Raw genomic sequence first — 56,007 nt, 5'->3', positions numbered from 1 at the left:
GCGTGGAGCAGAGGGCAACACATGCTCCTGCTGCGTCAGGTGGCAGCAGGATACGACCGTCTGGAAGCAAGCCCACTCTGGACTTGCCTGCCCAGAAGAAGGAAGCTCTGTGCAGCACTGGGCCAGCTCTTCCCCAGGCTCCCAGAGGACACGGCGGGTCTGATGAAGGTGCTGCTGAAAGCACGGCGGCGGCAGCTGTGTTCTGCCAGCGCGGTTATCGCACACCAAGAGAGCAAACTCAGTACCAGAAAGGTATATTAAGCTATACTGTTAACAAGGAACATATATATATATATATGCATATGAGCATAAATGTGTACAGGTGCTCTGAAAGTGCAGGATACAGCAGTTGCAGAGAAAAGCTGTTATGAGTTGGGACATGAGGCCAAACTGGGGAGTGCTCCATTCTTTCTCTGGAGGTCCTGGAGGTAAAAAAATAGGCCTTAAACTGCTGCTGAGCTTGGGTAAAGGAGGTGCTCCCCATCTCTACCAAATTTTTTAAAACTCACTTTAAGAAATTATCCAATTTTTGAGAGTAGGATGGAGGGTGAGGACAGGGGAATGTCTTCAGTTTTGGTCTGCTTTGGCCTTTCTCAACTACAAAGTAAACCTGACTATGCCTGGCTATTTGGTTTTCACCCAGACATATAAAGTCTTGGCTTTTCTGCAAAGACAGTTTAGTTCCAATTAAAGTGGCTCAAATCTGAAATCCCCTCTGCACCCTCCCAGCTTTGCAAAAGGTGATATTTGAGCTTGAAGAGCCTATTCTCCTTGCAATGTTTCTTACAGGAATGGGTACTAGGAAACTCAGATGCCATGAAGTTCCCCTTGCTAACGTCACGCCGAGTGACAGGGCACTGAAAAGGTTAAGTCTTTGTTTACCCTGGGAACCTACCTCACCCAGACTGTGTATTGAAAACAGCTATGCCACTAAATCCTGGCAGTTTAAAGTGTTATCAGTACAGAAGACTAGGCTAGTATTTTATAATCCAGAGAAAGGGAGCTGTTGAGAGCTGAGGTCTCAACACGGTTAGCATTGTAAAAATCTGTAAAAATGGATATTTCCATTTACTTTTCCACTCCGGCAACATGATAAGAGCCCTGCTGTGTAATGGGGATGCTGAAACTGGGAGGAAGCAGAGCTGGTTAGAAATGCCTGTATAAAAACTAATGATCCTACATGGATTTTTGCTTAAGTGAGGGCTAATTGCTGCCTGTCCTTGTGCTTCTCTGGAGCAGAATCAGAGCCTCTGTTCTGCCAGCCTGGAGCAGGGAAATGCTCTCACAGCCCCGGGAGCAAGTTGCCAAGAATTAAACCGCTCCCTTCAGTTGAATCCCTGGGTCCTGCCCCTGGGAAGCCGGCAAGACCCCTGAAGTTTGATCTCAGTGCTTTCCGAAGTGCCATGCCTTCAGTCCACAGAGGAAATGAAACAAGTAAGAAATTTCTAGTCTTTCTCCCCAAACCTGTTCTGTAGAAAATGAATAATAATTTGCAGTTTATTGACATCTATAAGGCCACAATTCCAAGCACGCGGAAATAGGATGTTGTTACTTGTTTCTAATATCTTCCTCAAACATTAAAAAGAGTCCAACAGTTTCAGTGAGACTGATTTTTGCTCTTAATCTGGAAAAGGGATCTGGTTTTCCACATTGGATGCCATCTCCCATGCAGAAACTCGCTTTCCTCCCAACTGTTGTGAGTGGTTTACAGCTGGCTGTAAAGCAGCAGCAGCTTCGTATGAGGCAAGCTGATCTTTATCACTCCTCTTCAATGGGAAATGCCTTGACTCTGCAGCACACAACTGTGGGAAGGCACAATAAAATTGGTAGAAACTGGTCTGCTAATCCCCCCCTTCTGTTTTAAATACAACAGAGGACAACATTGTTAAATGTTCCAACATCAAGAAACACAAAAGTTCAGTTTCCCATAATAAAACCCTATTGATAATGCATAATAGAATATTCTGGACCACTTATTAAGCTGCTAAATGGTGTTTCTTTATAGATATAAGCTTAATTATAGCCAGAACTTCAGGCAAAATTTCTGCTGAATTCAAAGGGAGCTGCTTTTCTAAGAAGGGCTCTGCTAAACTGTCTTTGGCTTTACTGTGCCAGTTCTTATTTGTCTGCCCTGGCCTTGATAAGAGTAAGAGGGAAGAAGAGAGGTTTTCATTGAAACTCTTCTCTAACCTACTTGCCTTTTCTAAATATATTAATTTGATGGAGTAAACTAGTTACATTTACGTGTCATTGTCTCCATACCCTCTCAATATTATGCAATTATTTACTTCTAGAAAGCCTGAGGGTGTTGCCTAGAAACATGAAACAATGACATATTAACATAGCCACATCCACAGTTTCTGCTGACAATCTCATTTCATGCCTGCCTTTGTGTGCGGCATGCTGCCTCGAGGACAGGCCGTCCTCGTCACACCTCCCCATCACTGCAGCCAGTGTTCTGTAGGCGAGAAGTCTTGCCTTCAAATGCTAATCTTCTGTGTGTTTTTGTGCAGCTGCTGACAAAGAGGATTACTTGACCCCGGAAAGGTGAGCGTGTGGCGAGGCAACATGTGGGTCATAGTCAATGGGACCATCCGCACCCCATGACGCTGAAGCATCTCTGTGCAGTTTGGAGGGAACATCCTGCTCCCAGAAGCAGTAACTTGCTCCAGGGATTGTGTGAACCTACATGGGAAGCTCAAATCTGTCTGGGATGACCTTCTAAAGTAGAAAGCTCCATTCCTATTTTCTCCTTTGGGCTCTTCGAGCAGCATGGAGAAACTACACATGTGTTGTTAGGTTTGGTTTAGCTGGTCAGAAGGAAAACACTGTCAGTGCTTTGGTTGCAAAGATCACTCAGCACCCGTGTGTTTTTTGCTTCCTGTTTTCCATGTACTCAAGCTTGGGGTTTTTAGAAAAGAGATGCTTTTGAGAACTGTTGCTGAAACAAAGCCCTGGCATAATCAGCAGATATTGGTTGGTTGGTTTTTTTTGCCAGCATCAGAGGAGCTTGCCCTCCTGCATGTTCGTGCAGCCAGCACAGCCGGGGTGCAGAAGCCACTGTCCTCCCTCTCCATCCCGAGGGCTTCAGCTGTCTCCAGATGCTGAAGTGAGATTTTTGTTGAGTGGTGATCCAAACTCACTGGAGGACATGAGCTAATTGGTTCCACTTCTGATACCACAAATGTCTAAAATAGCTCAAAAATCTTAGACAATTTTTTTGTATACAAGGGGATCCTGACTTTTTCTGGTGTGTCTCTGACATGTCATGAGTGGTTGCATAGTAGTCCTGGTTCTGTGCCACAAGAACAGTAGAAGTGGAGAAAAATATTCATATACATGTTTTGTCTTAGCTGCATGAATATACAGCTGTGAAAATGGGAAACAGAATGGCTGAACCAAAGCAAAAAGAGACGAGTTCTTAAAATACTTTCTGTGCCCAAACAATGAACTCTTGCAGCTATCAACACAGCAATCTGTGCTTTTTACATCATGACGTGTTCCTGCCAGCATTGGCTGGTGTTTTGTTTAACTTTTAGCCTGTACTTGTCAGAAGAGAACTGGTCAAAAAATAACCAGCTCCAAAGCTGTCATGCACCACAAGGAAGCTGTCCTAGTAATATATTGCAGCAAGATTAGCTGTCTTGCTCTAATACTTGTGATATGGTCTTTACATTAGGTCACTTGTTAAATATTAACCATGCAATAACTGGGGAAATGAATTAAATTAACTCCAGCACAGAAGCAAAATCATGGTGTTTTGGGGGCAGAAATTCCCCTCCTCGAAGCCTCACCTGTAATGAAGTCTGGTATCTTAGAAACCCTGACGTAGTTGCTTGGGCAGGCTAATCTTGGTCTCTGATTCCTTGTTTGGGGGTAAACACTCTGCCTTCACTGATGCTAGTCAGGGATCCATCAGCCTAGCTGTATTTCAGATTGGGTGTAGCACTGTGTTATATATACAGGGCTGTCTGGCATCCAGCCAGTCTCCCAGGATGCTGTTTTACCCAGGGGTTTGGCTGGAGAAGTGAATTGGCATTGTCCTGGTCTCTTCTTCCTCAAGTGATGGCACCAGCAACAAAATACCTGCTTGCAGTATTAATGCAATATATTTATGCGTGACCCCTTCAGTGGGACCTATGTGTCCAAAACATGCTGTGAGACCAGCAATCAGGCAGGCACTGCCCCCAATGCTGGGGGCTGCAGAGGAGAGCAGTGGGCCAGGACAGGCTTTGCGACTAGCACAAGCTTCTGCTTGACTTTAGATATCGTTACTTATTCTGATTTCACAACTTTAAAAAGTACCTTGAGTTTCTTGTTGCCCTTATTCTGGTTTGCAACAGCTACGTAGTCCTTACTCTTTTCAAGTGGAGTTGTGACAGTAGGGTGATTCAAGGCAAGCCAAAACGTCCCTGAGGTTTATTACAGACTTGCTGTCAAAAAATGGAAGGTCTCACTATAACTCTTCCTGTTGCTCCTTCACCACCTTAGCCCATCCTCCGTTACAAGCTGCATCTTGTGCATTTGCTGCTTCCTGGTGCACTCCTGAGCTGCAAAACCTCTGCTGCTGTGGGTGGACGGGAAGCCTTGGGGCTTTGCCTGGGTAATCCGGAAAGGCTCGGATTTCTAGCTGCATCTATTATCAAATGACAATAATTTGAATTTCTGGAGGAGGAAAGGAAAAAGGAGAATGAGGAGATGGGGACTGGTCTGAGAAGCCCAATACTTCAGGCTGTGTGGTGCTGGGGCTGAGATGCCTTCCCTCCTCCCATGGCTGGCACATGTCACTCTGTCAGCATGGAACGTGTGGCTTGACAAGCTCAGAAGCAGGACCTTTAAATGTATCCTCTGATATCACTGCTTTCCTCTTCCTCTTTCCTTAAGTGAGAAATGGCATGCCAAACAGTGCAATTGGGTTGTTATTAATTTTAAAGCAGCTTTATATAGTAAGTTTGAAAAATGCTGCACTCCGATTTCCTTGGATTTTTTGTTCTGTTTCTACTTGAGGGATTGCCGTAGGCAGAAGACCATAATCCCAGTATGAAGTCCTCTGATGGGCTTTGAGCCTTATAAACGCAGCCTGTTCTCCTAAAGGAAAAGCAGTGGGACTGTGGAGTCGGGGGAAGGCTCAGCTGAGCCCTGTGTCTGGTGCAGGTCTCCTCTCCCTCTGAGGAATTCCTGACTTCACTTTGCTTTCTTGTAGGCTCAGTATCAAAGCACTTGAATTCCTTGTCCTTAAGATGATTTTTTTTTTTCAGACTTCTAAAAAGGCCAGAAAAAAATCTCTTTTCTTTCATCTTCTCAGTGCTCAACTTGAAGAGCAGCATAACTACGAAGAAACCCTGACGTACCTGAATCAGTCTGAGGACACCACAACCTTGTGTGTCATTGAAGGTACTTTGCAAGGCAAGACTGGTAGGTAAATTACATGCTATCTGGGATAGAACCTTTAAAAAAGGCAATAATATAGTTTCTTCAGGTTGAGAATAGCAGCTGCACTTTGTTCCAAGTGACCAACGCTGACTGTCCGTACTGTCCCTCTGGCAGTGTATGAGGACTGGGGGCACAGACGAAAAAAAGAAGTTAGCTTTTTGGTGGTGAAATGGTGCTTACAGTAAAACTGCAGTGGAGAAAAGTCAGGAGATGCTACCCATGTAGAAAAGAAAGCAAATAAGATAGTGAGGCAAACCTCAGCATCTTCTTAGGACTGGAAGGGTACAGGGTACAGAGCTTTTCCATCTCCATCACTACTTCTTCCCAGTGTAATTTTCTTTACCAGGGTTGCCACTGCTCTGCTTTTCATTTTTCAAAGTTACCTCTTTTTGGGGAGGCTAGTTTCTGCCTTGTGCATTTGTTTTCTCTCCCATTGGCACATGAGCCAAGCAGCTTCTTTTGTGGAACCTGCCACAGCCATCTTGGGTTTGCCCCTAGGGCTATGAAAACTGTGGCCAGTCCAGCTTGATGCTGCAGTCCTCTGAATGTAAGCCAATGGTAAACAGCAAATTGAAGGACCCTGGCCAGTTGGGCGTGGTGAATGTACCATGGGTAATGTGTTCCTGGACGCTGAACACGTGGGCTGAGGCTGGATTTTGCAACTTAAAGTGCAGTGATTTTAACATGGGCTAAAAAGTAATATATGTTCACAAATATCTTTTCTAGTACCTAAGGCAGAGCCTCCAGAACACAAGGTAAGTCTCATCACAGCCAGTTTTGATCTTTCAGGCTTGATTGTATCATGCATATCATGCTTTCCTATCTTAGAAACTTTTAATATCTGTATGTCTTATCTGCCGAGTATTTCTTTATATATGCTGTATGTGAAGACTCAAAAAATAAACGAATTGCAGAGGGGACACAAAGAGTACTGAAGTTTCCAAACACACTAGAGGAGAGAGTCAGTTCCCTTGACTTCCTCTGCAAACACATAAAGAAGTTGTAACACCATCTGGATGTTGGTGGTAGACCAAGTAAGTGTAATGCACCGGTATCAAGATCATGAATTCCTGGAGGAAAAAAACACTGACTTGTTCTTGAAGCTCCTGCCAAAGGCAAGCTGGTACTGGTAACCCCTCTGTGAAGGCATAAAAGCAAAATTGAGCCAGGTTCCTTTTCATGGCAGCATACTTCGAGTTTTGGCTCATACGTGAAGACGACTTCTGTGGGCATGACTGTACGGATTTTTCATTCCCTGCTGCAGGAATATCGCTGGTGCAACTTGACCCTTTTCATTTTACCCTGGCTGCAAAGTGGGTGGCAGTTCACCTTGGCAGTGGAGATACCCTGCAGTGAAGGCAGGATAGGGCGTTGCACAGGGCAGGAAATGCTACAGCTGTCCCTAGAGAAGACCTGCTTGGCTTCGTGGCTGAGCTCATAGTGGGTAGCTGGGCTGAGAGAATATGTCACCTCGTGCCAGGAGAAGGTCATGTACTGGGTATCAGTTCTGGCTCTGCTAAAAAGGGGGAAACTACTCTTTGGAAAATGTCAAATTTCACTTTCAAGTCCTGACTTGAGAAGCAATCAAACTACCCAGGAAATAGCACAGGTTTCCAAATGAACTTATCTGTGCATGATTTGCAGAGAGGTTCTCTGGCTTGGCTGTATTCTTATTTTATGGCAGGTTGGAAAATCTTTATTTAATTAAAAAAACTTCCTCCTCTTCTGTAAGCTCTCCAGCCTGTAATTGCTTTCATTCTGACCAGTAGCTTCATTGGCCTGATCACTTGTACTGTTATATTATCCCTATACAGTTTGTCAATATGTGTATCCCCTGTCCTGCAAAGTAGAGGAAATATCCTTGTCTGATGTCTATTCCAAACATAAAATGCTTCTGGGCTTTCTACAAAAATATTTCTTTAAATATTAGATGACAGTTGAGGCCTTGTATAAAAGCTCGACTGTTGAAAAAAGCACAGTGGCTAATGGCTTTCCTTTTCTTTATTCTAGAAACAGAAGACTTTTCTCTTTGCCAAATCCAGGTAATTTCCTTTCCTTTCTCTCAAGCTTTGTCTAAACTCACAACTAAATCAGGTTAGTGTTAGAATATTGTAACACTCAGTAAACAGAAAGAAATTTCATATATTTCGTGATGAGGACAATGTAGACAATGTTCTTCTGTGTCAGCACTCATGGTTTCTAAGATGGTTTTCGTTCTGAAGCATATCTGGAGGGGAGATTTTCTTCTCTCCTCTGGCACACAAGAAAATACTTTGTCTTTTCCTGCTGAAACCTGAACTCTTTCAGTATAGGAAGGGAGGCTCTCAAACTGTGACACCCGGTTCCAGGTCCAAAGCCGTGTAGTAAGTCAAGTTCCACACTGAATTTCACCCTATAAATGTCACGTTTCAAACTCCTTGCAGTGTTTAATTACTGACAGTGGCTGAAGACTGTTTTTTCAATGGGGATTGAAGAATCATGGACCAAAAGGGGATCACTTCAGTGGGAAATGTGGTCCTAGAAAAAAATGTATCATGTTCTGCCTCTTGTTGCTGTATCATCTTCCCTAAATTGCAAGATATTATGGTGAGAGGCAAGTGTTGTGAGACAGGTACGACCAGTGGCAAATGGATCTAGCTTGTCCATTCCTGCTACTAGAAGACAAGCGTCTTAATTTGTCTCTTTTCCAAAAGTGATTGCTATTACCCCAACTAAGCAGAGGCTTTTAGATTTGGATTTGCCCTTACTTTTAATGTGGTCTTTTTGGCATCTACCTCCTTCAAAGGGAAAATGAGCTGCTTATTTGGGAACAGTCATAAAGCAATCTGTCTGTCTGTGCTAAAGTGCCTCTGTCCTGAGATCTCTCTCATTTCTGAAATTTTCAGTCCTGGAAGAGCTAAAATAGAGGACGGAAAAGAGGAAAAAACAAGTCTTGAAGGAGAGAAACAAGAAGCAAAGAAAATTTTCAAGGTATTGTATCTTTGAGACTACTTTTAATAGTCACTATAGAATATCTTTTCTCCTTCTATCCTCCATCTCTTTGGGAAACACTTGAAATTTGACTTGTCAATCATGTGGTTTTTTTCTGCCTTCTCTTTTGCCTTCCCATTGCTCAACTGCCACTGCCTAAAACGCAGGTAGTGCTGCCAAGCAGCACTTCTGTCTGTTGGAAATCTCTGATGGAAAAGGGCATGAAACTGCATCTGTCTGCAGAAAGATAACTTATATTCTCATGTATGTAAGTTGTATTAACTTATATTAGAAAACTGTTTCTAAAGACTGTATTGACCAAACCAAATGTCTGATCTCAGGCAGGTGGAAATGAAGACGTACCTCACAATAGCCAAACCAAGGAAGATGGTAGAGATGGGATGAAGGTGCTGCAGGTGAAGGAGGATGTGACCAGTAACCAGACTGCAAAGCATGCCACCCCACAAGGGCTGGCAAAAGACAGAGCAGAGCTCTGTGAGTATCTCATTGTGCTGTTGAGTGTTTCCTCAATCCTCAGTCCCATCTGTTGCCCAAATGTCTCTTCCATATGGGAAATAATGTTAAATTTGGATGCAACTCTTGAACGAATTTAGTTAAACCAGGGCAAAAGGTTGTATGCACATTTGTATTCTGGTCTGAATCATTTATTTTGGCTTTGCAAATAGCTTCCTAAGTTGGTTAACCATCTGCGTAACTCAAATGGAGGTGTTTGTTTTTGTAGCGGATTGCCCTTATCCGAGAGAGCTGAAATCCATCTTCTCTGCTTCTCACAATTTATTGAGTCTTAGAAAAGTGCTTGGCTGAGGCTTGTGGTAGAAACTCACGTGAGCGGGATGAGAGCCTGAAGTTTCCCCCTGTCCCTTATTAAGATGGATGATGGCTCCTTACTCCACCTTCTTAGTAGTTCCAGTGAGCCTTTTTCTGACTTTAGGCTCCTTCTGTCACGATGCTCTGAGCCATCGTCCACAGCTGGTGATATGCACCTTAGCTGCACGATAACCCAGTCATGTCTCCTCTGTAAACACTGTTTTGCAACTTCAGGTATAAGAATGCATGGGCTCTCTTCTGCAAAGGCTTACTCCTGCCTCTGCAAGCCATTAGTGTGATACGGCAGCATTTCAAAGATGAAAGAGAGAAAAGTAGCTCTGTGGACAGATCAGGAGTGTGAAGGAGAAAGTGCAAATTTACTGTAGCTGTGGTTGTTGTTATTGGTGTGGTCCTTGTTTTTTGTTTTGTTATTTTTTAATTTTCAGTCACTTCATAATAATTTTCTGGTTTGGTTGGTGTCTGTTTTTCTAAGAAATCTTACTGATTTGCTTGACCTTTGAACAGCTGGAGGTAATTTCTGCTGGGATTTTTTTTTTTTTTAAAGTACTCATGGTGAGCCTCCTGCTATCACTTCCTCAGAGAGGCTGATTTGGAGAATTGTTTGGGGAGTGGGTGTGTGTTCCCCAGACTTTTCTTCTTCATGGGGGTTTGAATGTTATGCAGAAGTTTTGGTCATTAACTACCATATTGCGGTGGTGCATGTTTCTGGTGAGACCTACTGCATGCACCTGTGTTCATTTAGAAACACTATGCTTTTATTTGTGTGGCTACATCTCTACAACTCTCTTAAATCAGTTTTGAGGATTTAATATTGCCACTTAACAGAGTTCTCCAGTAATAACATTATTCTAACCTTATGAGGTGCAACTCTCATGCTCTATTCCAGCCTTTGTGGAATACATTCTGGGATACTGTCCCTTCTTGTCTCCTTTCCAAGTTGTTGATTTACAGGTGTATTCCCAGTGGACTGGTCTGTTATTGGGATCTTGGCATCTCTGCCAACCACGCTAAGTCCTCCCTTCAATCTCTTCTGCGAACATCCATGAACAGTCTCTTGGTATGTTTTACTGGTGAGGAGCATTTGGATGAGAGCTGCCACAACTGAGAATCTTGATGAATGTTTTAAATTTTTTAAACCTAAAATAATTTAAAACTTTTAAATATTTTAAAGTTACATGTTTTAAAACTTGAAGTCTTTAAAAATTCTTCACTTTTCTTACTCAAAGCAGCTCAGAGCAGAAACTTTCCTGGACTCCTGGAATATGAAGTATGTCTGTAGGGTCTTACTTGTCATGGCGTCAACTGTTACCTTCAACAGTTGTCCTGGCCCCAAAAGAAGTTCCTCAGGAAAACTCTTAAAGCAGAGGTCCTTTCTCATTTCCAGTGCGCTACATGTGCATTGATGCTCCAAAGCCAGGGGCAGAAAGAACAGCCTTGAACCAAAACACTTGCCAGTCTCTGCAGGCACCAGAGGATATATATGATGATGTTGAGGAAATGCAAGATAGACTGTGAGTATGGACTTGGGCTCCTTGCAATGGCTGTGTCTATGAATTGTCTTTTAGAAACTATGCTGTAGCACATCACCATATAATACTTCTGTCTTCTAGCAGCCACTCGTCAGATGCCTCAAGTCTGTTTGCTTCAGCCAGCAGTAAGTGAAGCACGTGAGGAAGCTGGAATGGGAGCTGCTTTTAATTTGGACTGGTCCCTGGGAGATGATGTGAATAGCTTCATTTAACTTTCAACATCTATAGTGTCTCCTCCTGGCCTCGTTGCTCTAAATTCCCACTAAAACCAGCGGGGAGCAATACACGTGTCTAGCATGAAATTCATTTGAGCAACCTTGAAACCTCTGTAAGAGTAAAATGTAATGGCCTGGGTGCAATTTTTCCAGCAAACTGCACCTCATTGCTACTGAACATGGTTTGTGATAATGGCATGCCTTGGTTTTAAGTTTCAGGAAACAGCTATGAAGAAACATATGAAGATGTTGAGGTTGGAGGTGATAATCCAGCAAAACCGGAGTAAGTTGCAATTTTTTAGCCTGTATTTTGAAATACTGATCATGCTTGCTTGATCTCACATGCCAGGTACTGGCTGGAAGCCTTTTTTTTTTCCCTAATGCAACTGCAGAAAAGTTGTATGGGTGAGTTTCTCCCCCTTCTTCCTTCCTCTTTCCCTATCGGCTGGTACTTAGGGAGAAAAATTTCTTACCAAAACTAAATCCCTAAGCAGTGATGCCTGCCTATTAGAGCTTGTAGCACTCTCCATCCATTGGAAATACTCCCCTTGCAGACCTCTCCTTGCATAAAATACACAGGACAGTCTTGCTAACCTTCTCTTCATCAAAAGCATTGCTCAGCTGTAGCTAAGAAATGGCATGGTTTTTGTGTGCCAAAAGAGGTAATGCTCGAGGGACAAATGAGGACATTGTCCCCATAAAAAAGGCACGGAATACTTTCGTTTCGGATCGCAGAAGGCTGGAAAGCTGAAACGAGCCAAGGCTGACATGCTGTAACTAACGTGAAACCTGCTTTTTCTTATATAGCTACTCAAGATATTTGCTTCCACAGGGTATGTTATAGAAGCAATGAGTTTTGCAGCCTCAGGTTTATACATTGCCTGAGCTTCTCAAATGGATTAAGAGGTGAAACATGATGTTAGTTATGTTTTTATTTATTAGCTTTGTGTGGTTCCCTACCCTTATGCAGTAAAGGATTTCCTGCATCCCTTTGTAAGAAATAGAGACAGCCTTTGGGAACACCATATGGGCTGGGGGATGCTGCACACAATTGCTTCGAGTGCATCTGGTGGCTCTCTTCTAAGGAGCTGTGTGGGAAGAATAGTAAGGTGTTGCTGTACATCTGCTTTTCCCTTATGGATATGAGACTCATACTGGCTTGCATCTGGATTCAAGCCTAGCTTATGCACGCATGTAGAGCCTGTGTGTGTCAGGGAAACTTTTTGGGAAATTTTTGTCCCTTTTGTCAGGAATTTTTACTCCAAATAAACCTGGATCGTTCTGTAGTTGTTGGGTCAGAGGATATCTTCAATTAATGTGTCAAAGTTTAAAGTTAAGCAAAGATTTCAGCGTGGACTTTATGTTTAAGCACCTTTTGCTGTTTTGGTGCCTATCCCATTGAATCCATCATTCGTCTGCATGATGCTGTTAAGGCTTAAAGCTGAGCTGAGGTCCAAGGTCTGCTGACTTTCCTTTACCTGCTTCAGGGTCTCTGGGGCTATGAATGTTGCAACTCTCACATAATTCGGTGCCTGCTGATTCTTTAACTTAAAATCTGTTTCTCTTTTGTGCAGTAAAGAAAAACAAAAGAGATTTGGAAACTTGTTTAAGATGGAAAAGTTGAAGCTGAAGAATACCAGGTTCAAGGAAAACTTAAGGTTAGAAAACGTTGGTTGTCCAACCCATTCCCCCTCCAAACTTCAGCATTCGTATCTGCAATAATTTCAGAGCAGGAGGCTTAGTAGTAAGGAATACAGCTTTATCAGGAAAGTGATGCCAAAGGTGTATGTATCAACTCATTAGGAGCTGCTATGGCAGATATGGCCAACGGTCCATCTGTGCAGCTTCTCCAAAGTCTCTGGGACCAGGAATCTACAGAGCTAGTCCTACAGCAGTGTTTAAGTTTTCATAGGCTTTCTGCCACCTTTGGTACTTTTCTGATACCTCAGCATGATGCAGGTACACAAGGGAACATAGAAATATGATACCTGCTGTCTAGACCTGTGGGCCAATATTAGGCAAAGGCTTGCTCGTTTGTCCCTCCAAATGCTATTTATAGTCAAGCTAGCAACACTCTGCTGAAGTTTACTATTGAGTCTATAATCTAACAAGTCAGGATAGAGGTTATTGTATAAATTCCTATAGTGTCCTTTTGGGTCCTCTTACTTTAATATTCAAAACCCTGGTTAAGGTTCCATGGAAACTGCCTTTTCCTCAAGCGCACAGTAGCTGCCTGCAGAATCCAGCCTCCACCGCCGCCAGCGTGTGCCTCGCTCTGTACACAGTGCCTGAAGTCCAGGAAAATGCTACTTTTTCTTATTTCTCTGGAAATTCCAGATTAACTCTTTCCTCTTTTATATGAGGAAGGTATATTTTACTTAAAAACCTTTTCACACTAAGTGCTCTGCCATGTCAGTGGCTCCTTCTTGCATTACTGATAAATATCATTATAGGGAAGGAGCCACCAGATTTCATGACATTCTCCTATTTCAAAGAACCCTTAAAAGCTCCCACAAGCATCCTGAATACCTACAATCATTATCACATTTAAATTCCTGGGCGACGCATGACACCGGCAGACTACAAGGAGGGAATTACTTCTGACTACAACCGCCAACTGTCCCTCTAGCTATTGGGAGGGGATGTAGGGGTGGGCAGGATGAGGGTGGTTTTGTTGATTTGGACTGTCCTTTGGATGCAGTGTAGACCTTAACCTGCTTGATGAGCACATGGCTCTTGTTGCTGCCAGAGGATGGAGATGGTTATTTAGCAAGCGAATTGATTCCAGCAAATGCAGTTGGTGTCACGGAGCCTGTGCACCTAGACTTGCCTCCACCACTTCAGGAGAAAGTGCTGCTGGTTTGTTGGTGCTCGTGGCTTTTTGGGCAATGATGATGGGTGTACTTGTTTCTAAAAGCCTCCTTCTATCCACAGATTGTTTTCCATCTCAGCACAGAATTTAGGTAAGCAACATACATGTATCTGACTTGGGCGTTCATGTGTGTATGAAGAGGGAAATGTATCACAAAATGGAAAATCAACTTTACGCACTGTGCCTTTCTGAAATATCATGTGATATGGCAGCATTAACTTTCAAGACTTCATAGAGATTTGTGCTTCACTTGAGGGTGGGGTTTCTGCTTATTTTTGGATGGTTTTTCTTTGAAGAGGAGCATTCCTCCTAAAGATCTGAATATATTTAGGAATGCAACATGTGAAACAGTACACGCTGAGCCACTGCTTCCAGGCTGGCAGTGGTGTTCAACAGCCTACTGTGCTCTGGCAGCTCTCCGTGAAACTACTTATTGCTGCCTGCTGGAGGGACAAATTCATGCCTTGTGTAAATGGGGGTGGGTGCAAAAACTGTCTGTACTAATCAAGCCTTGAGAAGGTGCTGGAGTAATCATACCCATGCCCTTGGGATAGAAAGCCTGCCTGGGCTGGCTGCAGTTTGAAGCTGGGGCTTTGCTGCTGCTCCTGCTCCATCATGGGAGCTGGATGGCCAAGCCTGTCCAGAAAACTGCTCAGAAGCACAATTAACAAACCGAAGCATCCTGCCTTGTGTTGGAGTTTTGGATGGTTTTCGGAGTCCCAAAGATCTTCCTTTTGCATTGCCTTGATGCCTTTGGGTTGAATGACTAGCAGCAGCCCAAATTTTCCTCTGCAATACATTGCTTCGAGTACCAGGCTCGGAATGACATCTAATAATTTTCTCTGCTGCGTTTTGGTTGACAGCAGCTGTTTCCCAGGAGGACATGGTGTACGACGATATTGAGGTGGGGCAGAGAGAGCCAAGGTGAGGAGGGTGTGCTCTCCTGGGGCTGGCCCTGGGCCTTGGAGATGTTCCTCTTGGCACAAACCTGTGCCCTGGGGAGCCTGCTGTACTGGAAGCCACTGAGGGTCATGAGCTGGTCAGGACTCAGTCCTCTGGAGACAGTCCAGGTGCCCTCTCCATGTGTGTTTAATTTGGCAAGTAGCATCCTGCAAAATGTTTCTTCAATATTACCTAGTTAGTGCCAGAGATGTGAAAAGGAGAGAGCTGCTCCCTGAAACACGTGAAAATTCAGATAATTTTCCTAAGGAAGGAAAACTCCAGCTCCCAGACCCGATAATCAGCCGTGTCCTGGCAAGCTCCTTGTCAGAAAAATTACTTTTAATAGGAACAGCATGTCTTGATGTCTTGCTGCCAGATGATTGTGGCGGCAGCACGTGCCGGTATAAATTGCAGCAAATGTTTGCATTTCAGTGGTGGTTATGGGGGGAGACAGAGAGAAAAATCATGACTTTGTAGGTGTACGGGTTTGGAGAGGGGACATGGTCTGCTGGGAAAAACTTGAATTTCTGTGTGGCTCTTTCCCCTCCTCTCAGAGAGAAGGACGACAAGTACAAAACCTGGCTGCCAAAGTTTCTGATGGCAAAAGAGGATCAGGACCAAAGGAAAAGCAGTGATGATGTGGAAAGGTCTTGATTTTCATTCTGTGTTTTCCCATGTTGTCTAACTTTGTATGCATGTCTCTTTCATCGTTTGCAGGAGTGCAATGCCTCTGATGGCACAAGTATTTTGTGTTTGGCTGCTGCTCCAGGGTCCTTTATCTTTGAACCCAGCTTTCAGGAAACTTTGCAGAAAACATTTTGAGGGCAAAACAAACTCTTGGATCTGAGCTGTATGCAAGAGGGGAATACCCTGAGGGTCTCATCCTGAAGTTGTAACATGTCTTCCCACTTAGCTGAGATGAAAAGGTGCTATATATCTGGTTGCTTTTTTGCCCTGGTCAGTCCCATTCCTTCTTTAATTGTGCCTTGATTAAATATTTGATATGCATGGATCAGCTATTGCTATCGTGGCAAGAGCACCGTGTTCAGAAGCCCTGTACACAGCATAGTAATTGTCTGTGTGTTCCCCTTACCTTTATTTTAAAGTATTGATTTCTTGGGTCTTCTTTTTCCACTTGGATTTATTGCATTGCCTCTTGCTGTACCTTTTGTGCATAAAAGCAAAAATAAAACCTTTTGTTACTGGTGCTGCAAAAATCTGCATAGGAGTTTCCATTTCCCTTTTAGATCAGAAAAGACTGCATTGCAATGAGCTTTTTCAGGACACAATACCTGGGGCTTCAAACAAATGCAAATCAGAGATCTGGGTTCTCACCACAGAGTTCCTGCATGGGGTTGCTCAAACACCGCCTGTTGTTTTGTGCAAAGTCATGCGTATAATTTTACAGACTATCAGGAAGCCAATGTGATTTCAACTGCTCCTTAGAGATCACAGGTCCTGCAGGCTGAGAATGCCAAGGAGGGATTTCTTCACAGCTTAAAAGTCCCTGATTTCAGCTCTTGTTTCCCCTGCAAGGATGAATGATCTATGCAAGTGTGTGTTTTTGTTTGTTTGGGGTCTTTTTTCCCTGTCTTAGCTTTAAAATTAATGCCATAGCTGGAATTTAATGCACAAACCAGAAAGAGTGTCATCTCCATACTCAGCGAATGCCCCAGCACGAATGGCCATTGATCCCCTTGAGCAGCATAAGAGCTTGGTTTTTAATTTACAGTGCCATATAAATGTCTGCTTGGGTGACTTTCTCCTTCATGTGCTAAAAAAGCAACAAAAATCTGGAGAGCTGTTGAAGCTCCACTTCCATAAATGGCTCCGGATGAGAGTTATCTGGGGACCCTTTATGTTTGAGTATAAATAAAACCAGAAGGAGACAAACTGCTGGGGGAAAAGTGAATTGTTGACTTCTATAAAAACACAGCTGATTTGAAACACTTGACAGTTTGTTTGTTCCCACGCTGCTTACAGAGAAAACAGTTCTTCCAAATGGAGATACAAAATGGCTCAAGTTATGCTCACCAACAGCTTCAAGTTGTATATTCATCCTTTTATGAAAAATAGCAATATGTGAATGGTGTGCTTTGGTCTTCCAAGAGTTCATTGCAGACAAGACTGGAGTTAGGCTCTGGGCTGCATTTCCTAATGTGCCAGGGGTTATGTAAATGGAGCTCAGAAGCATGTCTGTCTCTCTCTTGTTACAGAAATATCTTCAAAGTCAAGAAGAGCAATGCAGAAAAAAGCAAGAAGATGGGAAAAGCAGAGAAGTTTTTTAGAGAAACATTTATGGTATGTGTCTTCTTAGAGAATGAGTTTTGTGAGAGGAGGAAAACAGCTACGTGTCATGCTTAAAGATACATGGTGGAAAGTTGTTGGTCCTTAGCTATGCTGGGAGGGATGTCCCACTGACCTGCTGCCTTCTCCCCTAAGCTGGGATCTTCATCAGGGGTGTTGCTGGGGATTTCCCCCCCACCCCTCAGCCCCCAAAACAGCCTCACAACCGGTCCTAAATCTCTTCTCTCCACCCCTCCCTACTGCCCTTAATGACATTGCACATGAGTGTAGAATAACTTGTGGTTTTATTTCTTTTCTGAAGTACAATAAGGAGATCAATGTCATCAACACAGCCACTGCAGAGTGCTCGGTCCCCAGTAAGAGGAGAGTTGATCTCTCGGTTACAGCTGGAGAACAGCTGGATGTTATTGATGTTACAGAGGGCGATGCAGTGATTTGCCGCAATTCAGAGGGCAGATGTAAGTTTGCAGAAAGTCTCTGGCACGGGTGGTCACTTTGCAATCCAGTTTTGAGGAGCAAGCAACAGTATGTTCTTTGTGCTTAGCCACTGCGCCTTTATTTGCTCAGTAGTTTATTAATTTGCTTCTTTTTTTCCCCCCCTTCTGTCAGATGGGTATGTTCTAGTGGAGCATTTGAACTTCAGGTAAACTCAGATTTTATTTATTATGATGCACATTTTCTTCTCCTTCCTGTGTATAGATATTTGAGATCTGGAGAAATGTACTTAAAACTTCTGAAGGCAGGGGAATGTTAATGTAAACAGCCAGTATTAAATATTAAATAAGTATTTCCAGTTTTAGTCTGCTTTTCTGCTGTTACACAGGTTTCCAGTCCAACTGCAACTAAAAAAAAGCCCCGTCCAGTCATGACTTGTATAAATTGGGGATTCTTGACTTGCATTCAGATATGCCATATTAATTCACATCTGCTGCAAACATGGGCCACTTGATGTGCATCGTCTTGCCAAAACACACCCTGACATTCCCTGCTGCAGTATCATTTCCTTGCATGCTCATGCATAATTGATACAAATGAACCTCCTATTGCCCAGGTGCCCATTGCTGTGAAACTTTCTTTTTTTTTGAGACAGACAGTATTAACTGCCCTGAGAGCTGCTCTCCCATTGAGCATCCCTGAAGGTCTCTTTTGTGCTTCCTGCATCTGTGAGAGCCCACCTTGGTCAACTGTGGAGTGATGATGCGAATGTAAATAAAGTTTTATTTTTTACACTTACACTGTTTAATGTGCAAGAGATGGTTTTTGGTTTTTTTTTTTTTTTGTCTGCTATTTAGAGCATGTCTTCACCGACTATCTCAACATTAGTTATTTTCAGTATTTCTCACTTTTTGGAGTAGCTTGTTGGTCAGCTCTGAAATAGCCATAGTGCTTCTGCATTTGCATGAAAAAATTGTGCAGTTTATTTACTCCCCAAAAAATTTGCTCTTAAAAAGCAAACCATATAAATTTGAACTGGTTTTGGGCTTGATAAAAGTATTGAGACAAGAAGTATGTACTGCTACTCTTGCTAGGTTAAATATATAAAATGGTGGAAAACTTGACTAATTTCTTTCAAAAAAAACATTAAAAAAGAGTAAATAAAGCATTCAGTCAAAATTTACTTTATTTTTGTAAGCTAACTTAGGCATCCCAGATATGTAAAGGCTGACTTCTGGCTCCCACTGACTCGCAGCGGCAGGCAGTTACTCAACAGTTGCCCCTGTGTTCGGGCCATTCTCCGCTGTGGGCCTGGAGGATGATTGCTTATTTTAAGAAAAATGCTCCTAAATGTAGGAAGAAAAATATAAATTGCTAATGGCTTGTCCTTGGTGTATCCAGTAGGTACCTATTCAAAAGCACAAAAGTGTGGATAGGGTTTTTACATGGTTTAGGAAGAAAAAAACCCTTAAATATGTAGTGTAGTGTACAGCTTCTGTCCGTCCCTGGCACATTTTAAGAGCCTGTATCAATTTGCTCATAAATGTCCTAAATATGTAGATGGTTTAATTAGAAATTATTAAATGTTCCAGGCTTACAAAAACAGAGCAAAATGAAAGCACTGTTTGCCACACGGCCATTTCAAAGCTGGCATAGAAGACATCGGAAAAACAGAGCAAATATTTAACATTTACTTTTAAGTCCATACAGGCATTCTTATTTATTTTACCATGTGGTTACTATTAAGTGCGTTGGACTGCATCCATCCTTGCAATAATAAAAATAAATAAAACAAGCCCCTGGAAGCATGCGCAGCTTTGCAGGCTTGCCAGCCCAAATATTTAGACTTCTCCACTGGAGTTGGAGAGTTCAGGGAGCTAAGTGCAAGTTTGTCTTCAGAGCAGGCTGGGACATGCGCTATGTTCTTCACTTTGCAGGGAATTGTCCTGGATGGAAGCTGTGGAGAAGGTTTACCTGGGGGGCTTTTTTCCATGGCAATGTTTAGGATTGATCCTGTGAAGAAAAACACCCCCTTCCTTGACTCCTTCCTCAGCCTCCTCCCCATCCAGTGCTAGCTCACAACTCCTGAAGCTTGTTAATCACACGCTCTGTAAATGCTATAGGCAAATCTTGTATTAGCCACATGTGCTAGTTCTTTTTTTTTGTCTCCTAAGGAAGTTACTTAATTATTTTTTTTTTCTTTTCTTTAAATTAAGTTTTAAAAAAAGAAATCTCCCCATATACCCTGTAATATATGTGACTGGACCCCGATCTTGGTGCAATTACACACAGTCCTTGTGGGGCTGCAACCTAACTCGATGCAAAACACAAACTTCTGCACTGGTGTTGACAGCTGACTTAACACGAGGCCACCTTGCAATGCACTTAAAATTATTTTTCTTCATGGACAGCTTCCAATGCATGTACAGAAGGAAAGCGCTTGATTATGGGATGACTCAAGACAATAGAAAAATGCTTTACATACAGCAACTTAGATTTCCTCAGTAAAACCACGGGTTATCTATATTTAGGTCAAGATATTGGTCAGGAAATTAAACTTTTCCTTTTTCTTTTATAGCCTTGCTAGTACATGCTAAACACATCAAAACTTAAAATAGTTCTCATGGATTTTAAAGCCTGTTCCTCCATGTTTCTTCTCAAAATGGAGATCATGATGGTAAGTTGTGATTTGATGAATCTGAGAGAACTGGAATTTCTTGGAAGTCAATGCTGTATCACATCAATTGTGTAAAAAGGAGAGTGTGGACAGGGACAAAACTGGAGCACTCACTGCAGCGTTGTGCTTTAACTGGATTGACATCCCACTGCATCACAGGCATATATGAACTAAGACCCCAGTTCTACACCCCCCTTGCCAAGCGCCATTCCTGCAATGAAAGGTTATTTTTGCACAGTATCTTTAAAATCCTTCTCTCCATGCTTTTACATAAGGGGTCAGCACACGTCCATCAGCTCTGCTGGATGCACATTCATACACAAGAAAACCTTTGGGCCTGGCTCAAGGCACGTATTCTGGGTTGGGGAAGCACTTTCTGTTATCCATGTATGTATCTTAATTCCCCTCCCTGCCCCTTCACCCAGTCCCCCAAGCCCTGGGGCACGCATGGTCCCACTGCCAGGATGTGCCAGGAATATCTCCAGAGGGAAACCCTACCAGCCAACCCCAGCCTGAAAAAAGGGACTGTGCAATAAGTAAGTTTTAAGGATTTGTTGCTCTTGCCTCTTTTCATCTCTGAGTTTATTAAAGTGCAAACGTCAACCATGGAGACAGCCATCACATGCAGTGCAGTACACCGAGAAACACTTTCCACACCATAAATGGAAGGTAAAAGGCTTCCTTGTGATTATCTAATGCACAGTTACTTGCACAAAGGACAAAACTGAACCTAGGCTCGGTGCCCTTCCACAACAGCTAGCCCCAGAGAGTACTAAAACAATTAATTTGAAAACAAAACCTTCTCCAGTCCATCAGTTGACAAAATACAAAATACCAAGAAGGATGGAGTATTTAGAGAGCTCAGGATTTTTTTCTGAGCTTCATGTTAATTATAGGTTTGAAGGGATAGTTATACTCAGAGCTTTTTGAAAAGTTCAGTATTTTAACAAAAAAAATCATAAATATGTAATATCATAAATCATAAATAATCCTTATAGTACAAATAAAAAATTGCAATGGACTGGTCCGGTTCATCTCTCTCCTAGAGGTGAGGTTTGTCTGCTCAAAGATGCTGGGCCACGGACACTACAGTTATCCTGGGATTCAGTTTTGCTTTGCGCTCTAAAAGAAAAAAAAAAATGCATTGAGGTACAAAACATGTGAATATAACATGATACAGAACATGCTTTCAGCAACAGGAATAAATATTAACATGTCTACAGTACTTCACAGCCTTGTGAGATGAGGATAAATAAACTATTGCAAAACTTGAAAAAAAAAAAAAACAGAACAGAGATGAGTCTTACAAATAAGGTTTTTAAATTAAGGCAGCTTCAGCAGGAATTTCAAGGCTTTTGTTGAAAACAGACTTTTTGTAACACCAGAAGTGCACTCATGCTTTGCAGCCATAGCCCTGATTTACCATCCAGTTCTCCTAATTTTGATGATCAAAATGAGCAAAGATATGTGCAGCAAATACACATAATACCAGGCTTGCTCTCTGCAAAAGCCAGTGTTTGGTCAGCAGGTATAATGTGGGAATTCTGAAAACCAGTTCATCTCTCAGGCATGGGAGCGAGGTACCTCTGAATGAATTGTTAACCCCATGTCCAAGAGGCAGACTAGAAATTCAGAATTACAGGAAGCTGTTGCTTTTTTCTAAGTGAATGATGAAAAGGAATATATAAGGGAAGGGCTAAGGAAGCCAAAGGAAAGCACTAAATGGAAAGCCCAAAGTAAGACCTTAAGAAAGGTCACTCTAGTAGCTACATCCTACACCTGAAATAAAAAGACCCTAAACTTTCCAGTAAAAATACTGCAGGAGCTGGAGCAGAGATTTGTTTGGCTCATCTGAAGGGATGGATGTGCAATTCTTCTTCCCCCATCTCCCCTCAGCTAATAAAAGCGTGAAGCCAAATAATTGCACAACAAATGGTACTTCAAGTATTCAGAAACAGGGCCTGCATGGCTCACCGGTGGGATTCTGCATAAACTGGGGGATTTGTGCACCTTGTGAAGTAAAGCTGCGACTTCCAGCAGTTCTAATGTATGTCGAAGGCACGATTTCATGTCCTGCGCACAGGTGTCTCTTCCTTCTACATGGGTGCACACAAGACAACTGATGGTAAAGAGCAGTAAAATGAAAAGGAATAGACAGAATGATTCTTTTGTTTGAACTTCATCTATTCCAGTACGAATGGCAGTATAATCACACAAAAAAATGTATATACAACAGATACTAAGCAGTTGCTTAATTTTTTACAACACTGCCCATATATACCCCTGTGCTTCTACACATCTTATGAAATACTAAATTGGATGCACACGCTGAAGATGCATTTCTGACCCATTAAGAGAAAAAGAAAAAAAAAATCCCACTGCCTTCACCTGCTCAGCTCTGACTTGTGAAAATAAAACTGCCTCAAACCCCACTGGCACCAGGGCTTTGGCCAGGGAGGGTGGGAGGGCAGGATGCTTGCAGCTGCTCATGCCACCTCTCCTCCCTTCCCTCAACGAGGCCGCATTGGGACCAATGCTGTCAGCTAAGCTACTCATGGGCTTTATCTAGAAGAGGGTGTAAAAATATCATCCCCTTTCTCCGGGTCCTCTCGCATGCCCAGATTACTGTGCGCAATGGCAGGCGTCCAGGGCACACACCTACCCTGCTGGGCACATGAAATCAAGAGGCCAATTACAGGGATGCTGCCTACTTTTTTTTAGATAGATAGATAGATATATATATATATATATATATATATAAAATATATACATATATATATATTTGCCAACTAGCACAGTACAAGCTGTTTCTGAATTAACTCATCCAGAAGCTGGAGGCTAACGCTGGAGCCTATCTGAACTCTATATCCTTTGCATTTTTGTCTCTCTCCCCCTCAAGCTGAAGCAAAACTTGGGTGAGTTTGTGGCCTGCAAAGCACAGCTGTCCAGTGGCTTTTGAAGAATTGCACTTGGAGTAATTCAAGTTTCTGTAGTTCAAATACGTCTACCCTGCTTTTCCTGATGCTTGTGCATGTACCAGCGTAACAAAAAAAAACCTGGCCACAGTGTAACAGTGTAAAGTCAGTTAAACTTTCCCTTTGGAAAATGTAACCGGAGGTCAGCAGCTTCTTTGCAGCTGGGAACCAGAAAACAGCCTATTTGAAGGTAAAATGAAAAAAAAAAAAAAAAAAAAAGAAACTTCTCAGAATATTTCAAAATGCAGTGTGGACCTGGGTAAGGCTGTAATGGACGGTTTAATCTGTAGCGTTCATCGTGGAGCTACTTCCATCAGTCCTACTTAACTCACTGCCTCTGCTGACATCAAGCAGGAAAGTTGCTTCATCTCTTTGTGTCTCTCCATATGGAAAACTGAGCCACTCTTATTGCCTTCTAGGCAGGACTGGTTTTGCAGATCCATATGAGTTAATGTTTGCACAAGTCTGAAAAGATGCCAAGTGCCACAAGGGCTTATCCTACCATGTAGAAATCCCACCCGCCTCCAAGAAGCAAGTATTTCCTCCCAAGGGCATTTGCTGCTCTTTAATACTATTAGCTCTGCTGGGTAGGAAATCCCAGAGGACAAGTGTCATTTTAAGGCAAAGACAACTGTACATCTACATGCTTCTGAACTGCAGATTATATCTAACGTATCAGCCCCTAATCAACTGGGCTACAGGTGTTTCCAGGACAAGCAACTTGGCAAGATGCTCAGTCACGAGTGATGATTTAAACAGCTTTTTACATTCCACACACATTTCACAGTGGGGGTATGGACACTCCTAACTGTTTCCTGGATGGAAATTCACATCTGTCCCTACACCTTCTCAGCCACCCTCTCCTGCTCTTTTCCAAAGGGGTTTATCTCCAGCATCCAAAACTATCTAGAGCTGTTTGCTCAGCATTTGCTCACATCTCAGCACTGATCTGAAGGCTGCTAAAGAGCTGGGTGCTGCTCAGCTTTGGCTCTGGGGTGTTTTTTTTCACATGCAGAAGTCTGGATTCTCCATCCTCGCCAGGTACGACCTGCTCAGACCAAAGCACTGCAGACGCGCACTATCTGATAGCCACCAGGCACAGTATCAAGGCCATCCTCCACCCAAGAGTATTTATTTAATAATGAGAATATAATAAAAAGCTCGTTACAAAACCTAGTAGTGCTACAAATATTTCCAGTATTTCTTTTAAAAACAAAATTGTTCTGCCACTGGGTTTTTAATCCAACCACTTGCTGTGTTGGATTTAGCGTACGAGAACTTAACATCAAAACTGAATTTTTTTGGGAAGCTTTGTGTGGCTTCTGGAAAAGTTGGAGCTGTAAAGTCACGTTAGTGAGAATCCAAGTGTAAGCTGTAACAAAAGTAAGGCAATTTTGTGTTTTTAAAAAAAAGGGACTTCAAGCTGAAAATGTCCATTTAACTGCCAATAGACAGCAAAAATATCCTGTATTTGTCTTCATTACCTAAAATGATTAGTACAAAAGGCTTAATGTGTTGTTCTCTTCCTTGCTTCTCATAGAAACTTGCAGAAAGTATAAATTAAAGTGCAGCTGTACAAAAAAACCTAGCAAAACATCTTGATGGGTCATAAGAAGCTATCAAAAAGATGGATTAATTTTTTTTTTAAGTGAATGACTGCATAACTGGGACCAGCAAAAGTTCTTCTTTGCTTTGTTTCTTAAAACAAAACAAGAAAACCAAACCAAACTGAAAAAGCCCCCACCCAGGATTTTTTTGGCAAAGTTTTCATAAAGCATTTGTCCGTTGACTGATTAGATTATTACGTTCCTTTGCAATCAAGTAGATGGAATTAAATACCATAGCAAAGCCAAGCAGCTGCCAATGCTGCCCATTAGATTAAGCCTATGTAATCAAAAATAATAATTCTTTTAAACAAAGAAGTCACACATGCATTAGAGTTTACCCTTGAATAACAAGAATTTAACCTTAAAAATCCCCGTAGTTTGTCTTAAAAAACAAAACCCTATCATTCAGATAGCCAGTAGTAAAGAAAGAGTAAAACTCTGAATTCAGATATCCCTGCCTTATCAGCGGAGTGGTGAAGGTCACAGTTCGGTGAGCAGCAGCGGGACAGGAGAGCTCTTCAGCATGAAAAGCAAGTCTCCAGCAGCGCGAAGCTGCGACCGGGGGAGGCAGGGGAGGCAGATTTGGCAGCGACTTTAGTGTGGTGACACCAGGTGAAGGCTTCCTATGGGAAAGGTGAGAGGTAAATGCTTCGGAGTCGCACGATGCTGCTGGCTCTTGCCCAGCAGTGATGAACCCTGCACTTGGGTGAAGTGGGGGCAAAGTGCAGGGTTTTTGGGTGGCTCATCTGCATCCTGCTTGGGATTTGGCCCCCGAAGCTGGCGATCTGGCAGGGGAGGTGAGCGGGTTGGAGGAAGGCGACGATTAAGGGCTGGAAAAAAAGGCAAGCAGCCTTCATCTTTGAACGTGGTGAGCAGGTCAGTGCCGTCCGGGGCTCTCAGAAGGAGGAAATAAAGCATCTTATGGGACACTCCTCTGGAAAGACTTGACACGTGGAGGCTTTCCCATGGCATATTTGTAACAGGACCTTTGCACATCCCACCTTCCCTTCCCATCTTTCGCATGGGAAAAGAAACAGACAGGAGGGATGGTGTATTGCACTAGTGCAGAAGCATCTAAGCAGCTGCTAGTTTTAGGAGGAAAGTGCTACCAGAGGCCAGCAGCCACACCAACACCCAGGTGCGAATGCCGCAGAGCTACTTCATTACTCTCTGCTCCGTTTTGTGTAGCTCCTGGTCGACCCCTCTGACCTGGCTCTGCCCATCCTGCCCCTGCTGGGCACAGAAAAGGGGACACAACATCAACCTCAACCTCACTGCATGCTACCTATGTCGTAGAAAGCTTGGCCATGGCTCTGTTAACTCAGGATGAACTGGGGGGGGGGAGGTGTTTTCCAAAAACTCAGTGATATATTTGCTACTTTACAGCCATGCCAACATTTCCCATTTGGTTCACTAAGAAAAAAAGGCTATTGGATACATTTCACCGCAGTATAATGAGTGAAATGAAGTTATTCTTAATTTCCTCAGTGCCTTGTTAGAGAGGAGTATATTTTGGGTCTGGAACTGGCTCTGTGTCGCAGGCAACAGAGCGGTGAGGGGCGGCGGAGGAGGAGGAACGAAGCAGGAGAAACAAGGAACAGACAAGTCGGACCAGATCCTCACAGTGCAATACCGTGTGTGGAGGGGCCAGTGCCTCAGTGCCGCCCGTCAGCGAGCCAGGGCCATGATCAGGCTGGCGCACATCTCGAAGAAGTCCATAGTGTGGCTCCCCAGGCGTGGCGTCACTGAGGGGATGTTGCCAACGAAGGAGCCGCTCAGAGAGCCCATCAGCGACTGGCACTCGGTGGCCGTGGCAGCATCGATGCTGAGCCTTGGCCGGTGCAAGCCAGCAGCGGAGCAGGAGCGCTGAGGCGTGGACGAGCCGGACCTCTGCTCCATAACATCATCTTGAATATAAAAAAATAATTAAAACCAAAAAGTGGCATTAGTTTGGCATCTACAATGCACGTTTGGTAAGGAACTAGTAACAGTAGTGGAGACAAATGGATCAAAAGGTCTTTTGCTGACTTGAAACAGTTGCATAAGCATTTTGAAATGCAAAGAATGATTTTTAGATATTTTTAAAACTTCCAAACTTGCCATTTTATGTGGTTTATGTCTTATGTTGCACCATTTCCTGCTTACCATCAATGCTTTTGAAGTCCAAGAGATAGCTGCGGTTGTCAACCTGGTAGAGCTGCAGGCTCATCTTCACGTAATTGCCAGTCACCGGGTTCTTGCGGCGCACTCTGAGATGGTAGGAGTTTACCACCTGCAATGGGAAACTTACTTTCAGAAGTAAGATTCAAGGTAGCAAGAAGAACATGTCTTTCCTTAGTTTATTCTATATACTAGCAAGACATCTTCTGAGAAAAACATAGTTTCTAGAAAGAAAAAATTAAGCAAACAGCTTCATATCCTATTTCCTCCTATCTTTAAAAATGTTTTTTACAGCTCTGATTCACTAGCTGCTGGCAGACAAAGCTGCCATGACCCATCTTCCAGGCACCAAACTGATGCTTGCTCCTCCCTCACCAGCAGCAATGGCCACGTGAGCCAAAGTCCACTCATGGACCCATATACAAGGACCATGCCCATGAAACCAGGGCAGGCTGGGCAGTCGGGAAGAGTAACCTCTCCCATTAGCACAGCTAAATTCAGTGTTCGTGAATCAGCCTTGAGCTGTGTATTTTCTCTTGCTGCTTCCCAGTCCTCTATCTGCTGCATCTCATTTGCAATGAGATCTTTGGTCTGTGCTATATTCAAGAAGCAATTGCATGGATAGGAAAGCTATTTTGATGAAGAGTCACATCTGAAGCTATTCTTAGGGTGGGAAAGACTATTGTGAAACCTCCTCGTACAAAATAAGCTCCACCGCCTACATAAAGACGTTGGTCTGACTTGGTTTGTGAAGCTGTACCAGAAATACATCAGGTTTGTTTGCTCTCTGTAAAATCATGCAGCTATCAAATGTCTGGCTGGCGTAGGCATACGCCTCTGGAGACAGTCCATCTCCTGGCTCGTGCAGTGAAATCAGGTTCCTGGGTGCTACGTGGCTTTAAATACATAATATGATCAAAAATAAGGAGGAGATACGAGGCTTTAAAGAAGCGGCACAGTGACATTCCCATTGTACAACCCTTGGGACCTGGAGCGAGAAGGGTATCTCCTCTGGTGATGATTCTCCTTACCTTGCTCCTGATGCTCGCATGAGGCCACTGCGAAAAGCCATGAGTCAGGAGAGCTCACCTCAGCGACTGCACCGAGAGTTAGGGAATCAGGCTCAGAATTAAGGGCTAACTTACAGATTTATTAGTTGGCTTTGAAAAAGATTGTGACTAAATGCTATGTAGCTCTGAAGAAATACCTGAAGCAAGTAGTGTCAACTAAAATGTCATCTGGTTTTAAATCAAGCTTCAAGAAGCTGAGCCCTAAATCAGAGAAGTAGTAAGTGTCTGAAAGCACATCTGGTCCACGAGTACCGCTCCATCTCCATCAAGCTAAATGCCACCACATCACTGATACAAACTCCTGCCCCCGACACCCCACCCCCCCCACCCCCCTTCACCTGTGCGTCTTTTAAGAAGACGTGCCATTTCAGCACATATGACTGCTAGGACACCAAGCAGAAATAACGAGAGTTACTTTGCTCAGGAGCATCTGAGATGACCTCGCAAGGAACTAGCCACTAAATTTAGAAACAGGACCAGCTCCTCTTATCCCTGCAGCTAAATGAGGCACAATCACCTTTCTAGTCAGAGGCTTAGGGCACTCAGAAAGAAAACTCTTACTTCATGCCATAAATAAACACCACAGACACTGAACCACAGCTAGCATCTTAATTCAGCGTGTTTGTACTAATGAGAAATAACAGGGATGATCGCAAGGTGTGGGTACTTATTTGGAAACAGGTGAGGCTGTAACCATACTTATTAACCTCACTGAGCAATTCAGCTCATGAGAAAAAGACCCTTGAAAATCACCACGAAGCACCAGCACTCCCTACCTTCCACTCGAAGTCCAGCTGTTTCATAGCACGGTACACCTCGGCCATAATGTCATAGGGTTTGCTCTGGCTGCGGATTCCCAGGTGCCATTTGGCCTTTTTGACAGTCAGGGGTTTTGGCTTCGTGGTGTTGAGGGCATCCAAAGGACATCGTGCTTTGGGGCTGTCCGCTATCAACGGCGGCATCCGCTCGGGGTGCGGCTTCACCCCGGGAGGGATGTGCACAGTGCTGTCGTCCATGAAGGAGCCAGTGGGGGGGCTGGAGGCGAGGTAGAACTCGCTGGCTTGGTTCATGATCCTCCGGTTGTCAATGATGAGATGGTAAGCCACCGCCAGCTGGTCCTGAGGGTCACCGCTGTAGAGGCTGTTCATCACCTCTGACTCTGTGCATTCAAACTTTTCACAAACTTCCCGAACTGCATCGTCATCGATGACGGTGGCATCGTAAGAAGGGTCCTCTGGGAACAGGTAACTGGGCAGCTCCTCCTTGAACCACTCGTGTTCCCTGAGGAAAGGCAAAGAGGAGACACTGTGAACTCTGTGCAAGGCAAGCTGGGGCAACCACTGCCACCAGTCCCTCGCTTGGTCTAGCTAAGGCCAATCCTTAGGTGCAGACTGGGGAACTCAACCCAGCCCTGCACAGTCGCCCCAGCATCGCAACAGCAATGACATTTTGCAAGCACGGCTGCTTGCTTGCTTGGCTTTGAAGTAAGATCTCAGCACTTATGAGATGTTCATGCTTTCTGATTGCTATGGGTATTATGGGAGCACCAAAGCTATCTGGGTACCTGATTCCCACCTATTTACAATGAAGTCAATGATAATTAAGTGGCTAAATGCTATAGAGAGCCTTGTCTATAGGTTCTGCATATCAGCTCTAATCTCGTCACATATGCTGCCGCTGCTCTAACATGTAATTAAATCCTCTAGTCTTAAGGTATTAAGAAATAAAAAAGGCATTTTACTTGAAGGGTAAAATTAAGGCCATCCACTGCAAATGCATTAAAAACCTGAGAACTCTTGAAAGTCCTTGTGACATTTATATGTACACTGAGCACACCAGCTAGATGTAATGATTACTATAAATTTCACAAAATGCATACTGGGCTGCAGTTTTACAAAATGTTTCTATTACGGCTCAGACTGTGAGAATTTTGAAGTGCTACCGGCTACTACTGGCCATGAACTTTTAACTATCTCTGCAGGCACAAATATCCACATAAGAGCCCAGTTGTCCCCTTTACCTTGATTTTCCACAGTGACGCATGCAGAAAAAAGGTTCATTGGCACTGCACTCACTGACTAGACAAGAAAACTATGCTGCATTTAAAGATGAACAATTTGCTCACATTTTAAACTATATCCTATATTTATGGATCAAGTCAGTAATTCTTCTGCTTCTCCTCCTTTTTTATTGGACAGACACTAAGTACAATGATTACCCTCTTATTCTGAACTGGTACCCAGAGGGAGGTGGTCTTGAAACACAGTAATGAAAAAAGGCTGGTGGATATTAAGTTCTTAGGATTACTGCACGATATAGCTGGTTTTGCTAAGCACTATTAAGAGAATTGTGAGGCTATTTTATAATGCAATAAACTAGCATTTTTAAATATATATATATATATATATATAAAATCATAAAGTTCTTAGGATTATCACACGATATAGCTGCTTTGGCTAAGCACTATTAAGAGACTTTGAGGATATTTTATAACGCAATAATAAAGCATTTTTCATATATATATATAAAATATATATAGAATCATCACTCTGTTCATCATCACCTACTGCCAGCCAGCAGCACCCACCTCCGCAAAACCAGCTGGATTAGCTTACTACTCCTGTAAACCACCCTGCCCACCTGCCAGCAAGTGACTCCCAGAACAGGCACCATCCTCTGCCACCAGTATGCCAGAGCCCCCTGAACACAGCCAGCCCACCCCAGCCCACCTGGGCTGACCTGATGTCCTTGATGGTCGCTCGCTTGAGGGGGTCAACCTGCAGCATGTGCATGAGGAGAGTGGCCACAGAGCGATTGAGGTATTCGGGGATGTAAAACACACCTCCCCGGATCTTCTTGAAGAGGGTGGGGACGTGCTCGTCATCAAAGGGGAGAGTTCCGCAGAGAAGGGCATAGAGGATAACGCCGCAGCTCCAGATGTCCACCTCCGGGCCAGCATACAGCCTGCATGAAGGTAAGGGCAGAAAAAAAGTGTCACCCCCTGTCCTCCTCTCCTCAGTTAGGCTGCAGGCCCCACTGGGCGAGCTGGGGACCTGCTGCCAGCTCCACTGGGGCCAGAGTTGCAGCCCACCCTGGGGCTGCTCATGTGGATGCCCCCAACCAAACCTGCCTATGCCAAAATCACTCAGGGGCGAGGGGAAATAACATGGCAGAGCTGGCGCTGGCTGCCCACACTCCTCTGGATCGCTGTATACATCCCTGCCTCCCCCAGACCCTCCAAAAAGCCAAACCCCACATTTCCAAGAGCTCTGCCAGGCTGTTGCTCCTTCGCTCCAAGGGCTCAGCCAGCAATTTCTGTTCATTCAGAGATGCAGATTAAATGGCAGCAGGAACTACATCTCTGAGTGTTTATTTTCGGTGGAAGTTTGTGTGCTGGTATGTAAGTCCTCCCACTTCCGACAAGCTGCTAATGTGCTCCCTGACATCACCAAGTCAGGACACCTCAAATATACGGGGTTTGCTACTGCTTGCTTGCTCGACTCATTTATTTCTTTTTGCTACAACTGATGCTTTCTCTGAGACTTTGGAAGGCAGTGCTTACCCTTGGGCTGTAAAACCCTACCAAAATACAGAGGTTGAAATGGAAATACAGAAGTCTCTTCATGAAACCTCAGCATCCTGCACTTGCTCTTCCTGAAAAGCATCGCTGTGGACACACCGATGTACAAAAAGCGCCAGTCATGCACATGGCCATTCTCTGAACACCACCAAAACACCGGCTCTGCATATCCAAGGGTGAGACTTTCCTCGCCAAGGCCAGGGACAGCAACAAAATCATTCTGGAAATGCAGATGGTTAGCTAGATTCCCCCTTGCTCCTGCCTCCATGCTTGATTCCAACAGATAGGAAGCCTTATTCTTCTGCTGTTAACTGCTGCCTCAACAGTTGATTGGACTTTTAAGCCCAAACAAGACACACTTTTATGGCCCTGAAACCTGAGCTGTCACGCTCCACTGCTTTTCTGCTCTACCTAGCAAAGGCAGCAAGAGCTGGCAACCAGCTCACCCCTGTCCCGCACACACACTGGCAAGGCATTCATCCCACTGCAGGAACCGCAGATCATGCCTTTCCCCCACAAATGCAGCTCTTGTATGCTGCTGTTAGCTTTGAGAAGAGGGCAGCTTGCCATATTGATCAGGGTATAAAACTCAAGCATCACTGATACTGTAAGCAGTACGGATGCAGGAGGGCTGCAGCTGCAGCCAGTGAAAAAGTGCAATACGTAGGCCTCATTTTGTTTTTCTTTCTCACTGTTGTCATTAGTAAGCTGTATTGCCTGTACCCTTGGAACAATCAGGCTCTGCATACAGGGACTAAATCCTTCTTGTCAATCTGCCATGTGCCTTGTCTCCTATACAAACCGAAAAAAATATGCGTCTGGCCTTTACTGAAAAGGATATGGAAATAATATTAGTATTTTTTTGGAATCACGGTAGAGTTTCTGGCTTTGTGTCCCTCTTGACAATGAGGATTTACTTGCTTTCGCATGTAGAGCTGTAGTCACAACAGGGTTTTTGGATGCTGGTCTAATTCCTAGGACACTCTGCCAACACTCGCGCTGGTGTAAACAGGGATAAAATAATCATAATCACAGCGAACACACTTTGGACAAAATGTTGTATTTAAAAGCTACAGTTATAGGCAAAATACGCTGGATCAGGAAAACTAATGCTCATGCAAAGGGCGATTCAAAAATACGGGGCAGATAATGAGACAGCAGTTTCAAGGACCATACAGAGGACTGAAAATCTGAAAATCTGTATTGCAATCCTTGCTATGCTATTATAGAGAGAATTAGGGAAACAAGTACATTCTTTGTAACTTAAGTTCCTCCTGTATCAACGTGGTAAAGTCCAATTGAACCTTGTAGAGTACATTCAACATGCCATGTGTTGTACAGATGTTGCACATTGAGAGATGCAACCACACTGGAGGCTTGTCAATTCAATTCATCAGTTCAAAACAAAGTTATGATGGCTGAGCCTACCATCACAAACAAAACCCCTAGCTTAAGGAACCAGAAACAAGTATTTTCAATACTAGAGTTCAACAGTGGAGGGAAGGGATTAAAGATCCTCATGATTCTTTTGTCAGTGAGCAGTTTTCCTCATTAACACTGTTTTATATTACAAGTGGTCAGGAGAGAAGGGGGTGGCCTGGAAAAGCTTTTCCATCTGAAACCTCGGTAATTGCATCCAAAGAGTAGTTTTCACCCTCTTTAATTAGAATATAAACAGTCAACATCAGCTATTAATAACTCCTCCAAAGTGAACATCTTTAGCAAAACATGGGTTGCTGTTACAGCTATTGAGAAATGTAATAACCAGGAAAACTTTCAGATTTTTACAAATATTCACCCAAACATAAAATACAGGCTGGAAGGACTCAGCTGCTTCTACTAGATGCGCAAAGCTGTTTCCAATCCCAAGAACAAATTTAAAGACCATGTGCTCACATAGGCTCTAATTAGAAATGGAATGTCCTACCTTCCAGAGATGACCTCAGGGGCTGCATAATTTGGGGAACCACAGCTGGTGCGTAGAAATTCACCGTCTGACATCATGTTGGACAATCCTAAAAACAAGATATTTACTACATATTGATGTTGATGTGAAGGTCCAGCCACAGAGGACTCCGTGTTGCACAGAGGAAGAAAGCTATAGCAAGTGGAGGGGAAAATATGAAGGGGAACAGTTGATATAATTTAGATAGACTCCTTTGAGCTGATTTGCAAATTACTGTTATTATTAACTAACCAGAGGAAAAGAGACATAATTCATCCCAGACCACTTACTTTATATGGGAATTGTAAATCCTCAAAATGATTTATCACTGCTAGAGAGGACTCACCGGGACTGAGCTGGCAGCCCAGCTATTTCAATAGATTTCAATTGGTAATGCCACTTACAGGCTCCTGTTACTGCTCATTTTTAAAATGAAGTGAGGGCAAGAGCACGTGGGCAAACGTATGGAGACCATGCATGAAAATAAACACACGCAGCCAGCTCACCCTGGAACTAACTGCACAGTCTGTCTTAAACATAAAATTAACTAAATCTTTATATTAGGTGATTATACTAAAACATAGCTAAAACTTGCAAATTACTTTGCTGTTCCATTCTTAATGCCAGTATAGAAGCAGCCTACAACAGGTAATCCCTGCTTTTGCAAAAAAGCTGGTGTTTATAACTCTGGGCTTTTCAGGTAAAGTAACTGCTAGTCGTTAGGAAAACAGGCTCTGGGTTTTGTAAGGCGTGCTACACCGACATGCTCCAGCGACACACTCCAGCAAGCACCTCGGAACTGGCTGCATTTCTGGAATGCTGCTGGGGTCACATACCAAAATCGGCTATCTTTGCATTCATGTGTGCGTCCAGCAGCACGTTCTCTGGTTTCAGGTCTCGGTGGACAACCATGTGTCTGTGGCAGTAATCCACCGCAGAGAGAATCTGCTGGAAAAGGCGTCGAGCTTCTGCCTCTTCAACCTACAGATGCAAGAGGAAACAGTCCTGAAGGCTGGTCTGTATGTGGAGCTGGCAAGGGAAGGTTTGACTTAGCAAGGAGCCCAAATGTTCCAAGGTACAGAGAGACAATCACAGAGTGCTTGTGACCAGAAGCAGCATATAAAGCAGATTTCCCCCCTTGCGCTTTATAATATGCTAGTGTTCACAAATTATACAGCCCAGAGCTGAAATTAGAAGCCTAAATTTAGCTGAGCTATCAAGAAAAACTTATTGGTGGAACCTATGAGGCAATGGCCTGCTGTCCCAACAGGACCAGTTCTGCTATACGGCACATGCAGATCGAGGCTGGACAAAACACTGCAGCAGTTGCTGCAGTGAGCAATACCTCATGGACAGATGGCTTTGGAAAAAAAAGCTAAAGGTGGAATACTGTGACGATTTTAATTAGCTATATTATCTATAAAGTTGTATCAGCTATATTAGAGAAATTATATTTAAAATGATGAGGAGACTCATGATTTTTACTGATGACTCCCTGAGGACTTTCTTCATGAAAAATTTAGTGCAGAAGTTCAGAAAGGATCCAAATTAGTCACTGAAAAGATCCAGCTGGGTAAAATGTGCTGGAAATCAGAACTGTACATGGAAAAGTAAATGGAGTCAGCTCCATTGATGAGTGCACTAATCTAAACCAATTTATTGTAAATGGATTGATTTTTGTAGTCCAGAGAGGAAACGTATGATGGACTGATCCTTCACCTGAAGCCTTACTCCAGATGTTCACTTCAGCCCATTTTTACCTCCTTGCCCTCTGATGGTTCCCTGCCTATGAGGATGTCCAGAGGGCAGACACTAGTGACTTTCTTTGTAACCATAATATCATACTGCATGGGCTCAACCTACATCTCAGGTGATTTATAGCCAGCAGGATTACTGGCATTTGAAAATAATGTTCAGCTAAGCCACATCCTTAAGGAGTCTTCAAAAAACCTGACGTGGAGCTAAGGGGGAGTCTGGGGGAGGTGAATGACTGGGATGGAGACCACACCGAGTGGTCTTCCCTTCCAATGCTGTAAATCTGTTGCTGAACTGTAGGGGTTTTGACAGTCAACCCACAGCTAAAAATTATAAAACCATGCTAGATTTCCAAATATTTGCACTAGGCAACATGTTACCTTGGATATTTTGGTTTGCGTATTGAAATACATCAGAGAACGTTGCAAAAAATCGCATGCAACTTTTGTGCGAGCCGGGTACAAGACACTCCAGATGGGATTGCTGTGAAGCAACTTCTATTTTGGGCCTTAACCTTAACCACATTCCCTTTAGCAGGCATTTTGCTTCTAAACACCATCCTCTTCCCACACAAGCCTTTGGGCTGACACGGTACTGGCACTTACACGTCCATGCTTACAGATGTAATCAAATAATTCACCACCAGATACATATTCCATGACCATGAAGAAGTCCGTTGGCGTGCTGATGACCTGGTACCTTCAAAAACAAAAGCAGATTTAGAAAAAAACAATAAGAACAGGGAAAGGCTTTTAAACAGATAATTAGTTTCATGTCGACCCTTAAAATAAGTATTTGTTTGGATCTTGCATTTATAATTGCTTTCCACTTCCAAAAAGCCATCTCTCATTTCAAGTATAATCTTTCACTTGTCTATGAAAATATCTCTTTTACAGACCTATGGTTTTCCTTCAGGCTTTTAAATAATGCTCTGAAATCTCTGCCAGACAATCCTATCACATTTAGGGCTGTCCTGACTTTCAAATTTCCATTTTGGCTAAGATCTGCAACAACAAGCTTTAGAAATGAAGGCTTTGTTAGCTTGGGACAGGATAAAAGATAAAGAAGATAAAGAAGAACTCTAGACACTAGAGGGAGCTTCTTTTGGAAAGGTATAGAAACAAAGATGAGCACCCCAAAAAGTTATTTTTCAAATACAAAATCACTCTATATTCTAGAAGGCGGGGGAAAGAGTATCACTCTTGACTTGCAGATTTATTCTCCATTGTCATTCAAAATGATCCCTGAGTGTTGCAAAGACATTTCAGTGTCCCAGCTGGTACAAACTGCCAGTGATCAGCTGAGGTCAACGCAGCTACAAGAGTTCACAGCAGCACCAACTGAGACCTCCCTCTGTTTTATTTCAGAGACATTGTTGTTTGCTTGTTGGTTTGGTTTTTTTTTACAGCTGAATTTCTGTGGGTTGTAATTTGAAACAACCAGATTTCAAACAATTTTCAGAGATCAGCCAGTGAACAGGTGATAGTCCCATAAAGATCAATAGGATGAATCTAATTTTTCTGAAGTGCTTTGGATCCAGACATCTAAGTTATTGCTAATTGCCTCACTATTTCTTTTATATACATGTAAAAAGCTACTGAAAGAAGAGGTTTATATACCATGGTCTCCTCCTCACCTCTTTTCTTTACCATTGTATTTCATGTTGCAGTATGTACTGGTATTGTTAAACTGGGTTTAATTTTTAGGCGTTAATACTTCGACAAATGTGTGAACAGGACCTAAGTTGCAGGATGCTGGATACAGAGCTGAGGACTCTTGCTGGCTTTTTCGTGAAATAATACCTATCTGTTCTCCAACATATCCATGGAACTGTGAAGTTACTCTAAAGTCAACAGTTGCTGCATGGTTAGTTATTTGACTGTAGAGAGAATTTGTTTTCCCTTGCCTCTAAGTCCCAAGTATTTGCTACATCTCATGCCAGTTTTAAGGCTGACCTAAATGTCAACTTATCCTTGCAGTTACCATTCAACAGCTTTCTTTTATAGAAATGCCAAAGATATTATCAAGTGCCTCGTTAATGTGGACTGGCTGCACAAACTGGGAATTGAGAAGGAATCCCAGAGGCTGGAGTGCAGGTGCTGATTTACAACTTAAATTCAGGTTCATCAGAGTGGCAACTTTGAAAACATGTTTGAATAATAAATTAAAAAAAAAAGTTCTTTTGAGCTCTGGATAATCAGGCCATTAAAACACAAATCCTATTGACTTCAGGCCAAGGCTTCACTCTAGAAGCCTGACCATGCTGCAATTCCTCAGGCACAATTCTCAGCATCTTCAAGTCTGAAGATATCAAGCCTAAAAAGTCATCACAAAAACTCCTAATAGCATCTCAATGCAAGAGAGCCCAGATCCTTTCTGCATCCTTTTCTAATGGCCTCTGCAAGGAAGAGAGGACAGCTTGGACAGGTTTAGCTGAGCAGAACATGATGCAAGGACATCAATCTGTTGGCTGTTACAATAACTCAAGACTGCCAATGGAGGAAACATCTATCATTTTTCAAAGTGTCAGCTATGTATTCCCATAAGTTAGTGGGAGAATTCTCAAAAAGCAATGTTTGGCTCTAACATGCAAAACCTTGACACAGATCTAAAATTTTCTACTACTCAAAACCACCTCCTGAAAGCAAGTCAACAGTGTATGTGAAGTCTTTGCAGATGGAGAAGTAAGCTGAACACGTGGCAGCAAGGATACTTACAGTTTGATAATATGAGGGTGCCGGAAGAGTTTAAGGTTTTGAATTTCTCGTTTGATCTTCCCAACCACATCCAGGCTGCGTATTTTCTGTCTGTTGAGTATTTTTACCGCTACTTTGTGTCCCGTCAGCTGGTGTTCGCCAACTATTAGAAAGACAGCATTGCAAAGTCACTAAACAGAGTAGCAAGATTCACACAAGTAATTTAGGACACTGATTTATAAGCAAAAAGCAACTCTTGAAGGGAAAAACCCCAAAAGATAGCGGATGAAATAATTTAAACTTGGTTTTTGTCTCTTGACTTTATTGTTTTCCCAGTGGAGTCATGAAAGACAGAAGAGAGGGGACTTACCTGCAAAAAACACTCAAGTAACTAAAACAGAGTTACTGGAGGAGGTCATACCCAAAGCTAATCTGCAAGGATTTATAGCTTGTAAAAGCTAGATCAATCAGAAACAGATATATTTAAATGGCAGAGGAGAATCTCTGATGATTAAATCCATAATAAACCCAGTTTCAAAACTAGACCATCACACTTTTAAAAAAAATGATACAGGGCTTTTCCCTGCTCAAAATAGGACTGCAGGATTTGCATTACTAAAATGAATTTCTATTTATACTTTCTCAAGCATGCTTCTTGGTTTGATGACAAGCTGCAGGAACACTGCTGTACTGCAAGAGCAAATTCTGGATTTAGAAAAGATACAAACTTCAGTATGGGGTTTTATAATATGCACTTGGTACATTGAGATGTTGATGCTTATCTCCTGTGTGCAGGGACAAACAGCTACTCCCACAAACTGGGAGTAGCACCACTGTCACTAGGGGAACTGCACTAACTTAGAATGTGAAATGCATTCAGCATTTGATCCATTTGTTATCACTAAACAGACTACACAAAAAATAAAAATCTCCTAGGAAGCAAGATTTATACCAAAGTTGACAGCAGAAACTGGTTGAAAATTGTCAATTGGATGTTCGTATCTAAAACATGGTTCTCCAGCCATGAGCTACCCCTTTTCACTATTTTCTAATGTGATATTAAAAATTGTGACATATGGATGGTTTTCTAAAGACTGCACAGAAAACCTGCTTACAGTAAATATTTTTGCTCTCTAATTATGAACGTTACCCTTCCAACAGTAACACAGAGCACAAGGAGTTAATAATCATGAGCAAACCTTGTTATTACATGATTAGACTCTGTAATTTTGGAGGCTCTAATGAGCTGATCAGAAGCAAACAGCGCAAGCAGACAGCGTGAGGAGGGCAGGGCAGCAGCCCCAGCACTGCTTGGGGCACACCAGGTCACTATTATTAGCCACCAGATAAGACCTGCCGGAGATTCTTTCCTCCATAATAGCATTCTAAAAATAAAACACTTTACTGCCCTTGAAAATTAAAGCACCACTTTGCATATCCATTTTATTCCTCACAGTACTTAAAACTACTAGATGAAATGAAAATAAACTAAGCTTTGCAGTATAGATGCAATTTAGGGATTAGCTGAGGGCTGGAGGAAGCAGATAATTCCTCTTGTGCGGTGCAAGAAGAGCGCTGTAAATAGCCCGAGGACGCATTTTCCCTGGTGCATCCTTGGGGAGAGGAAAGCAGGACACTGCTGGGTCTGCCCCATGGCAGGGAGGCTTTGCTGGAGTAAGGCTCTGCAAAGCAGCATGTGTGCAAGGGATACGAAAGCATGCTCAAGCTTTACTGGGGCTTACAAGGGGGGGCAGGATACAGCCTCTTTGTTCACTGCAAGAAATTCTCCCCAAGCTGTACCAATAGCTGTCTTATAAAGGGCACTGATCTCTCTTTGCCAAGGTTGTCACACTATATGCACGGTGTATGTTACATCAGGGAGGCTGGGGAAGGCACAACAGAGGCGTGTAAGACAACTTCAGCAGACGTCTTTGAGCTCAAGCCTTTTACCAGCAGCATTTGATTTGGTCAACTATAGCACTGCAATACCTCCGCTCTCTCTTTCCTGAGAGCACAAGAAGCTGTAGTTTGAAAGCTGTCCTTGACTCATTCAGCTCCATTAAAGAATTATAATGTGCTAAGCCATTAGTTGGGAAACTGAGGAACAGGCAAAGCAAAGAGGTTTATTGCTGAACTAGGAAGAGACTCCTGATTTCTGCCATCCTTTGTTTCAAGACAACCCTTTCTGGCCTTATTCCAGTATATGCTTTGAAAAATTTTTATTATACACTTGGGGAAAAAAAAATGGCCATGCCTGGAACGAATAATTATTGGTTTTAATAGCATCACCGAATAGTTCATCTCCTTTCCATCCCTGACAAACCATGTGTAACTCTGCAAAGGTTTGTTAGCTCAAACACATTAATAATTAAAAATAAACAGTCTATTTTGTAATCCATCTTTTGCTTACAGTAAGCATTAGATATAGAGATATTACTGTTTCTGTCCCCAGTGGCTTGTTAAGCCCACTCGAACGCCTCGAGAGATAGAGACAAAGAGAGAAAATAATTTGCTATGTGGTGGAAGGCTTTTAAGCCTTTCAGATCTCTCCGGCTGCAGCCTGTAGATGCTGGAATTTTGACATGTGGCAGTAAGGACAACCTTCCCTCTGCTCACAGAGTCACTGTCTCTGACCCCCACGTGATGGAGCATGTTGGTGGGACCATCCGGCCCCAGGATGAGGAGCAGTGGTAGGTCTCATGCCTCCCACAGGCATGGAAGGGGATGCTTGTGCAGCTCGTCTCTAATGGGTTTGTCCTCTCCTCACCTCAAGAAATGGCAATGGTGGTCCTGGGTGGTGGTGAGGAAGCCTCCTCCTTCCCTCTTACTACTTCCCTGGATTAAAAGCCCAGAGGGAGGAGGGAGGGCTGAGCAGCAGTATTAGAAAGAGGATTTGAGCGTATGTCTTGTCTTTTAGTGACAAGTACTCGGGTAAGCTCTGCTGCAGCTTAAAACTAGCAACTTGTACTCTGCTGAGGCGGGCAGGGGAGATGGATTCGACACTGAGACAAGGAGCAGCATGCACACTGTGTCGCAAAAAACCCCAGCCATAAGGGTTAGGTGGTAACGCTAACCCTAAACTCCAAAAAACAGCACCAAACAAGACACAGCATGAGTGTCCTTAGCTGCCACCCCATCTGCTTGCACGTGTGACTGCCTGGGCACGAGAACGCTTCAGCACCAGACGCTATTAAGGAAAGAGGGAAGAGATATAATAGAGTTAGTTTCTGAAAGAAGACCCTTCTGGTTTATTTTTATGAGCGAAAAAATGAGGAGGAGGAGTGTTTATCCTACACTAAGCTGAAATAATCATTAAAACCTCTTGACAGCATGTTTTTTTACAGCAGGTACTAACGAAGTCTACCTCTCAGTGCATGTTTGATGCAGCTCAGGTAGCACAAGCAGTTAACATTTTTTCAAATGCTCCAGGGGAATGCAAAAGTTTAGGGAGGGGTGAGAAAACTCCTTTCCTATCAGTTGTGCCGGCCCTTATCTTAGGCCAAAGTTAAGAATGAAATCCATTCAAAGCATATATTTAGCAATGCTGTATGAATTCTGCCCCACTGCCATTCGTTTGTATGTTATATCACCCTTCCTTTCCCTTTCCTTCATCTGTTCCGCCTCCTTTAGTTTATCTTCCCTCTAACGCAAGGTTTGTCCTTCAAAGGCAATGGTACAGTGCCTGGGAAAACGGGATCTGACCCCAACTCCAGCCCATGGAGGTGCCATCATAACCAACATAAACATAACCCAAGCACTGACAGTCCTTGAGGGACCACAAATCGATCACCTTGGTGGCCAACAAGTGTGGGTAAGAAACCACCAAGTGGCTACCGGGGATGTCATGCATGGCACCACATGGAAAAATATTTGTGTTACTCCACTGGATTTTGATTGAAGCTCTCCAAGCTTCAACAACTGTGAACCTCATGGTGTGAGGGCTGTGGTCACTGCAGAGCTCTTTGGGGAGCCACAGCGTGGGATGTACTCAGGACAAACACAGCAGCAATTTGTCTAACCTGTTCTTACCAACCATCAGTGGAGGAGATGCTACCTCCTTCCTTCATTGCCTCACTAAACTCAAAATCCAAGATCCTTTCCACAGTTCCATTTTCTGCAAATTAATCTTATATTTGGCAAGGGAAAATAACTATTACCAGCTCTCCCTGTATTTGGCATAACTCTATGTAGTAACACTGACCCTTGGAATGAGACCTCCTATCCATCTACCACATTCACATCCACAATGTTAACTCCTGCCACTTTCCAGACACTGTATTTTCATCACCATTTCCAGTTGGAATTTCAGTATTATCACCAAAATCCTATTCTCATCTGCCAACCTATTTGCTCCCCTCTGTGCCTTCTGTGGTCTTCCTGTAAATGAGATCAAGGAACTGAATGGGCTTAAAACTAACCGTTTCTTGCAGCATTTAGGTAGTTTTCAGGAGGATCAGTTCACTGATAAGCCAGGCAGTGCTGAGCCAGAGCGAACATCCCAACAGGGCAGCAGGGACTTTTTCTGTTATATCTCTGGTTTCTGATGGCTCAAAATGACTATTCAGCTCCAGCCACAAATCCAAGCTCTGGTTAGTACCCCATTGTCACTAAATCCTTCCTTTCATTGCCATTTTTTTATTTCCTTAAAAATTGTAATTTATCATTTCTTAACCTTGAGGAGTAAGGCAGGAAAAAGTGCATCTTACAAAGTCTTGCACAAGGCAAAGTTTGAAGAAAACACATCAGCAATAAGAAATGTCACCAATGGCACCGGCCTTCTTAGTGAAAAAGCAATTATTACACACAACATATATAGAACTTGAACAATCAGGCAAAAATCTCTTTGCTCTTCTCATGTTTCTTGCTAAAAAGGGTAAATACAGGTTTTTCTAAAGCTCATTTGATTAAAAAGCTATAATTCTGTATAAATAGGAGATCTAGTTTCTTCATCTTAGTTTCCACTTTCAAGTCCAAATTTCACCTGTCAGTTGTAGGCAAAATATTAAGGAAAAATATATAAAGGGTACCACTTACCCATAAAGGATTTTGAGCTAGGAAATCTCTTTATGTTATTGGAAATGTTTCTTTGGAAACTGCCAGTTTTTACCAAAGTCGGCTTATATGTGGGGTGGGGGCTGTTTATGCTAGTTACTCCCGAAAGGCAGTTAAGGAAAAAAGGCTATTGTTGGCAGGCTTAATTTGGTCCGCAAGAAAAAAATTGCTTTTGGAGCACTTTTTGAGGTCTGCTGGTATACATGGGTGATTTAAATGGTCCTTACTGGTACAAGTATTTATTCCGATAATTCTTTAGTCGGTAAATTTGTGGGTTGGGATTAAACATAGCAATATATTTTTAGGGTCCTGATTAATGGTCACAGGTGGACTTAACTCCAGTGGTTGCAGTGGTTGCTTTCCCCTGCTGTCAATTTTGGTTTATTTTAAAACTCCAGTCGCGGAGTGCGGGCACATCACCCCTTTGACCAGCCACAGCACTGCGGCGAACCTCCTGGCGGGGTGGTAGGACACCGAGCAGGGCAGCTGCACCCCTGGCTCCAGCTAAACCCATTGCCAACCAGGAACCACAGCTATTCATTTTGCTTAGACAATAAATTTTGTTGGTTTGCTGTTTGGGAGGGGGGTGGTGGGGGTGGTGGTGTTGTAATATCTGTATTTAAAGATAAAATTTGCACATAATGGCAGAATTCACAGGGAAAAAACCACAAATCTTTGCAAATCTCACAGTCAAGTAAAGCAAAGCTGGTACCTTGAAAACGCACACTGACTACTCTGGCATGAGTGACAGAGGAATCCCTGTGTACAGCCCAAGCCTGACCCGACCCCTCCATCCCTGGCTGCCGCAGGTCCCAGCACCAGGCTGCCAGAACGGCTGCTCGGCTCCCCAGGGTGATGCACAGAGGGGCAGCAGCAAAACCCCCTTTTGCTCCCGGTTCCTCACGCCACGAAGCGCCCCCGCTTTGGAGAGGAAGGGGCAGCAGGGAACCACAGAGCCCCGTCACAGAGCGTGGAAGATGCCTGTCAGCGCCCACTTTGCTGTCCAACCTTCCCATCACCTTCCCCCTAGTTCGGGAGGAAAGTTTTGGTGGGTCCTGCTCGGAGCACGGGCACCGGGGGCTGCAGCAGGCAACAGCAGCACGCCGTCCTGCCATCGCGGGGCCAGCTCTGCATCCTCACCAGCTGCCCGCGACCCCCCTCACCCCTTCCCCCCACACACACACCCCGAGAAGGGGCCACCTCCCACTCCGCGCTCCGCCAGCCGAGCGCCATCCGTCCCCCTCGGCGCCCCGCCGGAGCCCCGCCGCCCCCCGGGGGATGCATCGCGGCCGCACCGCGGCGGGGGAAGCCGCTGAGGGGAGGCGATGCCCGGCGCGAAGGCCCGCGTTAGCGGGGAAGGGAGGCGGCGCGGGGGGGCGCAGCCCGGCGAGCCCGGCCCCCTCCCCGCAGCCGCGGTACTCAGCTCTTGACTTTGCCGAAGGTGCCGACCCCCAGCGTGTCTCCCAGCACGTAGTGGCCGATCTTCACCCGCCCGTCGTGCTTCTGCTTCTCGGCCATGTTCGCCCCCCGCCGACGGACCACAATGCACAGGGCCGGCCCGGCTCGGCTCGGCGCGGCTCGGCGGGCGGGAACGGCGGCGGCGGCGGCGGCGGGGCGTGCGCGGCGGGGAGCGGCGGGCCGGGCTGGGTGCGCGGGAGGCGGCTTGCGCGGCCGCGGGGGCGCGGAGGGCCGCGCCCGCCGCGGATGCCGAGGGGCGGGGTGTGTGTGTGCCGCTCCTTGAGGTGCACCGGCCTGGGGGTGACATCCCTTTAGGGCGGCATCTGCTTGGGGGTGACAACCTCCTCAGGGCGTGCCCTTCTTCTGGTGCACCCTGCGTGGTTTGAACGCTCCTTGGGGGTGCACCCGGCTTGGGGTGCTCCTGCCTGGGAGTGGCACTCTCCTTGGGTGACACTGTCCTGGGGGTACACCCTCTCTGCCGTGCACCTGCCTGGGAGTGACACCTTCCTTGGAGGGACACTGCCCTTAGGGTACACCCTCCTTGGGGTGCACCCGCTTGATGGGGACACATTCCTTTTGGTGCACCTTCTTTGTGGTGTACCTGGCTTGGGGTGCCTCTGTCAGCTGGTGGCACCCTCCTTGGACTGACACCTGCCTGGGGGGGATGCAGCTGCCTAAAACTGACACTCCTTGGGTTGCACCCTGCTTCCAGTGCACCCTACTTGGTTTGAACCCTCCTTATAATGCACCTTCTTTGGGGTGCACCTGCTTGGAGGTGGTACTCTCCTTGGAGAGCATGTGCCTGAGAGTGACACCCTCCTTGGAGTGACATTTGCCTGAGGGTGACATTGTCTTTGGAGTACACCCTGCCTATAGTGCACTCTGCTTGCGATGTGCCTGTCTGAGGGGGAGGTCAGACCTGTCTGGGGATGCACCCATCAGAGGGTGACACTGTCTGTGGGGTATGCCCTCCTTTTGGTGCATCTTCCTTGTGTTGATCCCTCCTTTTGGTGACACTGTACTTGCAGTGGTACAAGCCAGGGGAGTTGCATTAGGCCTGTACAGCACATCCCCACAGGAGGAATGCTGTGGGGTCGAGGCATGGCCCCACACACATCCTGCAAGGCCCAGGTGGACCTCGGACTGGGAGAGGAGGTGGGCGAGGAGGTGGGCAAGTAGAAGGGTTTGATGGTAATGAAATAACATGGGCAGGTGGGGGAAGTAGGGAGGAAGAGGTGGGGAGTTGTGTTTGAGTGGTTGGGTAGCAGGCTGGAGGGGGAGAAAGAAATTGTCATGGAGAAGGGTGGTTGTGGGGTGGATGGTGGACCTGCATGGTTGGGTGGTGCCATGTCCTGGGTCCTGCATGCTGAGGAAAGGAGATGGCACTTACGGATATCTCCTTGCTGCCCTTCACCCTGAACTGCAGGCTGGGAGAAGCGGAGACCCAGCCTGTGTAAGTAAATTAATGAGTGGTTGCGAAGGATTGAATTTGGGATGATGGTGGTGCAACCCACTGCTAGCAGCTGCTGGGCAGTGTGTTGGGGTGTGATGGTGGATGAGCAGTTCTCACTTGGCAAAGCAGCTACAGGAGCCTTCTTGTGGGTCAGTAGCTGTGTTAATACACAGGAGCAAAACACGTTCACGGGGAAGGAAACCTCAATAACATCAGCAGTCAGTGCAGCCAGCTGAAACCACCTCTGTATCTTGGCAGTGCTGTCAGCTGCTGTTTCTCATGAGCAAGCAGCTCATCCTAATGATAGCATTATCCATTCCTTAGTGTTTCAGCCCTGGGACAGCCTGCAGTCTGGTAACGTAGTGTTGTCTATTAAATAATAACACAGCTGCTCTAAGTGGGCTGCTTCTTGATAGAACTTCTTGTTAGAAATGCACTTTGGGGAGAAGAAACCCTATATTGAAGGAAACACCCATTTAGCATTCCCAACTCTTTTCTGTGACGAAGCTTTCCCCTTTTACTCATTAAGATGACAACTGCAACTGCAACAGATAACCCTTTCCATGCTGCACTGTAACTGAGGCTGGCAAGCAGCTGATGCAGGTGTGTTTGCTATAAGGTGAAGTTCTCTCTGCTTTGCAGTCCTGTGGCCTCAGCTGCCTCTTGCCTGGGTGATGGTACCCCTGCATCTCCATACCAGAGCTCAGGCAAAGCAGGAGCTGCTTCTCAGCTCAGAGACCTGTACTAGGGGAAGGGGTTTGTTTGTGTAGAGGCTCATATCCATTTCTCTTTCAAGTAATTCCTCAATGGATAGTTTTGGCCAAAAGTCCAGAAGGTTTCCTAAGGGAAGTAGGATGTTCTCCTTCGTCTCCTAAATAGGACGTAAACTTGTCTGGACCACACGAATAGTTCACATTAGAAAAAAAAACACCCATGCACGCTCATCCCAAGTAGCATGGTTGAACTCTGAAATTGGTCTAGCATATTTGACGAGTAGACCCGCCATGCTATAATAGCGTCAGTTCTGACCTCTCTGTTTCTTATTCAGCTGCATGAAGTAGCAGAAAGCAGTCACAAATGCAATCCACGCTCTGAAGCAGTAAAGAGCTTTTTTGGGAAGGTGTGAAAATAAAGGATACATGATAAAATAATGACCAGACTATGCAACTGTACTATCATAAATAATAAAATGACAGCTTAATTCAACAAATCTAATAATAGGAATAACTAAAATATCAAGCTTAGGTTAGAAACAGGAACGTTGCTGTAATATGTATTATAATGAAACCATATCTGTTCAATCAGGACAAATGAAGGCATAAGAGAAACAGTATTTACAAATAGTAAACTAATACCCTCTCCTGGAAAGCCTGAGAAAACTCTCTCTTCTTTTGGCAGCTGCAAAATTGTCAGTCCATGTAAGTTTTTACCTTGCAAGCTCTCAGCAGCACTCTTCTGTCTTTGCTCACAAGAGCACGTGGGGTTTGTTTGGTCTCCACTTCCAGTCTTGGCAAGCCCTGACTCTGCCTGAATGAACACCACAACAAATAGGTGAAATCTCAAATGTTATTTTTTTAATGGTTAAACTAATATATTTAACAGGAGCTGCTGTATGTAGATGTACTATTTTGCCATCTTGCTTGTTTCTTAGAAGTTGATAACTGAAACTTGGAGCAAACTGATGTGTCATGAGTGTTTCCACAGCCTGTTATACACACAGAAGCTGTTTACTAGAAATATTGAATTAATATTAGTCAGGTTTTTAATTTACAGGATATATTTTGGGGGCTTAAGGCTTACAGGAGACTATAAAAAGCCCTTTGCTCGGCAGCAAACATGTCACCAGATGGGTGAGCACCTTCCACCTGCATCAGTGTTAGTGAGAGCTGAGAGCAGTTGTTCTGCAGAACCTGGTGTATGTCTGGAAAGCAGTACTGGGGCTCAGGCTTGAGGATATTTGCTTAATTTTCCCTCTGGCTTTTAAAGAAACACATGTATATGTGCATGCTTATATGTCTGTGTATCTATGTATCTCACTTGCACACACTCGGGAAGGGAGCTGTGCTTACAGGCAGGAGCTGGAGGGTCTTGAGTAAAACGCTGAGTGGGGACATGTTGCTAGGAGATGGGAGACTCCAGTGTCTGGCAAAGTGGCAGTTTTATTTTTGGTGTAGATCACATGAAATGGTGTTTGACTGTGAAGCAGGGTAGAAATCTCTTCCCTCTGCTTACGTTCATCTCTGAATGATCTGTGCCTAGTAGCATTGCAGCTAATTTAAAATGGAAATCAAATGTAGACTGTGTGCTGTTCAGTCCAGCTGGAGGCTTGGAGGCTGGGTGGTTTGCAGTCTCCAGGCTTTTTTTTTTTCCCCCTTCTTTTTCTTTTTTTTTCTTTTTCCCTACTCGTTGAGAAATCCCTTGTTTGAGCAGCAGGATATATGCCTCTGTTTAGGGGAGGGCATCCTTGCATGCCTTTGGTTCCTTTGTGGCCAATTGTCTCTAGTTTTTCAGGCACTGGGTGTTAGCAATCAGTTTTTCTGGGTTTGGGCTTATTAAATACATCCCACCAGGGCTTGGTCTCTCTTGCTTTGCTACTTGTGACCCTTATTGCCCCCCAGTGCCATCCAGGAGTCAGCCCCCCCATCCGAGCTGGCTGCACCTCCACTGTCCTTGCAGACAGGGACTACATGATGGCACGGGGAAAGCTGCCGTGGAGTGTGCAGCCCTTCACTTGGGGAACTTGCCTCTCCCTGGTGTGCTACCAGCACTGGATTTACAGTAGAAATTAGGTCTGAATGCTAAAACATGGGGTTTTTTGCACCCCTTATGGGGTGCTAGAACCCTGGGCAGAATCATGGGGGCTCCTCACAGTTCTTGCGGAGGCTCATGCCACATCATGCTGATGCTCCCCTCAGTCACCAAACTCCCTTCACTCAACATACAAGGGGCTTTTTCAGTAATGCGGGGCTAAACAGCAGGATGCTGAAGGGTTGGGAGGGCTCCTGGGAAAATCTGGGTGCTGCCTGTTGCAGTGCTGGCTTTGGTCGCTGTTGTGAACCTGCAGAAAGGCGTGTAGCTGAACGTCTCAAGCCACATCTGACCTGTCAAAGGACTTCAGCTCAGCATCCTGAACCTCTTGGCCCATTTGGGAAGAGGTTAGGATGCTGTATTTTTCCAGTTCAGTGTGACCAAAAAAGACCAGAAACACTGTGCATCTGCTTATACAGAAGCTCAGGTTCTGGGGCATGCGATCCAACCCGTGTAAGTGCCCTAAATCTGTGGATTTTAGTAGGATTTGCTTTCCCAGTCTGTTTTTGGAGGAGATAGTTAATGAGATAATGCAGCAGTGGGTAAACTGTGACATGTGAAATGGGTTTTTTTGAATGTTAGAGAAACTACATGCATCAGAGGCTTATGCACGTTAGATTTCTAACCAATTCCCATTTATATTATGTAGCTGATGTTATTTATCAAACCCCATGTACTGGCCAAGAGCAGATGTTGAACTATCGTGCTACAGTGTTGGAAATTAACTTTTCTGGAGGTTAGTTATTAAAAAACAGTCTTGTGATTAGCTTGTTGTAATATAATATAACAACATGCAATATGGAAGTATTATTCCAAAAATGTAGTGCATATGGGTCCAAAGTCTATTACAGTCTCTTTTCGGTGTTGAGTGAAAATCCGAACTGTATGGTGACATATGATGCTCTGGTGGGAATGTGTGCTGAAAACCCTCCCTGAGTGAGGATGGGGAAGGAGTGTGATATTTCTTATGTCGAAAATAAAACACTTTAAGTGTGCAACATGATACATATTCATTTAATGAGAAGGCTTCTGAAAAAAGACTGCTTGCATATGCATGCGCTGGGTGCATACACGTTCTATCCAGCAGTTAGAGAAGGGCACATTTTTCTGAGTGGTTTACTCCTTCTACATGAGAATGAGAGTTTGGATAAGGCTTTTTTAAGGGCACAAATGCACAATGAGATTCCTCGTACCATTAGAAGCTAATAGTAACGAATTCATGTTATTTTTTTTATATGCTCTGTGATCAAGGTGATGGTTTATTTGCAGGGGTGTGAGTTATTTTTAAACCAGATATGTACACTAGTCCTTTTTCTGCAATCATGGAATCAGTCTTTCAGGCATTATCCACAAATGTGAAGCACAATATGGATATGAGGTGACCTACGTGGAAAGGTGGGGGGTATTTTTTGTTTCCGTGCAGTCTTACCCTTCTTTTCTTTACAACTTGCAAGCAATACAATTCCTACAGAAACTTTGTAGCCTGGAGCTCAGCAGCAAATCCTGAAAGATAACTTCTAGCAGTGTGGAGGGAAAAGCAGTGACAGTGTGAGCTGCTTATAGCATTTTTTTCAGTGGCTTGCCAAGTATGTTTTCTTTTAGGGAATAATCTGTGAGAGCTGGCAGACCTCTTGGCTTTGCCTAATTATCTCAGCTGGAAAAGCATTTGCTGGTGAGGAGGAGTTTGAAGTTTATCCTCACCCTTTGGTTTGGACCCACGAGCATCTATTCCAGGGGCAGATTGAGGAAGAGTTTAGGATTTGGTCTGCTGCCTGTACAGTAGATCCAGCCTTTTTTTGACCTTGACGCAAAATGCTATTTAAAGATCCATGACCTTGCAGAATCAGTCCACTATTTCCTTGACCCATCTGTATTGCTGCTCTGTATCAGAGCATTACTGCAAACAGGGTGGAACAGCATGTTCTCCATGTCCACAATGGCCAGGACAAGAATAGGGTTAAAATTAAACCACACACAGATGGTACGAAATGAAGAAATACTTAAAGTGAGGCTTGTTGAAGCATCAGAATCTGTTATTTATATGGGACTGTGAAGTGCAGATGTTCCTGCCTGGGGTGGAAGGATGCTGCAAGGTCAGTCCCTGCACCTGGTTCATGTCCCAACCCAGACCCTGAGATTTGGGTTCAGCCCCTGTGGGATGCTGGGTAAGCTGTCAAAGGTTACACTCAGTTAAGGGTTGAACTGCCCCAAATAGGAGAGATGGAGCTGAGCTGAAGTCTAAAAATCCCCATCCAAACCTTCCACTTGGCTGCTGCCAAGCCCTAATGTTTAAGTGGCTTTTATTTTATTTTTACTTTTAAACTTCCAGCCTGGGGATCTGCTAAAAGTTAGACCTCTCTTATTAACCCAAACTGCTCCATGTTTAACAGCACTGTGCTGCAAAGTCACTGAGCCCAGAACAACCCAAGGTACAGGTACTGTCCTGCACCTTAGCGGCTGCATCTTAGGAGCATCTTTAGTGCCTTGTGGTACCTGCAGTTCAGGACAAAGCTTTGCTTGGGGGAAGTCAGGAGTTCTAGTTCCTATTTCCAGTTGTGTCTACATACCATCTTCAATCACCACTTTTGAAGTAAATCTGGATTATTATTTTTTCTGTTTAGCCCTCAGTCTTTCTATGTTTCTGTTCCCCATCCTCATAACTCATTCCTTCTCCCCACCTGCGTCTGAGTGGGCACTTTAGACTGGTAACTCTCAGACCTGTCCTGAAAAATGTATGTATTTGTGGCAGGGTGTTATGCTTCGTGGCAGGTTTCTAGAATGATGGATTGGCTGCACCTTTGAGAGAATTGTCCCCGTGGTTGTCTGTGCCAGGTCTGAGCATCCCTTGGCCAGGCTGTAACACATAGTCCTATTTGTGCACATGTTTTTAATAAGCGCGTTGTTTCAACTGAAATGCCTCTTTCTGGGGCTGGCGCTCTCGGAGCATCCCTCTTGCCCTCTCTCATCTCAGTGGCAAACTGAGAAAGGTTTCCTTTAGTCAGCTGGGGGAGCGGGGGAGGATTTATGAATTGGAGAAACACATTCCTGATGTGGAATAGGCACATTCCCCATTCCCCCTCAATAAAAGCACCATTTGTGTGGCAGATAGCCAAGGGGTTTATGAATACAGCTCTTACTTTCTCCAGCTGCTAGAAACCTTCCTCAAATATGAATTAAAATAAAAAGCCTTGCTAGACACTTTTAGCGCTCATAATTCTGCTATTTTTGGTCTGCGGTGTGGGGTTCTTGAATCAGAAATCTTGGGTTGAGAGTCTTGAGTGGCTTCTTTCAAATATTTTGAAATTGAAAAAAAAAACTTGAAAGATGTATGACTTTAAATAATCTCCCATACTATAAGGTTCATCAAGAACTCAATGTGATTATGTCCTTAGATTCAATGATTCCCTAGCTGTTATGCCTATGAAATCCTATCTCTGATATTTTATGTATTCTTGCCCTTCCTCAGAAGCCATTGGGGTGTTGTCTTGAGAAACCGTCACAGTTGGGATTAGGTATTTTTAATAAACCAACTAATGGGGGAAAAGAAAAGATTGAGACTGAAATCCATGCATAGGAATCCCTCATAGGTCTTCAGGAAAGCATTTTATGTTACATTGTGGGAATAAGCTTTGGTAAGAGACCTGGGAAACCATGGTAACGTTAGGAAGGTGGTTGAACTGTGAGTTTGCAGCTTGTGTAGAGGAGTGCGAGCGAGGAGAGAGACGTCTCAGGGATTTTTAAGGAAGGTGGGCAAGGAGCAGTGACATGTGCTCCCTCATCTGTGTGCTCGGGGGGTCACAGAGGAAAGGGAGTGCTTTTTCCAGGGGGAATGAATTTGGACAGTTTGCAGTTGTTAGTGATTTTCTGTATCAACACAGTATTAACTGTGCGTTTGTGCAGGGATTTTTGGATACTTCCCTCTTAAGTGGGACTCATGCCTTGTTCGGAGTCACTTGGGAGGTTTATCCCAAGCAGGGAGCACAGGGTGTTATCACGTGAGCAGTAGCTGCAGTGGGGCATGGGGCATCTTTTCCCTGCTGTGTTTATAATCCAGATGTTCCTCTTCCTAAAAGAAACCTCACCTATCTCTCTGAACCAAAGTTGGGTAAATTAGGTGTTTGTAACCAAAGCAAGTAGGCTAGATGTAGTGTATGTTTAAAAAAAAAAAGTTCAGTTTCTGACAGAGCATAAATCATACTTCTCCCCCCACCCCCGCATTGCAAACATCCTTTTGAAGAAGCAGCCAGATTAATTTTGGATATCGATAGTCAGCAGTGACAGAGGGATTGCTTTCCTGGAAGAAGGGACTCGCATGGTGCCTGTGTGGCCACAGGCACATCAGGACCCTCCCAGCCATTTTGTGCATCTGTATTCAAGCGATGTGGCAGCCAGCTGTGAGAGGAAAAAATTCTGGACAAATGTAAAATCTCACCCATTCAGATTTTGAAAGTGAATCAAGAAAATGTTTCTCTGGGGCAGAGAGGGAAATCTAGTTATATGTAGGTTGTAGTGCCATTAAGGTGGAGTGGATGTAAGTTGCAGACATCCATTGAATGATCTCTCATATCCTCCTAGACCTATGCACAGCAAGGGGAGGTAAGACTGAGAGCAAATCTTGCCTTGTGAATTTGTATGACACGGCATTGGTATAGACATATGATGGTTCCATTTATTTGCAAGAGCAGTAGAGATTTTTCACTTCTGTTGCACTAGCCTGAATCCCAACCACAGCAGAGATAAATAACAGAGCCTCCTAGAGGTGGAAAACTAGCCAAAGGGCTGTCAATGCCTTTGTATCTGGATCTACACTCAGAAATTCAGGGTTTTGCTGGCTGGTAGGAAAAAAATCAGGATTCCTCCCACTGTGCACATCAATCCTGGTGGAATCATCTTTGAGGATGAACAGTTCAATGTCTGTAATGGTTGTGCCAAGGCTAGCACAAGACGGATGCTCGGGGGTAATTAGACAATTGGCATTTTTGTGTGTTTCTGAGATGGAAGCTTGTCAAAGGCTGCAGCAGCATCGTTCATGTAGGTCATCAAGCTTAACAAGGCAGCAATGGGAAACATGCATGAACTGTTGCACTCATTTGGAGAGAGGACTTAATTATCTAGAGGCTTTGATGAGAAATAATTGCTAAAGGCTTTAATACAAGTTGCCATTGTAAAAGAAGTTGTTGTCCCTTGGCTGCTCTGCAGGAACTTTGTATGCCCAGGCTTACCCTGGCATCGATGGAGCAAGCTGCCCAGAGTTACCTTGCTTCTGTACAAGGGTAAGACATCTTACAGTTACTCATCAACCAAAGTGGGCTAGCGCTTTACAGTGCAGCAACCTGATTGTGTGTCAAAGCCCTTAAAACATGTGTGTGAACTCTGACTTCCAGCACTTGTCATATTTCTCTCCAACCTGTGTGTCTTACTGCCATGTAAAAAATCTTAATGAATTGGGGCCTTGCCAAAAGGGTGTTACTTGTATTTTACTGATCAGAAGATAAACCACAAATCACGCATGATAAAGGATGTTTTCCCTGCTTCCCAGGCTTCTGAGTTAACCTCTATACAATGCTTTCTTTAATAACTCAGCAGTGTATTGCAAAAATAAACCTAAATTTGACCATCCATGTGAAAAGCAAACAAAGCAAAACATCTTTCGTGAGAAATAACAATCTTTTGGCTATATTTTGTGTACCTAAGTAATAGCCTCATAACACACTAACCATGCCCACTAGATGTATGCAGCAGTGTTACTAGATAGCTAGGGATATCATTCTTTGCTTAGGCTGTATTGTGTGCTAGTGCATCAATTTAATTTTACAGTCTACTTGATATGACTGCTTTTATAAACACGGATATAATTTTACTCGTGTCCCATTGCAAGTTTGTGCATTAATATAATTTTCCAGTTTCTTCCAATGCACAGTGAAAGCAGTTGGCTTTTTTCCTATGGACTTCAGTGTATGTTGTATCAGGAATTTACTGATTAATTTGAGAAATGATATATTATAATGATCCTGCAAATGTTTTCTGATCAACTCATGTGATACAGGACATCATCCTACAGTAGCATTTTTGGCCCATTCTTATGCATTGTGTAAATGAAAGCAATTTTCACAGCTGGCCTTGCCATCAGTTCTTCCTGCTGCCTAGGGATTAGACCTCCGAATCTGGTTTTATCATTTCTGTGAATCAGCCATACTGGTTTAAACCACTCTGCTCTGCTAAGGCTGTGGAACACTTCCAGTTTGAGGATGCCCTCTCAGATGTGAGCCTTGGGGCTAGCCTGACCGTGGGAGCTAAGCTTGCATCCTCTGCAGAAATCTTTGGAGACTTGTTCTCAGATGAGAACGTTAGTTTTTCACAGCCCACTTCTGTAGAAATCAAAATTGTTTTTGCCAAGTTTGCTGGGCTGGGAGGAAAAATCTGGAATACACAGATGTAGGTGGAATCTCATGAGCTTCCCTGGAGAACCCTACACCAGCATGTATCGCTGTGCAACCCAGCGATTACAGCGGCAAAGCTTAATCAGTAACAAAATGAGGTCTCGTTAAGACCCTTACTGACATATGTGGACTGGGCTGGGGGGTCTAACAAGTAGGAAACAACAAAAGACTTTGGGTGTTGTAAGTCGGCGTGTGGAAATGGAGCCCCGCTACGTTTCAAGACCATCTGAGTTGCACATGTTCAGCAAAGGCACTTGTGATATGGCTGTTATCTCTGTATGGGGGGAAAATGGAGGACAAATCTGAAGGTTTTTCCAGACAAAAGGAACTTATCAAGTAATACTGAAAACAGCGCAGAGCCAAGCTTGGATTTGGCCCTTGTTTTGAGCTGAGTAGGAAGAAACTGTGGCCAAGGATCATCTGGAAAACCATTTAACCCTCTATGAAACTGAACAGCAGCTTTTGCTGAGAAAGTCTGATCTGGAATACAAGCATGAGAAAAATCAAGAGAGCAATGATTTATACAGTGATTGACAGCATGCCATGTAGGACAACCTGCAAACTCGCCTCTTGAAGGTTATATCATGTATGATGATGTACTCTGATGAAGTGGAGCTATAAAATATGAGAGGTTATAGATGAAAAAATGCTGCTTCTGAGCCTTTTCATTTCTTCTGATGTGCCTTTCCCTTACCCTGCCGATGTCTCAAATTCTGTTTCAGGCACCAAATCCATTAGGGCAAGTGAAAGGAGAGGGATTAGCTCAACAAACTCATGCA

The 56,007-nt window shown here is 44.0% G+C and overlaps 2 protein-coding genes across 3 annotated transcripts in view; one reads left to right on the top strand and one right to left on the bottom strand.

Annotated features, from left to right (window-relative positions):
* The window catches only part of FYB2 (FYN binding protein 2), a 25,825-nt gene extending 7,862 nt beyond the window's left edge, over nt 1–17,963 (top strand). Inside the window, exons 2-19 of the mRNA XM_086463022.1 lie at nt 1–252; nt 1,240–1,434; nt 2,514–2,547; nt 5,306–5,394; nt 6,160–6,188; nt 7,444–7,475; nt 8,319–8,403; nt 8,745–8,898; nt 10,637–10,763; nt 10,863–10,906; nt 11,210–11,279; nt 12,571–12,654; nt 13,931–13,959; nt 14,732–14,792; nt 15,365–15,457; nt 17,027–17,111; nt 17,419–17,575; nt 17,941–17,963. The exon at nt 1–252 is cut by the window's left edge and continues 529 nt beyond it. Coding sequence (XP_086319148.1) covers nt 1–252; nt 1,240–1,434; nt 2,514–2,547; nt 5,306–5,394; nt 6,160–6,188; nt 7,444–7,475; nt 8,319–8,403; nt 8,745–8,898; nt 10,637–10,763; nt 10,863–10,906; nt 11,210–11,279; nt 12,571–12,654; nt 13,931–13,959; nt 14,732–14,792; nt 15,365–15,457; nt 17,027–17,111; nt 17,419–17,575; nt 17,941–17,963 — 1,643 coding nt within the window. The remainder of the gene's footprint in view (nt 253–1,239; nt 1,435–2,513; nt 2,548–5,305; nt 5,395–6,159; nt 6,189–7,443; nt 7,476–8,318; nt 8,404–8,744; nt 8,899–10,636; nt 10,764–10,862; nt 10,907–11,209; nt 11,280–12,570; nt 12,655–13,930; nt 13,960–14,731; nt 14,793–15,364; nt 15,458–17,026; nt 17,112–17,418; nt 17,576–17,940) is intronic.
* Nucleotides 17,964–26,479: 8,516 nt separating this feature from the next.
* Nucleotides 26,480–46,215, bottom strand: PRKAA2 (protein kinase AMP-activated catalytic subunit alpha 2). Of its 2 annotated transcripts, XM_086462185.1 has the most exons (10): nt 46,192–46,215; nt 44,494–44,578; nt 38,039–38,180; nt 35,927–36,020; nt 34,403–34,547; nt 33,549–33,636; nt 30,781–31,005; nt 28,818–29,322; nt 26,957–27,083; nt 26,480–26,718 (listed from the first exon to the last, which is right to left on the bottom strand). In XM_086462185.1, exons 4-10 carry the CDS (start codon nt 35,984–35,986, stop codon nt 26,480–26,482), a joined length of 1,389 nt encoding a protein of 462 aa, XP_086318311.1. In that variant the 5' UTR covers nt 35,987–36,020; nt 38,039–38,180; nt 44,494–44,578; nt 46,192–46,215. The 2 variants fall into 2 exon arrangements, with proteins under 2 accessions (XP_086318311.1, XP_086318310.1); XM_086462184.1 differs by lacking the exon at nt 46,192–46,215 and having other exon boundaries at nt 44,494–44,602.
* Nucleotides 46,216–56,007: the final 9,792 nt, after the last annotated feature.

This window comes from Leptosomus discolor, chromosome 3 (genome assembly GCF_034619465.1).
Source record: "Leptosomus discolor isolate bLepDis1 chromosome 3, bLepDis1.hap2, whole genome shotgun sequence".
Classification (NCBI taxonomy): Eukaryota; Metazoa; Chordata; class Aves; order Leptosomiformes; family Leptosomidae; genus Leptosomus; species Leptosomus discolor.
This window is presented reverse-complemented; position numbering and strand designations above follow the sequence as displayed.

Excerpts from the sequence above, each read along its gene's own strand:
- PRKAA2 (XM_086462184.1), bottom strand. The coding sequence starts at position 44,587 with ATGGCCGAGAAGCAGAAGCACGACGGGCGGGTGAAGATCGGCCACTAC. Across the intron at positions 34,548-35,926 it reads ACATCTGTAAGCATGGACGT|GTTGAAGAGGCAGAAGCTCG; the intron begins GTAAGTGCCAGT and ends TTGCATCTGTAG. Across the intron at positions 26,719-26,956 it reads GGACTTCAAAAGCATTGATG|ATGATGTTATGGAGCAGAGG; the intron begins GTAAGCAGGAAA and ends TTTATATTCAAG.